The sequence below is a fragment of the Nycticebus coucang genome, chromosome 18 (assembly GCF_027406575.1).
Source record: "Nycticebus coucang isolate mNycCou1 chromosome 18, mNycCou1.pri, whole genome shotgun sequence".
Lineage (NCBI taxonomy): Eukaryota > Metazoa > Chordata > Mammalia > Primates > Lorisidae > Nycticebus > Nycticebus coucang.
This window is the reverse complement of record NC_069797.1, coordinates 14,083,196-14,155,284: the sequence shown is the minus strand read 5'-3', so window position 1 is coordinate 14,155,284 and position 72,089 is coordinate 14,083,196. Positions and strand designations below refer to the sequence as shown.

Below are 72,089 nucleotides of genomic sequence, written 5' to 3'. Positions count from 1 at the left end.
TTTTCAGTTTAATGAAGTCCCATTTGTTTAATTTTGTTGTTGTTGCAATTGCCATGGCAGTCTTCTTCTTGAAGTCTTTTCCCAGGCCAATATCTGGAACCTCAAATTTTAAAGCCTTTATAACTCTGAGATTGAGCCCAACTTCAGCTCTAAGGTGGACCCTAGTTGGATTCATATAACTCCTTCATCCGATTTCCTGGACACTGTCTTTGGTTCAGGGATGGACCTTCTTTTTCAGGCCAAGGAGCTGGGTGGAGACATTTACTATAGGAGCTTCTGGGAAAGCCATTTCTCTGTTTTCCAAAGGAGCAGCAATTTGCCGCTCTCCCCAAGAGAGGGGAGCCGGCTTTGGGGGAGATGTGGCTAAAGCAGAGAGGAGAGAGAAAGAAATAGAAACTAGAATCTGGGTGGCATCACTGAACTGCCCAATTTTCTATACCTCTTAATTTTTTTGTTATGAAGTTGAACCATAAGAAATTGCCAATATCTGACCATTAATGATCACCAAAAGCAATCTGAAACTCTGCATGCTCTCTGGCAAAGCTTCCTTAGTGGGACCATTTGTCTGACATCTATTCTAATTATAACACCCACTCTCAGCTGAAGCCCAGACACTGAGAGGGAAACATTGATACTCATGCACAAATGCAGTGTAGGAAGCTGGGGCACATTGGAGGATTGTCAAATTTAGAATCTGCTCTGATTTCTTTGGTTGTGAAGGGAGCTTGGAGCCAAAGGCTTTCTGTATTTTGGCTTCTGTTTCACACTAACCAAAGCATCTCTTCAGCAGAGAGGGAAACTTCCTTCGAATCCCACAAGGCATTTTGGACACTGAGCAGGCTCACAAATCCACCTAACAAGCTAAGTGTGAATGAACCCAGAGACACAGATCTTATGCTTTTCTTAAGATAAACAAGCACAAACAATTAGAGGAGGAAGTTCTCATAGACAAACCACGGTTTGATTTTAGTGGATCTCCAAACTGGTTGAAGACTTCTTGCTGATCCCAAGATACCTGCAAAACTGTTCAATATTTTTATGGCTTCCTGACTCTCTGAAACCCCCAAGTATGCACCTGTGTGCCCACAGACAAATCCCCAGCCCACTCCAACATGGCAGCACAGATAGGTGTATGACTCTGGATATTCTTAGGGCATCAGGCGATATTCCCAGCCCATATCATTTAAGTCTTCTTATTTATTTCCATTTCCATCATCAGAAATGCTGCTGGACAGATCCTTTCCCATCTTAGAATTCTCTGAAGGAAGAATGCCAGTGCCCCCTTTGGTGCCCTTTTTTATTATTCCATTAACCTTGCACTGTCAGGAGGTTTTCTTCTACCTTGAAATCTCTTAAAATCCCATTTGCTCTAATTCTTCACCTTAATCATTGACTATTTGAACACTGAATTTTAAGCCAATCTCCTCTTTGGAGGATTAAGTAATCATAACAGCTTTCCCCAGCGCTGATTCTCTACCACCCCACTATTTTTCCTGGTGTCTACAGGGCAGACGGTGAGTTCGGCTGCAAGACACTGATACCTATTTCCCTCTGAGTTTCAGCTTTTCGGAGATTTCTGGATAATCCCAAGGCAGCTTCTTGAGCCCACTCTTCCCCTGAAGTTAGGGGGAAATCCTAAAATAATTTAGTTTTAATTGTTTAACTCAGTTAAAACAATCTTTTTTTTTTTTTTATTGTTGGGGATTCATTGAGGGTACAAGAAACCAGGTTACACTGATTGCATTTGTTAGGTAAAGTTCCTCTCCCAAAAGTGTATATCTTATTCATTAAAATATATGATAGTAGGTTGGGTTTGGGTTTCACAGAAAACTACATACAGTCCAGGAAAATAAGACAACTGAAATGCTTGCATTTTATCTGGCATTTTTTTTTGCGGGGTGCATACAACTTCCAGATCTTGTAAAAAAGAGGGTTGAGGTAGCAAGATGAAGAAATAAAGTCTTAAGTTAGATGAAAACTGATGGTGCCTGTGGTCTCACTCTTGGCAGAGAACTCCTTACCTACCACTAACCCCCATGAAGAGAAAAGAAAATTCCCTTTACTCTTTTGTACAGAATATAACACTGGAAAACTCTTAATTTTAGGTGCTGAAAATCAGCTGTTTCCTGTAATACACACCATATACTTTTTCCAAAGAATAACAACTGTTATTATTTCAATTACAAAAGTAGCACATGTCCATTGTGGGGAAATTTTTGGGAAAAAAAACAATAAACAAAAAGGAAAACATTAAAACTTTTCCATAATATTACTGCATAGAGATTTACAAGTAATAGTTTTGTGACTGTCTACTACTTTCTTTTTATTACTATTCTCTCTCTTTTATGGTTTCTCCTTTTTTCTTTCTTTCAAAAACTAAAAATTGAAATCATGCTGGATGATTGTAATTTACTTTTTCATGACAAGGATTGTTCTTAGAAAGAATAATGTTCGATGGCTGACTTACAAAGTTACATCAAATACCTATAAGATTTCAATTTGTGCCACCATAAGCAATGCTTTTATAAACAAACATCCTTAGTTTTACAACTGTATGCCCAGCAAAGTCTTTCCTATTTCTGTGTATTTCAGTGTATTTCTAGAATAAAAATTACTGGGTCAAGGAGATTCAAGACCGCATTAATTTTGGATATAAATCACCACCCATTTTGCGTACTCACCAGCAAGGTATCAAGATTTCTTCACACAAATTCTGAGTATTTTATTTTAATTTTAAATTCTGAATATTTTAATTAAAATTCTAATTGATGAATAAAATCAATAACTCACTGGTTTTCTGATTATTACTGAGCTTGAATATTTTAATATAAAATATTGCCATTTGTAGTCATTTTCTTTGTCTATTTATCAAGAATGAGATATTCTTTTAATATTAATTTGTTACTTTTAAATTTAATTTTTTAAACATTAAGTATAGTACTTCTATTTTTTCTCTCGTATGTAGAAAATAATACTCATTTTAATTGTTGATTTACTTTATTTTTGTGTAACATTATTAAACTGTAGATTATACTATGAATTGAACTACAACACTATTAACTATTTGTATGTTTTCTTGGTCTGACCTTTGGAGAAGGTTTTGACAGTATTTTCTATTTATTCTTCAGCTTTTTTACTTGGTTAATGAACTTGATTACATTTTGTTGTTATAGAAAACCATTCCTTTTATTCAAACCTTGAAATAATCAGCGTCGAGTTTTGATAACTGTTTTGTAGGATATTTCCAATCTCCTTCATGTTTGTGGTATACTTCTTAATTCAAATTGTGAAATTTATTTCCTTGGTTGGCTGAGAGTTTGTCCATTTTTTAGTCTCCTTAAGGAATCTTTTGGATTTTTAAATATTATTTTTCTTGTTCTTACTCATTTATTATTTAATGTTTATTGCTTTCTTCCTGCTCCTTCTCTTGAGTTGTTTTGTTCTCTCAAATCCATTTTAGTGTCAGACGTTGAAGGCTCCTGGCCCTGCACACCTTTCAGGACCCCTGCCCACTGCCGGGCCCTTCCTCTCATCCTGAGCTCACGCCTGCTTTTCTTTCCAGTCTTTTCTTAAAAAGTCACCTTTGCAGTGTGGGCTTCTCAGCTAGTTTATCTAAAACATCAACACATCTCTCTCCTTCCCCTGACTTTTTCCTCTATCTCCTTGCCTTCATTGCTTTTGCTGGCACTTAATTGCTATGCTCTAAATTTTACATATTTTTCTTCTTTATCTTCTGTGCCTTCCACCAGAGAGAGGTCCATGGGATCAGAGATTTTAATTTCTCTTGTTCTTCAGCTTCTAGAAAATTCCCTGCCTCATATTAGGTGCTCAATAAAAAATTTTTCACCAAGTGAATGAATGAATGAAATAGCTCAGTACACTGCAAAGCAAGAATCTTTGAGTAGGACACCCCAAAGAGCCAGCCCCATTTATGAGAATCTCTCATTTTATCTACATTTTACCTATCCCACGATATACTTTCCAGTTCGTTAGGAGAAAGCACAGAGCAGAGAAGGGTGGAGGTCAGGGTGACTCTGTAGCAATTTTTTTCAGCCTCCGCAGGTGGGGTTACAGTAATAGGGCCTCTCTCCAGCCACTCCTACTCTGTGGGGCCCCATTGTGCATGGTAGGCAAGTGGGGCAAAACCATAATCCCTCCTTCTGACAACACTTATAGAATCTTTATTAAGACCTTCATGGCGTGTTGGAACTTCCAGCCAGACACTTTATTCTTCTATCCAATTATGGAAGTCTCCTGAGGCTGCTATAATGAAGTACCCCAAACTGGGTGGCTTAGAACAACAGAATTGATTCTCTCGTAGTTCTAGAGACCAGAAGTCCTAAATCAGGGAGTTAGTCTCTGAGACTCCGAGTAGAATCCTGCTTTGCCTCGGTCTAGCTTTTCGTGATGGCTGTCACCCTTTGTGTCGCTGGGCTGTATCACTCCAGTCTCTGCCTCCTGTCATCACATGCCTGTCCCTCGCTGTGTCTAAGCCTCGTCTATGAAGGACACCAGTCATATGGGAATAAAAGCCCTAGTGCAGTGTGACCTCTTCACTTAAATCATTATGTCTGCAATGACCCTGTTCTCAAACAAGATCACATTCAGAGGTACTGGGGTAAGGATTTCAACATATCTTTTTGGAGGACACGATTCAACCCATAACATTCCATAAGTTGAAAGGCAGTATGAAGAATAACCTTAAATCAGAAAGGAATTAGAACTCCACTTATTTCTATAAGATGCCCCAAAAGTCGTCCCTAAAATCACCATATGTAGGGAAAATGGAAAATTGTAGCTAAATGTATATTCATTTACATAACATGCATTAGTGAATTTTTCAAAATATTTTCAAAATATTCTCTACATGTTGGTCACCCCTTGTAAAATTCTGTAATGCATATTTTATAAATAATGGTACATTTAGCTACCATTTCCCATTTTTTCCTATATATGATCACTGTAGGGGCAGCCTTTGGGATACCATGTACTATCCATTTCTTGGTGCAAAGAAGTCTTCAACTCTCTGTACAGGGTTAAAGCAAAATTTAAGAAAAGAAAGAAAATGGCATTGCGGAAGGTAAAAGGATTTTTTATATTTATACAGTAGCTTTTGACCCTAGCGTGTTTTCAGAGTAGTCTTATAAATTTTGTTTGTATACGTCTGTGTTTGTGTATAAGACAAGACAGAAAATAGCTTAAAATGCTTATCTAGGGAGGAGGAGAAAAAGAAATCTTTTAAACTCGTTTCCAGCAACGGATTTACCAGGATTTTTAGATTATTAAGGTGGTTTACATAATCTAAGAGACAACATGTTCTTAATTAGAAGCTGATTGAAGAGTAAGATACCGAAATTTGAGGTGAAGATAAAATATAAAACATTTCGCAGAATACAAATGTCTACATAAAATAGCTAAGAAAATGCCATGAAGGCTGTGTTGAACAGTTTGATGAGAATATTTCAGATTGTATATGAAACCAGCACATTGTACTCCTTGATTGCACTAATGTACACAGCACAATTTAACAATAATTAAAAAAAATTAAAAAAATAAAGTAAAAAATATATATGTATATGTAAAATATTTCATGGTGAAAGAGAGGAACATAGTAGATTGCATTATGGTCCAAGTTCTTTACCACTCCATCTATCTTCAGCTTTGCCCTGTGACTTTGCAGCTGCCCTGACATTTGACTGTGTGACTTGATTTAGCCAAAAGAGCCATAAGCTCTGGTGTGCCAGTTCTGAGTCTATGCAACAGAAGACCTTGCATATTTTTCCTTCAGTTTTTTTTTTTTTGATCGTTTGTTTCTGATATTGGCATGAGGTAGCTATGCCCAGGCTTGCCCACTGGTCAAAGGAGGAGGTTGAGAGGTACATGGAACGGTGTTGAAACTAAAACCTTCCCAATTTAGTAGATCTTACCAACCCACATATCTCTGAGAATAAGTTATGGTTGTTTCAGGTCACTGAGTTTGGGGGAGTTTGTTACACAGCAATATTTTGGTCACCATTAACTGACACAAGGGAAGTGACCCCGGGGGTAAGGAGAAAGGAATGCAGTTAAGTGTGGGTTTACTTATGGCTGCTATTCTTAGGTGATCTTCTGTGGTATTATTACTTCATGTACCTCTTAACTTTCTTCATCATCTCACTTTTAAAAATCCAAATTCCCCCAAGAATTTGCTGGAAGTGCAAACTCTCAGGTGCCTTCTCAGGTTGATGGAATCAGACACCTGCCGTGGGATGTCTAGTGTTTTAAGTTGCCTGACAGGTCATTCTAACACCCACAAAGTATGAGACTGAGTGGTCTCTACATTACAGAATCATCTCACAGGCACTGAAGATGCCTGTGAAACACCCAGTTCTACATCTCCTTCGTCACTGGTCTGGGGTGAGGCCCAGGCATCCTGTGCTTCCAGACCTCCCTGGGTGATTCTAACATGCAGTTGAAGTTGAAAATCCCTGATCTAGAGAGACTTCATCTAGAAAATAATTTGCTTCAATGCAACACTGAGTATGGGAACACCTTAGTAATAATAAAAAAATTGACCAGACTATTGAGGCAAACCAAGTCATCATTAAAATTTGTTCACCCAATCCAACTCTTTTATCTTTGCTCTTATCCATCAACACCTTGTTCATGCCTTAAACATAACAGAGTTGTCTTACCACATTCTGTTCCAGTGGTCTGAAATAATTTCCTCCAGTCATTTACCTGGTCAACTCTTACTTATCCTTCAAAACACCTGTAAAGGGGCGGCACCTGTAGCTCAAAGGAGTAGGGCTCTGACCCCATATGCTGGAGGGTGGCAGGTTCAAAGCCAGCCCTGGCCAAAAACTGCAGGAAAAAAAAAACCTGTAATACAGGAGGCCAATGCCTGGTAGGTTTGCACTAGATGCGTTCAGACCAAAGAACTGCAGAACCAAGGGTGGGTGAGCAGGCAACGGAAGTCCATACAAGTCCCAGATACTTCCCTTTCCAAGAGGAACAGTAGTGGTAGAATGCCCAAGGGTAGACATACAGCAGTCATACAGTAGTCATATATATATGACATCATCCCACACCGTTATGGCTGCAGTCATGGCGGAACTGCGAGTGAGGAAGCCCAAGGATCTATCTTGCCCCACAGCACTTGTCTTCCCCTCTCAGGCTGAGTTATCACTGCCTCCTTTGTTCTAACGAAGTCTCACCTCTGTCAGCACTCTCATGACACATAATGGCAATGGCTTCTTACATACACATCTCCTTTGTTAGATCACAAGCACTTTTGACATCAGGGCTCATATAATATTCATTTCTTTATCTCCAGAAGGACACACAGAGGGAGCTCCATGAGTGTATACTGAATGAAGTGAATTAATCTTAGGGCTTCTCTTTGTGGACCACTTCTTCAATAATTCTGGATTTTTTTTTCTAGGAGTTCTTTTTTTTATTTATTTTTTATTTATTTTTTATTTTTTATTGTTGGGGATTCATTGAGGGTACAATAAGCCAGGTTACACTGATTGCAATTGTTAGGTAAAGTCCCTCTTGCAATTCTGGATTTTTTATTGTCAATTCTTTGTCTTCATATACCACATATACCAAACATATACCGTTAAATGTAGACCCTCTTCAACATTCTCTTCTCAGCATTCCCCTCATCCTCACTATATTTTTTCCCTGAGTGATTCTAGCACTTCACACCACTCTTGTGTGGATTAGGTCATAAATCCACACTTCATGACCTAACCTTTCCCTTGAGCTTCAGAACTATCTTCCTTCCTTCCTTCCTTTCCTTCCCTCTTTCCCTCCTTCCCTTCCTTTTTTTTTTTTTTTTGTTTGACAGAATCTTGCAGTGATGTCATCATAACTCACTGCAACTTCACACTCCAGTTCTCCTGCCTCAGCCTCCTGGGTAGCTGGAACACAGGTGTCTGCCATCACATCCAACTAATCAGGCTGGTGTCAGACTCGTGGCCTCAGGTGATCTTCCAGCCTCAACCACCAAGTGCTAGGATTACAGGCATGAGCCCCCAAGTCCAGCCCCCAAAACTGTATTTCTAATTGCTTGCTATACTCAGTAAATGGTTTGCTGAGACCCTAAAACCAACACATACAGAAGGAAACCTTCACCTTCTCTGAAGCCATAGCTCTTCATCCCAGACACTGGGGCGCCGGCACCCCTGCTTTCGTCGACCTTCTTGGGGTCTACGCCGACGTGCTATTTCATTTGTTGCTTTCCCCACCCCCTCCGTTTTTTTCTGCTTTGTTGAAGCTGGTCCACCTTCACTCACCCTTGTACTAGATCTCCCTTGATTCCTGTTTCTTATCTTTCCATGTCACCTTCACATCACCAGAATTATTTTCTCAAAATCAAAATCTGATAAAACAATAGTCTTGTTCAAAACCTCCCGAGCCTGTACTGGGGGTCTCCTCCTCTGGTGCTGGGATGTTTGCCATAAGTCTGGAAAATGGACCGACACTCGGTCTGGGCCAGGTCCACTTGCTTTGTTCCACGGCCGCCCTTTGGGGTTGCCAGTTTCGTCATGCTCCCGGGGCCTGGGCAGCAGGTGCCAGGGCACAGCCAGCAACACTTAAGGTCAACTTCCTGACCTCGCGATTATTATGGAAGCTCATTAAGGGCAAAGCTTTTGCTTAGCTACACTTTTCAGCTACGCTTGGTAGCAACTGGACAACAGGAGCCGCTGAGGAAATCCTTCCGAAGTCCCTTGCTCAGCTAAAGCAGCGGAGCACAGCTGGGCAGCTCTCCCGGGCTGCTGAGCCTCGGCGGGGTTTGTTGCAGAGGCGCCCCCCGCAGAACTGACCGATGCATTTTGCATCAGGGGCTGCTGCTCACCCCGAGAAAGGTGGAATTGGAGGCTCACATGGCTGTGTGGAGCCAGAGGGTTTCCCAGAGCGATGCAGCAGTGCCAAGTTCTACTTACTAGATGGCGGGGCGTCCCCTCCGGCGGGAACCGGCTCTGCACGCCGGAGACTCCGAGCTGTGCGCTCTCAATGTTTCGGTTCAGCGCAGCATCCGATTACCCACGCGGACCAGGCTCTGCTTGGCTCCCTCCTCACTCTTTATTGCTCATGACTTTCATATGTTTTGGGTCTGTGTTTTCAAGTTCCTCCACCCCTAGTTTCTGCTCAGCAGAACTATAAAAATGGAGATCCTTTCATCTCTTGGCCAGCAGCAATCCTCCCTGCTCCCTTGATCATTTGGCTAACTCATCTCTGAACTCGGTCCAAACTGTCTGTCTGCTCGGGATTTCTTGTCTCCCCAACCGAGATCAGACTCCCAGGTGCGGCGAATGATCAGTGCAGAGGAAGGAGCTGTGTGCACTGTGATTAGCACTGTAATGACAGTGAAGCCCACACTCCGCAGAAGCCCACGCTGACTGTGCCCCTGGGCTGTAGCAAACACGGAGACCAGGCTGTGCAGCCCCGAGCTGTTCTAAGTTCCTTCACTGTAACATTTATGCACATTTCCCCATTAACACGGTAATACCTGCTTTTTGAGAGACATTTGAAAATTTCAGGAAAACATAAATACATTGTATGTTAATCAGCCACAATTCAGCCTGGCAGAGACACCCACTGCTCTGTTTCTATGTGGGTGTTACGTTTAGACACGCTTGATAGCCACACTTGCAGACTCACATACGCCAATGTGGTGTGGCTGGGCGTCGTACCGGATGTTTAACTGTGCGTCCTCCTTTCCCCCTAAATAGGATTTCACAAAGAATTTTTTGACATCTTTATTCTCTCCAGTGTATTTTAAATGGTTATATAAAAATATACATGGAGTGATGTGTTTGGCCATTTCTTTACCAAATAGGGTCCGTTCCTAAGCTGTGTCATTATGGATTACTATGCGGGTGGGTCTGTGACGGAGAAAGTGAAAGTGACCTGCAGAAATCGCCTGCCACCCGGAAAGGAGCTGATGGCCAGCTCAGTGGCCCCATACCCAGTTCTCACCTGGATGAGGGCGTGGGTAAGCACTGAGCCAGACAGATGGGGAAGGGGAACGGCTCTTGAAGTGACTGGAGAAATCTAGTGTATCTGGATCTTTATCCCCTCACCACATAAACAGAGAAGACCTGGAGAAGGGGCTGAGGGAAGAGACACAGAAGAGTTAACAGTATTTTCACAGCTCTGGGGGGGCACCATGTAAGGAATCACCCACATCTCAACACCTGAGTGGGAGATATGATCCAGCAGAGGCAGCCCACCCCGCTCTCTGAGAGAAGAGCTGGCATGGGGAGAAAATCGCCTTTATGGGCACAAAATCCTTTGGAGGGAAAGAACATAGCAGGCCAGAACTCCGCCAGTGTAAAAAGTCAACTCCTTCTGTTCTCCTTTCCTTTCTTTTTGTGGATGGATTAGAAAGATCCAATCCTTCCTGAGGGGTTGGAATGAGGATTAAATGCAAAAGGACTTGAGGTAGCTTCCTGGGAAAGATGAAAGTGTTCAAAAATGGATTTTTGGTGATGATGTAGCTCTCAGTAAAGTAACAAAAACTTGCTGGATTGGACACTGGAAATGGGTGAATATTATGATGTGTAAAATATATTCTCAACGAAGCCATTCAAAAATAGAATTAAAAACATGTAGCTAAAAAAGAAAGGTTTACTGTGAAACTAAGAACATAGATATTTTTGGAGAGCCTTGGACAGATACAGATCTGGAGAACAGGAAAGACTTGTGAAAGCAAGATGGTGGGGCTCACAGTAGATGTGGGCCCATGTGGGTGGCCCTACCCAGCCAACTGAATATAGCTGCAATTGCTCTGAGGCAAACTGTCAGCCTAGCTCTGTGTTTCATGGAAAATGGCTTGTAATTTTTGAAATTTGTTTAGGAGCCATTTTATCTTTAGGTACAAAAAAACAAGCGTCTGGAATGAGGATAGGCTTTGACTTTTGCTGGCTGCATGATTTTGGGTGAATCATTTCACCTCCTTGGGACTTGGAAGTCATGTGCAAGAATGGGAGACACCGACTGGCTCTTGAAGGCCTGTTTAGTTTTAACATTCCTCTAATTCCATGATTCATGCTTTGTAAATGGTTCTAAACAAATTTTATAGGCAATTTTCTAGTCTGACTTTTGCCCGAGGACAGGTGTAGGTCATATTTTACTGATGGAAATCCTAACTAATTCATAGGTATGTTGTGAGAGTAAATGAAAAAATAAACCTGAAATAATAGCACCAAAAACCCTGGGAATATAAAATATCAGTACAGGGCATTTTCCCAACATCCTTTCAAGTCAACCTTCAATTCTCTTTCAAAAACATGCCTCCTAATCTTGGAGAAATGGTTAGCATTTGCTGGATTTGATTGGGCTGAGTTTTGCTAATCTGCTGATTTAACCTGATCTTTAAGACAAAAATTCTGTCCAAATACAGAAACATTCATAATATTCTCAATGCAAAACAGGAGAAAACAGCAAGAACAACAGATTGAGGGATCTTAATTGAGTACCTAAAAAATGCAAAGAATCCTAGACAGCAAATGGGTGGTAGAGGCAAGTACTCTTGCAATGCCCAGGTTTTCCTTTTCCATGAACCTGGCTATCTCTAGAGAATAGAGCCCAGACTTCACATATGCCATTCTTCACAGATTCCTTCTCAGTGAACGTGGCGGGCTAAGCATGTCAATCTTGGAGTAACAGGTGGTTCACATTGGCAGTGCAGCTGACCCAACCTCTGCGAAAATGTCAGGGGAGCACTGGTGACCTTGAATAGAGGTTGTGCCTGGGTTCAAAATGAGATGCAATGGGGCATTCATCAGAGCTGTGTAGATATATGTAAATATATTAGATATTAATGCTACTCTGAAATGTCAGATTGGCCATCAAACATATGTATGCTCTTATCATGTGGCCAGGTGCCAAACTGGCACTTTGTGGTGTGGGCTGTATTGCCTGGACAGAGCCTAGGAACTCTTTTTTCTTTCTTTTTCTATTCTTTCTTCTTCTTCTTTTTTTTTTTAACTTGTTGAGTGCTAGAGTGCTGGCTTGTATTTGAACAATAAAGCTCAACATCTTGCTGTAACAGCCTTTCTGGCTGCTTTCCCATAGCCCTTCCTTCCTGTGGCTTAACAGCCCTGAGAACACATGTGAAGGCCAAAGCTCAGAGTACAGAACTTTAGGACAGGTGAGTCCAAAAGGTGAAAATGAAACAAGTACATCCTCTCTCCCCACTTCCCTCCCACTTTTCCCTATAAATCTGAATGGAGATATTTTCCAGATTGTAAAAAATTACATACCAAAGTTAGCTGCTCTGACAACACTGGTTAATTCCGCTACTCCTTCCTTCATTCACACACTGCTAGCTACTCATTCATTCACCCATTCATTCATTTTCTCCCCTATTTTATGCTATTCCATTTTATATGCACTTGTTGACGACCTTTCCCAGGTCTAGAGCTCTATTTGGTTATGAGGATATAGAGATGAGTAAGACATGGTCTCTTCTTCTGAGATGCTCACTAAAGGGAGCCAGAAATAATAAAAACCCTTAATTGCAACCTAGAGGGATAAGAGATGTCACTGAGACTTGTAATGACGACAAGCATGGGGAAATTAATCCCACTTAGAGAACACCAAAGTTGTCAAAATCAGGCAAAAAAATTAATTTTTTTGGCCATCAAATGAAGCGATTATTTTGGTATGGTTTATGCATACAGCTTATCTTTCTTGTGAATAAAAGCATTCAACTTTAGAAGGAAAATGCACTTCTGAAGAGTTATAATCACACACATTACCAGCCACTGTTAACCTGAATGGCCATTTCATGCAGGCCGCATCTGGTCAGGCCCTAACAGGGCTGGATGAGCCTACATGCTGACATCTGGACATTGTTTATTCACTTCCAAGGCTACAGTCACAGATATGTTGGGGAACTGGACTCCATGGTACTGGTCAATGATCCAGGGCCCTCTGTGCACCCAGTGAAGTGTTGAAAACCTATAAATTTAGTCTAGAGTAAAAAAGCTTTGAAGATATAACCATTCTAAGATAGGGAGATATTGTGTAACCTTGTAACCTGTGAGGGGGAATCTGTTTAACATACACTATAATGAGCAATTACATTGCTGATGTTTACTTTTACTGTAAGAACACAAGTAACAAAGAGAATCAGCAAGGCAGAACAGCTCTTTGAGGAAACATCCTCACTGTTCTCTGGAGTTGCTGGCTTTTCTGTAAATAAAAGTGAAATTTTTGATCTCTCATTCATTCTCCATTGATTGGCTTGGGCGGCAGATGGACAGATTCTTTGGTCCGGCAACACACACACACACACACACACACACACACACACACACACACACACACACACACACACACACACACACACACACACAGAGTTTATTAAGGGAATTGATTGTCCAGGGTCTCTCTCCAGGTGTCCTTTCTCTCTTACTTGAAGTTCAGAAGTTTGCCCAGAAGATTTGGTCACCTGGTATAGAAGGCTGAGGCCAACAGACTCACGTGCATGCAGCGTCTGTGTTCTTTTTTTTTTTTTGGCCGGGGCTGGGTTTGAACCCGCCACCTCCGGCATATGGGACCGGCGCCCTACCCCTTGAGCCACAGGCACCGCCCAATTTTTTTTTTTTTTTTTGCAGTTTTTGGCCGGGGCTGGGTATGAACCTGCCACCTCCAGCTTATGGGGCTGGCGCCCTACTCCTTTGAGCCACAGGTGCCGCCTTAAGAGACATTGAGGTTTCCTTTCACACTCAGCCTGGCTTGCCACCCTGAAGGCAAAGATCACACAGCACTGATGGAAAATAAAACATCCAGGTTGTATTTCTTTCTGACTTTCCTGCTTGTCGATCATTTAGAAGAAATTGTCCTAAAAGCTCAGTAAAAAGATGATCTTTTCTTCAAGAGACCATTAGCATTCTCCTTAGCAAATAACAAGGGGTTCATTTCATGGTTCAATTCCATTTATTATTTGAGTACCTGGCATATGCTAGCACTGTGCTACACCCTCAGACACTAAAGACCACATCCTAGGCAGCGTGGAAAAAGGGATGATTCTCTTCATGCTTCCATCTCTTCCATTCCTTTTACTCCTCCCTCTTTTCTTACTCACATCACTCTCCTCAGCACTCTGCATACCGCCCACCACGCACTTCTTCATTGATTGAGTCTCTCTCTGCTCTAATTGAATCCATTACTAATGGCTCTGCCTTCAGTGGGTTCCCTGCAGGGCTTCTAAAGAATGTGGGCACTTAGGTTTCTCTGAAAGCAGCTTAGGAGACTGAAACCAGGAACCCAACTGGGTCGCTACATCCTGTCCTAAGAATTCACAAAATATTTATACACTCATGTACCATATATTGACATTTTAGCCAATGGTGGTCCCAGAAGGTTATAATGGAGCTGAAAATTTTAGATTGCCTAGTGATGTCATAGCACAATGCATTCCTCACGCAGCTGTGGTGATTCTGGTATAAACAAGCCTACCGTACTGCTAGCCATACAAACGTCTATCACCTGCAGTTACATACAGTGTTTAATACTTGATTGCAATAATAAACAAGTGTGTTAGTGGTTACTGTACTTTTTTTATTGTTTGGGATTCATTGAGGGTACAAATAATTAGGTTATACTGATTGCATTTGTTAGGTAAAGTCCCTCTTTTAATTATGTCCTGCCCCCAACAGGTGTGCCATACCCTGTGACCCCCATCCCCCTCTCTCCTCATCTCTCCCAGCTCCCTCATTTCCCTACCCCCCTTCATGTATTAGATCATCGACTGCCTTCATATTAGTATGGAGTACACTGGATTCTTGCTTCTCCATTCTTGTGATGCTTTACTTAGAAGAATGTGTTCCAACTCAATCCAGGTTAATACAAAAGATGTAAAGTCTCCATCTTTTTAAATGGCTGAACAGTATTCCATGGTCTACTATACTATAATTTTATTGTTATTTCACTATGTTCTTTCTACTTATTAAAAAAATTAACAGTAAAACAGCCTCTGGTTGTTCCTTCAGGAGATGTTCCAGAAGAAGGCATTCTTATTATAGGAGATGACGGGTCCATGAGTGTTTTTTCCCCTGAGGAGCTTCCCATGGGACAAGATGCAGAGGTGGAAGACAGTTATGCTGATGATCCTGACCCTGCATAGGCCTAGGCTAGTGTGTGTGTTTGTCTTAGTTTTTAACAAAAAAGTTTAAAAAGTAAAAAGAAAAAGTTTGAATAGAAAAATCACATACAGTAAGAATATAAAGACAATATCTTTGCCTATCTATACATTGTGTTTGTGTTTTCAACTGAGTGTTACTAGAAAAGAGTGACAAAGTTAAAAGGTTAGGGGGCAAAAATGTTACAGTAAGCCAGGGTTAATTTATTATCTAAGAAATGAAAAATATTTTATGAAGCTGGTGTAGCCTAAGTGCCCAGTGTTTATGTAATGCCCCAGGTCTTCACATGCACACTCCACACATGCACTGACTCACCCAGAGCAACTTCCAGTCTTCCTGGTGCCCTACACAGGTGTGCCATTTTTGTCTATTACACTGTACCTCTACTGTCTCATGCTGTACAGGTGTGCAGCCGCAGTGTAAGAGCAGCAAGCCCTGCCATACAGCCCAGGTGTGCAGTAACCTAGGCTCGCACCCAGATTTGTGTGAGTGCAAACCAAAATGTTGGCATAATCACATTATCTCCTAACACCACATTTCTCTGAACAATCCCTGTCCTTGGGTGATGAATGACTGTATTTGCAGCCCTGGTTTTTCCTGTCCCCAAGTGATGTTAAGATTGTAGTCTAGGACTAGAGAGGTACAGAAGGAAGTTGGAATATTTCAGTATGAGCTTCGATTTATTCATATAAGCTTTTCCTGAATCACTATATGTGTGAACTGGCTGCCACCTTAGGGATTTTAGGGCCCTGTTGACAGACGGTCAGAAAGGAGAAGATGAGAAAGGTCCTGGGAGGACACTGTCAGTGGGGCCTGAGGGATGCTGTACTTGCCTCTGTAGGTTCCTTGTCCCACCTCAGAGTGAGGACAGGTCACTCCGAGTCACTGTCAATTTTTGTACAATGGGTCAGAAAGGCTGCTGAGCTCACTGAAATATATTTGGGACCACATGCAAATATTTTCCTGGGGCGGGTGGATTTTTGTGGAGCTAAGCGCTACAGGCATGATGGAGCTGCTTCTACTCTACTCTTCACGATTCTGCCCATTCCAAATGTAAACTATTTAAACTATAAAACTATTACAAGAAATTCCAAAGATGCTACAATGTTTTTCATATTTTGAAGTATTAAATTATGTTATTTTTTTCTATTTTGTGTTCCTTCTCTTTGCTGATGTCCTAGGCTACACGAGGACTGAGTTGCTGCCGTCCTTGTCCCAGAGAGGCCAGGCCACCACCAGACTGAGAGAGCAGGACCTGGATCCCCTTCTCCAAGCCAAGGGCCAGAGGCAGCTCCTGCCAAGGAGGCGAAGGTATTATAGCCTTCCTCATCCATCTGTAGATGGGTTAACAGGGGAAAAGCATAGCAAATACATTTAATCAAAATTTTACAAGTCATAGCAGTCTTCAGGAGGGAAGACCCCAAAACTCAGAGAAAACTGCCTATTTCCATGCGTACGTCTGTTAGAGAGCAGGCAGCCATGGAGAAAAGACTAGACAAAGGAGCTACTCCAGTCATGGTGACAGGCCACGGGGAGCTCAGCAAGGCCCCTTCACTCAGACTCTACTTGCCCTCTCTGAACATTGTTCCTTTTTCCTGGGTATGGGGCAGGATCCCTCTGGAAGGCGGGTCTTCCAGGGAGAAAGAAGCGGGTGACCTTTCTAGGTTTTGTGGCTGGCTTTCAGGGAGAGTGGTCCTGGTTTCTATGACCTGGCTTGGGGAAGAGGAATCCTGAATTGTACTGTGACTTGCTTCGAGGAGAAGGAAGGGCAGGAGAAAGGCAGGCAGAGATGGTGAGGTTGCTTCTGAAGCCTTGCAATCACCCTGAGTTCCAAGTCCTTAGCTGCCAAGGTGCCATACTTTGGGGTGTTGTATTCTGAGTCCCAACATTCCTCTGAGTGATTGGAGGTAATAGGGCTGTGAGGGACTGACTTGTTGGAACCAAAAAGCACATGGAACGAAGAAAAATGCCAGAATGCAAATCTAGTAATTTACAATGACAGGCCATTGTCACAACTACTAGAAAACAAGGAGTCTGTGTGATCAGCACATTCTCTTCCCAAAGGCAAAACCAAACACAATCAGATCAAGTTATAATCAGAGGCTGCTTGCCCATAGTAGAGCCAAAGTGGGGAAGTCAATGAATCAGCTCATTTAAAGGTGTCTATTTGATTTCTGTGTGCCAGTACAGGAAAGGCCAGTGTGTGTCTCTAACTCTCTTCTTTTGCTATGTTTTTAAGACTGATCAACTCTAACTGCTGATTGGAAGTTGTTTAGGTATGTAAATATATTCAAACAAATTATGAATAGCTGGAGGCTACTTTTTCTGCCCCAGTTGATTTTATGTCTGTGACTCAATTCATCATGTGTTGTTCTTAAAACCTTATTCTGTCAACCAACTTCTTTCTCTCATTTCCTGATTAACTTTTTTGTAGGAATATGAGAGAGGGGCAGGTTCATGAAGAAGAAGGAATAATTTAGTGTAGTTTCCAAAGAAGGTGATATTTCTTCTCGCTGCCAGATAAGACAACTGACATGATTACGGTCATATAGTTTGTGACAAAGCTGGGAATAGAATCAAAAGATCGTTTTATCCATTCAGTCAACACATTGACTGAGCATTTGTTAGGTATTGTTCGAGGCTGAGGGAACAGGACAGCAAGCTTTCTACTTTCAAGGAGCTTCTAGTATAGTTAGGAGAGAAGATAATATAGAAAAGAAAATAAATAAATTCCAACATCAGACAGAGATGGAATGAAATTAACCGAATGTTAAGGTGCACTACTTCAAGGACTTTTTCTCTTTGAGAAGGTGACAAGTGAGTTGACACTTGAGTGATGAGAAGGAACTAGAAGCTTAAATAGCCCAGGGAAGAATAGTCCCATGAAAGTGGAACCACCTGGTACAAAGCCTTTGCATGTTCAAATAACAGGAAAAACTACAGAAGATGAGTTAGGTTTTTAGAGCAATGAGGAATCCCTTGAGGGTGCTAAGCAGATGGGCATGTGATTCTCTGACTTCTGAAGCAAAACACCGTTCTCATGGCTGTGTTCATGGTGTTGAGCAGATGGGTACCACCTTCTGACTTGTGATGTAAAAACATCATTCTCATGATTATGTGGAGTACAGCTTGTAAGGAATTAAAAGTGGAAGTTGGTCCCAATCTTCATTTCTTCATAATATTCAATAGATCAATTCAATTAAAAATAAAAACAGAGTGTCAAGTAGTCATCTGCTGGTATGAAAGTATCTCAACTTCTTGTTGATTGACTAAATGCATTCTTTTTTGATGGGCTAATGTAATACCACATCAATATAGCATTAGTCTATCTAGCGTGTATTAGATAGAAATTGCTCTGAATTACTGATATTTATTGCGAAAAGTAGACTGAGTTAAGATGTCTTGGATAATCCTTCTTGAGACTAAAGGCCACTGAACAATTCTGTGTAGTTTATATATGATATAGGTTTGGAGAGAAAGGGGAAAAAGGAAGGAAGGCCCTTTTTCCTATTTCTAGTTGATTTTCTTTAAAATATTATGACGAGTAACATCTTTCTCCTATACTCACCTTAGAAGTCTAAGAATTCTGGGCTAGAAGATTTTGGAACAAGTGGGAGGCAGATTTAGTGCCCTGGTAAGCCACCAACCAAGAGATTTCTGTCTATTTTAGGAAGCATCAGAATAAGAAATCAAAGCTCACACTTGATTGTCCAGGTGGGTTTCCACCAGAGTCCACAGACATCATGCAGATTGTGACTATTCATTGAAATCAATTACTCCTGTTTCCTCACATCCTCTACTATCACCTTAAGCCTGTATGTAGAAGGCTCATAATTTATTCCTCGTTTTGAAATATCAAAGACTCTGAATTATTTTTATTAATACAGCTTTATTTCCAATAATTTTGGTATTCTATTTCCAGTCCAGAAGAGCCAAGATTGATAAAGATGTTTCCTTGAGTTCAGACATTGAAGTTGGTTCACTGTGATGCTCTGCTTCACCCAGGATTGTGCCACCACTTTTCCTACATAGGCCTCTGAAAGATCAATTTCTTGTACTAAGTAAAAACAGGTCCTGGCTTGTGGCAACATCCTTGAACATACATCTTTGAGGGTTTTCAGGAAGACCAAGGGAACAAGAGCTACAAAAATCTAATCTGGCCAGTGGGGAAAAAATAAATTACTACTCTCTGTAGTGTACATGACCTTCACCCTGGTTATATTTTTGAAATAATTACATGAGAGTCTATCAATAGTGTCTATGAGAATTTACAGTTGAGTGGTCTGTTTTCCCTTGGATGTAGTTCAATGTCTTGAGATAAATTTGCAGTTGCAATGGTTAAGAATCTGAAATTCCTTCAAAGCACGAATTTCATTCAGAAAAGTGGTCAAATGATGTCTAAAACTGGATAGAACAACCATCTAGCTGGCCTGCTAATGATTTTTATCCAATGGATCTAGCCTGAATTGAACATCTGTTCAATTTCATTGATACATCATTTCTGTCAAACAATTAGCTCATGTCAATTCATGCTGGACATAAATGAATATAATTGACTATTGTTTCTGTCAAATGTGGACCTACTCTTAAGTATATGTGCATATTACCTCATTGTGTTAAAGAAGTTTGTTGGCAGCTCTTGACTGAGAGGTACTAATGTAGGAAAAGAATGCCAATATTCTTTGTTGGTTTTTAAAATTGAAATTTATCTTTGTCAATGTTCTTAGGGATTGTGAGATAAAATTTTCTCCAAAAGTATGTAACTTACATATCCAATTATATACTACTTACAAGAGACACACCTTAAATATAACCCATTAATTATAAGAAAGCATGAGTGACTAATTAATATCAAAAAATAAACCTTAAAATAAGAAGTATCATCAGAAAGAATTTTAAAAAGATAAAAACAAAATATGATGGAATTAAAAGAGCAATAGACATATGCACACTTATCCTTGGCAATTTAACAATTGCCTTTAAATATTTGGTAGAACAAGCAGATGATACAGAATACAAAAGAATCTGGAATACATGAACAATAACTATAATTCAATTTAATTGGCATTTATAGAAATATGCTCAATGATACTGTGATGTTCATTACTTTCTAGTGGATATAGAACATTCACCAAGATATGCAAAAATATGGTCTATTGCATGCCATAAAGCAAATCTTAGTAAATATAAAAGTATTGAATCATACAGAGCATATTTTTTGACTGGAATGGAATTGAATTAGAAATCAAAGACAAAAAAATAGCTGAAAAAATCCTCAAATTTAGCAAAAAAAAAAAAAAAAAATCGTATACTCCCAACTAACCCTTATAAGAAATTATAAGAGAAATAATTCAAATTGAATGATAAAGAAAAAGACAACATAATAAACATAAGGAAATATACATTTTAGGGAAACTTATAACTCTAAATGTTTATGTTAGAAAGGAAGAATGGTTTCAAATCAATCACTCTAAGCTCCCATCTGAAGGCATGAAAAAAAAGAGTGAGTGAAACCCCAAATAAGTGGAATAAAGGAAATAATAAAGATCAGAAACCAGTGAAATACCGAATAGACAAATACTAAGGAAAACCAGTGACATCAAAGATCATTTTCTTTGAAATATCAATAAAATGGAAAAACTTCTACTTAAATAAATTGATACTCCTCTAGTTAGATTAATAAAAATAATGACAGAAAACACAAATTACCAATATCAGCAGTGAGGAGGGATAATACTATAAACTGTAAAGATACTAAGATAATAAGGGAATATTATGAGAAAATTTGTGTTATTAAATTTAACACTTAAATTATGCAGAAAAATTCTTTGAAAGACAAATATTGCCAAAACTGACACAAGAAGAAACAGAAAATGTGAATAGTCTAATATACGTGAAACTAATCTTCACTGATAATCAAAATCTTCTCTCAAAGACAAATTCATGCAATATGTCCACTAGTAAATTGTATCAAACAGATAAGGAAGAAATAAAAGTAAATTTATGCAAATTCTGCCTGAAAATGTGAAGCCACTATAACCCTGATACCAAAACCAAACAAGGACATTACAAAAACAAAGACAACAACAAAACAAAGCACAGGCCAACATCCCTCATGAACACAGACTCTAAAATCCATGTTAAAATGATTAAATTCAGCTAATATATACTTAAGAATGCTAATACAGGCTCAGCACCCGTAGCTCAGTGGGTAGGACACCAGCCACATAACCGGAGATGGTTGGTTCAAACCCAGTTTGGGATTGCCAAACAACAGTGACAACTAAAACAAAAAAAAAAAAAAAAAAATAGCCGGGTGTTGTGGTGGATGCCTGTAGTATAAGCTACTTGGGAGGCAGGGGCAACAGAATCACTTAAGCCCAGGAGTTTGAGGTTGCTGTGAGCTGTGATGCTACAGCACTCTAACCAGGGTGACATATTGAGACTCTGTCTCAAAAAACAGAAGAATGCTAATACATCATGAGAATGTGATTTTTTTTTTTTTCCTTTAACAATGCATGACTTGGCTGGGCATAGTGGCTCATGCCTATCATCCTAACGCTGTGGGAAGCCAAAGCAGGTGGATTGCCTGAGCTCAGGAGTTCCAGACAAGCCTGAGCAAGAGCATCTTTAAAAATAGCTGGGTATTGTGACAGGTGCCTATAGTCCCAGCTACTTGAGAGGTTGAGGCAAGAGGATCACTTAAGCCCAGGAGTTTGAGGGTGCTGTGAGTTGTGCCTCCATGGCACTCTATCTAGGGCTTCAAAGTGAGACTCTATCTCAAAAATAAATAAATTAATTAATTAATTAAATTAAAATAATTAAATAAAAGAATGCATGGCTTATTTTTACATTAAAAATAAAGCAGCATATTTTACTACAGAATAGAGGGAAAGATTTCATAATCAATTCAATATATGCATGTCAGGTTTCAAGGCAGCTGCCTAGATCTTTGGTTCTTGGAACTCTCTTGGTTGAAAAATGACCAGACACACAAAATAAGCCAAGTGTGAAACAAAGTTATTGAGAAAGACAGATTTATAGAGTAAGAATAAGATATAGTCTTAGAGAACAAGATATGTTTGCCATAGAAAGCAAGCAGGCCTCATTGTCAGGACAAAGAAAAGGCATGGGTCACAGCTGCCAAGTCCCTTTCATACTGCCTGGATCAAGCCCACCTCACGGTTCAGAGGTCAGCTTGGAACCTGAGTCTTACTGAGCGTATGGACCTCTTGTGAGCCTCTCTGAGAACCCATGGGGGGATGTGTGTGTGGACTGCAATGTAGATTTAAGCTAATGACATAATAGTGTCTCAAGGCTGTTCTAGATCACCTTTAAAACTGTTGGACCTATTGTTAGGTTAGAGTCTTCTACCTCCTTTTGCAGTTGGCATGCTAAGTTCTGATTGGGAGATTGGCGGGACATCCCTCTTCCCCAGGTGGGACAAAATTAAGGTTGAGGCACCAAAGGGTGGTATGGGGACCCTGCCTTTGTCCTTCTTCTGCAGGAGAGACAGGATTTCTAGCTGTCTACCTAACAATGAAGAAAGAGCATTTGATAAAATTTAAAACTCATTTGTGATCAAAATCTTAGCAACCTGATGATTAAAGATGATGAGTATTTTTTCATATGTCTGAAGGCCACACGCCTGTCTTCTTCAGAGAAGTTTCTCTTCAAATCCTTTGCCCAGCCTGCGACGGGATCCCTTGTTCTTTTCTTGGTAATGCGTTTGAGTTCTCTGTGGATTCTGGTTATTAAACCTTTGTCGGAGACATAACCTGCAAATATCTTCTCCCATTCTGAGGGCTGTTTACTTGCTTTACTTACTGTGTTCTTGGCTGTGCAGAAGCTTTTTACTTTGATCAAGTCCCAGTAGTGTATTTTTGAAGCTGCTTCAATTGCCCGGGGGGTCCTCCTCATAAAATAGTTGCACAGGCCGATTTCTTCAAGGGTTTTCCCTGCACTCTCCTCTAGTATTTTTATAGTTTCATGACTTAAGTTTAAATCTTTTATCCAGTAAGAGTCTATCTTAGTTAATGGTAAAAGGTGTGGGTCCATTTTCAGTCTTCTGCAGGTTGCCAGCCAGTTCACCCAGCACCATTTGTTAAATAGGGAAATGTTTCCCCACTGAATGTTTTTAATTGGCTTGTCAAAGATTAAATAACGGTAAGTAGCTGGATTCATCTTTTGGTTCTCTATTCTGTTCCAGACATCTACTTCTCTGTTTTTGTGCCAATACCATGCTGTTTTGATCACTATCGATTTGTAGTATAGTCTGAAGTCTGGTAGCGTGATTCCTCCTGCTTTGTTTTTATTTCTGAGTAATGTCTTGGCTATTCTAGGTTTTTTCTGATTCCGTATAAAATGAAGTACTGTTTTTTCAAGATCTTTAAAGTATGACAGTGGAGCTTTTATAGGGATTGCACTGAAATTATATATTGCTTTCGGTAGTATGGACATTTTAACAATGTTGATTCTTCCCAGCCATGAGCATGGTGTGTTTTTCCATTTGTTAACATTTTCCTTCTGACCTCAGGGGTCATATAACCCAAATGAGTATGTTTTTTTTTTTTTTTTTGTAGAGACAGGGTCTCACTGTACCACCCTCGGGCAGAGTGCCGTGGCGTCACACGGCTCATAGCAACCTCCAACTCCTGGGCTCATGCAATTCTCTTGCCTCAGCCTCCCGAGCCCAAATGAGTATGTTTTATTCTCAAACTTCTTATCCATCTGGATGGCTTCTGCTAATAATTGGTATGTCAGGTTTAAACTCTGTGTCATCAGTCTTTACACTTTGAGGCCTTAATGTGGCTGCATAGGTTACTGAGGGTGGACAAAAGCATGTCCATAACACCTCCAGTACCTTATAGGAAGACAGCACCAGAAATGGCCTGTTCTACTCATCCTAGAGAACACAGTGATCCAGTTTTAGATGTGAATTGAATCTTAGGCACAAAGTAGTTTTCTAATAATTGAAGAAATTGAGTCCTAGAGAGAGAAAATAATGAAGTCATGAAGGTTATTAGAGGCATAGCAAAGACCCCAGGGTCTTTGGGGTGAGTGATTGTCTCTAAATAACCAATTAGCATGCAAATAAGTTACATTATAGAGAAAATGCATCAACCTGCCAGGATCATTAATGTATTAACAGAATTACCTTTATTATATTGGCTCACTGTTACCTAGTAGACAGCAGGCCCCAGGGAAGAGTCCCTTGGTAGGGGCAGTTTTACTATTCCTTTTGTATATTCTATTGTTTGAGAATGGCAGGTCCACAGGAGAGGTCCAGGAGAGTGCCTTAAGGCTGGGTCCCAAAAGCAAATAAAAGCACTGGCTCCTTTAGAAGATGGGGTCACAGGGCAGGGATCAATACCCAAAGAAGAGAGATGAGGACATTTAAAGGTATGGTAAATGTGTGCACATGCTTGTTTTTGCAATTGGACAATTTTCTTACCCAGCCTACTTGTCTCGTTCTGCCACTTATCCATAGAACCTGCCCATGGCAGCCAATTCATCATTCCACCTGCTATTCAAAAATCCTACAATCTCTCCTTGTTAGTGCAGAAAAAATCCAAATGCATCTGCTTCTCAGGCAAAATATATACCAAAATGTTATTAATAACAGCAGACATTTCACCTAATTGTAGCTTTATTGCTTTTGCAGTAAGTGCCCATGAAATGCCCTCTAACCTATGAACCCTTTTCTCCCAATCAACTGAAAACCCTTGCTGTGGCCAGCTGGTCTCCTGGTCATTTCATACCATAACCCAGCCCCGCCTGACCACCAGGGGCTGGCCCAGCTCAAGCCATTTTGTCAGCTGGCTCTCTGTTGACCTTTCCAATATACTTTTACCAATAAATAACAAACTAAACGATTATAACTGCTAGTTCTTGAGTGCTCTGGATAGCAGGCACTCTTCTAAATGCTCTCCACACCTTCTGTCATTAAGGCCCTGAAGAAACTGCTGACTGAGGTCCCCTCATTCTTCCCATTTTACAGAAGGAAACTGTACATGGCAGAGGTAGCGTTTGAGCCAATGTCTAACTCCAAGCTCCTCCAGCCAGTAAGATGTGCCGCTTCCCTTTTCATGACCTGCATGAATGACATCCCACAGGGAGCAACTTGGCATAGCTGCTTCAGTGTGATCTAAGAGCTCCCTGTGGCAGCGACATTCATCCTTGTAAACCAGAAAGTGTGCGGCCAGCCCAATGAGTGCCGTTTCTCTGTTTGTCCTGTGGTTTTCTTTAATTCAAGAGTGTTTATCAGAGATGCTGTTCCAATTCTTTCTAGAAATGAGATGGAGTGCTAATAAATAGATACAATGAATTCATGCTAAGGAATTAATACTTTATCCTGTGAGTTATGGAAGATTTTAATGGGAGATAACAAAGTCCAATTTATTTTTCTTTGCCTGTTTGTTAGAAATTCCTCCCTTTTAGTGCTGTGGAGGGTAGACTGAGGTAGGAAACAATTATGACTAGTAAACAATTATTGCAAATCTGGCATCTCTTAACAAATGAATGAACTATATGTATGTATGTATACACAAATGTGTATATAGGTGGTGTTTGTGTGTATTTTTAGACTATAAATATTATTTTGCGTAAATTTTTTCCCACAAAGTAATATTTATTTACTACTCATTTTTCATTGCTTTATGGTTCCCAGCAAAATTGGCACTTTTATTAGTAAGGGTGAGTGCAAATAGTGCTTCAGTAACAAATAAACCCTGAACTCTTGAGCGATTAATGGACAATGGTTTGTTTCTGATCCCTACAAAGTCCAGCAGGGTCTAGAAGCTCTCAAGAATCCCAGCTTCTTTCAGCTCCAGACTCTGCCCTCATACCATACGGTCTCCATGCCACCACCAAAAAGAGTGTTTGGAGGAAGCCCACTGACATTTTAATGCTTCAGCTTAGGAGTGAAATAGGTTACTTCTGCTCACACTTCATTTTATGAAATGGGACCCCACCCACCTGGAGAGGGCTGGGAAGCACGCCTGGTTAGGAAAGAGAGGTTGACATGACCGAGAGCACTCAGCCTCTCCTTCAGTGCACCATAAACATCTGCTGAACCCATGACATTTGCCAACAGGAAGAGTAGGAAACATAGATATTCAAAAACAATAGAATCTGAAATTTTTATATTCATGAATATCACCAAGGAGTATACTTTCCCTAGTGAAGTTTTCCTAAAGCTTATGGCCTTTTTCTTCTCATTTCCTCTGTGTTAATCACCAGCAGTACGAATTGCATATGAATTTCTTGAGATTCAAGTTGCCTTCTTTGGTTCAAGAAGAGATGAGACTCAAACAAACAAACAAAAAATTCTCAATAGTTATTAAGTACTTTTCAACCAGCAGAACTCAGCAATGACCTGGCCGGGCTGCCACTAGGATCATTCCTCTTGCTCATCCATCTTTTCACTTGGCTCAGAGAGATTACAAATTTGCTGCACAACATGACTCTACAAGGTTATTCTCAAATAATCAAACCATATATATGTGATCTCTGAACACTGCACTGTGCAGCTATAATCCGGGGAAAAGTCCTCTTTCAGTTATGCATCCTTCTTGATCAAGTTCAATATAGCAAATATGGCTTTTGGCCCTTTACAAATTATATCAAAGCAAGGAGACAAGGAAAAATGGAGAACTAACTTGGTACTTCAGTGGTTTATGTGATCCCTTATTACCCCTGAAATAACCAAAGAATTAATCAACTAAAGATGTTTTACAAGGGCCAGAGGGGCCGCAGCAGTCTCCTCCTTCACATTTAATGAAGATTTCCAGGGCTCCATTTGTAGTGGAAAACTTGGTTAGTAGAGGGAGTGGGCAGGTCAATAGCCATATAACAAACCAATTTTTATTACTCACGCCTTACAACCTGGGTCAGTGAGGGGATAAGATACATTTGCCTGTGCCCAGGGTCTAAGTGTAGGGCTGTATTCCTAAGTGAGGAGCTTGAAAGACTTGGAAAATACAGCACATCAAAGTAATAGTGTCTAATTCATGGTATCTTCATTTTATTCCCAATATTCCTTCCAAAAGCCATTAAAGGTAACATTTCAAACTTAATTGGCTTTAAAAACACAAAACAAAGCCACAGTATGTGTGTGTGTGTTTTCTGCTGTGTTCAGAGTGGCACTTTATTTGCATCAGAAACTGCCTTCACCTAAAACAACAGCAGAAGGCTTAGAAGCCGATGATGATACTCCATGGAAAACATTCAAAGTGAGTCTCTTTAGGGCAATTTAGGAATGGAGAAAGGCATGAGATAAACAGAAATATTTTTTTCCTATTGCAGAGTTCATTTGCATGGAAACTGCCTTACTAATTGGTTTAACTTGGCACCTCTAATAGGCACATTATGGCTCGTCTTCATCTTCAAAGTATTCAGTGAACAATAGGATCTATTCTTCCCCTCAGTTCCCTCTAACTTTCTCAGGCTATAAGCATCAAAGTCCAGAAGCTGTGTTCCCCCTGTGTGGGGTGCAGTGTGCAGCATGGGGTGGGTGCTGTGCTGACAGCCCAGACCCCTGATCTTAGCCATCACCCAGGGGGAGTGCTGGGTTCTGGAAAAGTTATGCCCCTTCCTTAGGGAGCAAAGTCATCCAAGGAGGTACAGTCCTCTCAGAACAACAAAGAAATAGGAAGAATATAGAACTTGGAAAATTTGAACATGAAATTTGCCAGATGGGAAGATGGTGGCAGCCATAAAAGTTGAGATTGGGAGAGTATTTCAGGGTGAATTTAAAGCAAAGGCGATGAGCTCCTAGTAGATGCCAAAGATCAGACCTCTGCATACTTCTCTGATAGGACTTTGGAAAATGTACCTGCTCCTGGCTTCTCTTCCATGGTGCCTGGCATTCTGCTGAGTGCAGTGAGGCAGGGTCTTCTTTTAAAATTCAAATAAAAGAGAGTTTTAAATGTACAGAGGGTGCAAAACAATATATACACTTTTTAAGAAAAGAAAAAAAAACTGTATTAAAATTGTAGAAGTTGAAACACATTCTACTTAGTAAAGTATCACAAGAATGGAAAAGCAAGTATTCCATGTACTCAATCCTAACATGAAGCCAAAAGATGGATTAATACACACTCACACAAGAGAAAAATTCAATTCAACTCAAGGCGGGGGAGGGGGAAGGGGGAGGAGGGAAAGGGACTGGTGTGCTCCTACCTAATGGGCACAATGTAAGGTCACATGGCACACCACCCAAGTAAGGGACACAACTACAATGGGACCCTACCAACAAATGCAAACAAGGTAACCTCATCATATGTACCTTCATATTCATTGGAAATTAAAAAGTAACGAATGAATGAATAAATAAATAAATGTGGCAAATGACTTTAAATAATTGTAGCGTTTAATATATACTGATAATGTTTTTTGTTGTCTATATTATACCTTGTATCTCTCATAATTGCAGAGATCAAATGTGATTTGAGCATTGCCATTTTAATAGTTTTTTCCTTTCTTAAAATGTGTACACATTTTTTTGCACCCTGTCTACGTATACAACAAAATATTATTATTCAACCTTAACAAATCACCTCTGTATGTTTTCTATAATCCTGTCTCATACTTCAGATTCTCAGGCTAGTAAGGTATAATGATGAGAACCCCAAAACTTTTTTCTTTTTTTGAGACAAAGTCTCACGCTGTCACCCTGGGTAGAGTGCCACAATGTCATAACCCATAGCAACCTCAAACTCTTAGGCTCAAGCAATCCTCTTGCCTTGGGCTCTCAAGTAGCTGGAATTACATGTGCCCACAACAGCGCCCTGATAAATTTTCTATTTTTAGTAGAGACTGAGTGTCTCTCTTGTTCAGGCTGTTCTCCAATTTCTGAGCTCAAGCAATCCACCCACCTCGGCCTCCTAGAGTGCTAGGATTAAAGGCATGAGCCACCGCCCCCAGCCCAGAGACCTGAAACCTGTAACAATTACTTGGCTTTTCTGAGTTGCTTCCCAGGGATGTCGAGATTTCTTCAAGAAGCTGTAGTTCTGTAGGCCCCTGGACAGACTTCCTTATGCTATGTTGGCCACCCCCATAACCTGCCCTGATGTGCATAGACCTGCTATAAAAAGTCCATAATCTCCGTGAGTCAGGGAGACAGATTCGAGGCTCTCGTTCTCAAATTCTAATTCCTCGTTCTCCCAGAAGATGCTTTTCATATTTAACATGTCCTTCTTCTTAGCAATCGTCCTTGTCTCCACAACTGGCTCTTGGTGCCGTGAGTTAACTGAATCTAGGATGAAACCTGTTTGCAGTTTCAATAATGATTCCAGTTATATGAGGGACAAATTCATAGACACAGCGAGTAGACTGGTGGTTGCCAAGGGCTGGGGCGATGAAGGAATGGGGAGTTTAATGGGTACATAGTGTCAATTTTGCACTATGAAAAGAGTCTTAGAGATGGGTGGTGGTGATGATTGCACAACATAAATAAACTTAACATCACTAAACTGCATGCTTAAAAATGGTCAAAATGATACATTTTCTGTCATGTATATTTTACTACAATTAAAAAAAAAAAAACCCATGTCTTAGTACCTAGCTAAGGTTGACCACTCTAGGGTATCAAAGGCATGTTCAAAAAGAAGTGGAGCAGGAAGAGCTTGCAGAGAGAGAGAGAGGAGCAGGGAAGCAGAGGCCCCACCAGGCATCAGAGGGCAGTCTGAGGTCACTGCGCAGGTTCTCACCTTGAGAAAAAGTTGGAGAGACAGGGACCTGCCTTGACATTTTACTTAGTGACTGTTCTGCTCCTCTCTTCATAACTGGGTTCTGACTTTTCTTTTGAGAAAAGAAAGACTTCTTTTTTATTTTCACATACACATGTGTTCATTAGGCTTCCACGTTTTGCCTTCACAAAATTAAAAAGGCTTAAACTTTAACAACAATAACAATGTTTAAGATAGGGACCAGAAACAAAAACCTCCCAAAGAACAAATGAAGACAAATACATTCAGAAAAGAAATCAGATGATTGCTGCAACAAAGGATTAAGCGATAATAATAATAATAATGCAAAGAAAGTAACATTCACGTTGTCAAATAAGAGTATGTCTATTATAGAATAATTTGACTCTGAGGTTCAGTATGGAGTCATCAATTATCTACTGCTCATTATTTTTTCCCAATGTATCAAAGAATAGACAACTAATATTTATAAATAAAATAAAAGATAATTTCAAATAGATCATGCCAAATCTTATAGACAATAGAAAAAGAAGAAATACTTCAAAATCATTCTACTTAATCTGGATACACCTGATGTTAAAATTAGAAAAAATATGTTGTTATAAAGGGGAAATTACAAACATAATTCACTTATAAATGAGGATGCAGTATCCTGTATCCTAAACAACATATTAATAAGTTGAAGTAAAAATTAATGTTTAAGTAATGTACTTTAGTCAACATTGAATCCAATTTATGTGAGAATTAGTCACTATTTTCTTTCTTCTTCTTCTTTTTTTCTTTTCCTTACCCTCATCCCCTCCCTCTTTCTCTGTCTGCTAGCCCCTTCCCCCATGCCCCACCATGACATTGATTATCATTAATTGTCCTCATATCAAAGTTGAATACATAGAATGCATTACTTCTTCATTCCTGTGATGCTTCACTAAGGATAATGTGTTCCACCTCCATCCAGGTTTAGTACAAATGCTGCAAAATCTCCATTGTTTTTAATAGCTGAATAATATTCCATAGTATACATATACCACAGCTTGCCAATCCATTCCTGGGTTGGTGGGCATTTAGGCTGTTTCCACATTTTAGCAATTGTAAATTGGGCTGCAATCAACAGCCTAGTACAAGTGTCTTTGTAATAAAAGGATTTTTTTCCGTTCCTTTTCCAGTTCCTGGAAATGAAACCAGCAACTTACAGCCACCCAATCTTCGATAAACCTAACAAGAACGTGCACTGGGGGAAAGACTCCCTATTCAATAAATGGTGCTGGGAGAATTGGATATCCACATGTAAAAGACTGAAACTGAACCCACACCTTTCTCTACTCACAAAAATTGATTAAAGGTGGATAAAGGACTTAAATTTAAGGCATGAAACAATAAATATCCTCAAAGAAAGACTAGGAAAAACACTGGAAGATATCGGCCTGGGGAAAGACTTTATGAAGAAGACTGCCATGGCAATTGCAACAACAAGAAAAATAAACAAATGGGACTTAATGAAACTGAAAAGCTTCTGTACAGCTAAGGAGACAACAACCAAAGCAAATAGACAATGGAAAAGGATATTAGCATATTTTGAATCAGACAAAAGCTTAGTAACTAGCATCCATACAGAACTTCAATTAATCCACAAGAAAAAAAACCAACGTTTCATGAGATGAAAAAAACCTTCTCTAAAGAAGACAGACCAATGGCCAGCAAACACATGAAAAATTGCTCATCATCCCTAATTATTAGAGAAATACAGATTAAAACCACCCTGAGATATCATCTAACCCCAGCAAGAATGGCCCACATCACAAAATTTCAAAACTGCAGATGCTGGCGCAGATGTGGAGAGAAAGGAACACTTTTACATTGCTGGTGGGACTGCAAACTAATATAACCTTTTTGGAAGGAGGTATGGAGAAACCTCAAAGAACTCAACCTAGATGTCCAGTTTGATCCTGCAATCCCATTACTGGGCATCTATCAAGAAAGATTTCTTTATATTCTGTGTTTTGTGTTTTCTTAATAAGTGCATTTAGGTATAAGTATTTCTCTACAATCTCAGGCACACCTGGGTTTTGACCTGGAGGGTTCCCAGTGTTGCTATTTTCAAGTAGCTTGTTGGGCGGTGCCTGTGGCTCAACACAGTAGGGCACAGGCCCCATATGCTGGAGGTGATGGGTTCAAACCCAGTCCTGGCCAAAAAAAAAAAAAAAAAATTAAATCAAGTAGCTTGTAAATTCAAATTTGTTGTTTAAATCCCCCATCAAATAGTCTGTAAAGGCACGTGGATGACCTTGCATAGCACCAGTGGCTCCAGGGACTGTGGGGAAGATGCAGCCAGAATGGAGACAGAAGACCCCATTCTTGGCAAAGGAAAACACCCCCAGAAAAAGGAAAAAACAGAGAAATAAGCTAAGCAAGGCAGAATAAAAAAGTTTAGCTAGTTTACTTTTAAACCAGCAGTTAAATTACTTATCTGAGCAGTTCCTGCTTTTGCTAGAAGCCTGGCCTGTAAGGGATACAGCTTGCAAACCCCCCTGCTGGGTTGTACACACTTTGAAAAAGAAAATGGCTACAGAAGGAAGCTGTGTGCAAGGCCTGGGGGACGGTGCAGGAGGTGTGGTGGGGGGAGGCAAGCTGGCTGGTGCTATAGTTCCAAAGCAGCCAGTCTCAACTGCCCAGGGGGCTGACTGTGGCTGACTCCCTCATGTGGAGGGAAGGTGCCAACCAGCTGAGGATGTCTCCCTTCCTATGGGTTGTGACAAGTCCTCCTAGGCAGGCCACAGCTCATGCCCCTTTTGTTTTCTCCTTTATTCACATCTTATCCATCTTCCTTGTCAGTGGCATCACATTTTCATACTGTCACAATCCTCCACTCTGTAATTTCTAGGAACTTGGGGTGGCTTTAATTCTCTCAGCTGGCCATGCTCATGCAGACCCACTTCCATCATCCTGTAGACCTCAAGCTTGCTGCCATCTGAGTTCAGAATGTATTAAACTGTTTGATTTTTGTTGCAAGGGTAAAAGTAGCTATAGAGTGATTATTCAGGAGTCTGGGCAGTTTCTCCTGGGGAAGGTCCTGGGTCTCTCCTCTAGGGGAGGTGGCAACTGGCCACACAGGTGGGTCCCCTGCCCATCTCTTACTTGGGGTTTGCCAAGACTTGGCACAAAATCCTCTTCTCTTCTTACTCCAGATCCCCTGCCTTGGTGAGATGCAGTGACGAATGTCTTCCAAATTTATATAATAGTTCTGAGCTCCTGATCCACAACACACCATGTCCCATTAAACGTGCTAACTCTTCTCCACACGATTGTGTCTCTTTCTGTGAGAAAGCAGATTCCTGAACATTCTACCTATCACTTGTAGGCTGTAAAGTGATGTTTCTCCCTGGCCCTACCTGTGTCCTTTTCCAGGTACCCACCCCCCCCACCGGGGCCACCCCCATCCCCTATGGCCTTGGTCACTGCATCAGCCCCTTACTCATTTATTTATTCCCACATGGTAGAAAGAGTTGTGCTTTAACAATGATTCCTTTATAATACTGGAAATAATTACATAAGGAATACAATGCTTTGAACAATAAGAAAGTACATGAAGATAAAAAATAATCAGCTTCTCCCTCTTTTTTTTTCACACATCTGTGGTCACTAATATTATCAGTTCTTTGTCTATCTTTCCCACACCTTTTTTATACACCTATTTAAATATTTTCACAAATTCATATACCTATATGTACACAATTTTTCCTAGCTTTTACAAAAATGAGATCCTGGCTTTGTGTTGGTAGCTCACCGGTTAGAACGCTAGCCACATGCACCGGGCCTGGTGGGTTTGAACTTGTCAGGGCCTGATTAACACTAATGATGACAACAGCAGCAGCAGCAACAACAACAAAATAGCCGGGCGTTGTGGCGGGTGCCTATAGTCCCAGCTACTTGGGAGGCTGAGGCAAGAGAATCGCTTAAGCCCAAGAGTTTGAAGTTTCCGTGAGTTGTGACGCCAAGGCCTCTAGTAAGGGCTATTTAGTAAGATGCTGTTTCAAAAAACAAAACAAAACAAAAACAAAAACCCCCAAATGAGATCCTGCTATAGACAATACTCTGTGGCTTGACCTCTTTAGATCTAACATGTGATTCTAAAAATACACATCACATCCTGGCTACAACCATACATTGCTTCCCTTCACCTTTGAAAGGCCAGACTCCTTTGTGGCTCTGGCTTCATGCCTGTTTCTTCAACTTAATGTCAGTCTCTCTCGGACACTCACTATGGCAATGCTGACCGATGTCCCGCCTCTTGCAGCCCCCCCCACCCCCCCGCCCCAGTCCTGCTTCTCCTCAGGTGCTTTCCCAGGAACACAGTGATGGTTTGTCTGGCTCCTTCCCACATACCTGTGGGGACTCAACAGAGATGCCACTTCCTCCTGCCCCAAAGCCAGTTTGGTCACCCTTCCTACTCCCAAGACACTTGCCACATTGCAGGGCCCAAAGCAGTGGCAACAGTTCAGTTGTCTGTTTCCCATGTAGTCTGTGAACTCTGAGAGGAGCAGATCATGTCTGCCTATGGGGATGAGTGCTGCTCAGTGCTCAGCAGAGGTGTGCAGTGAACACTCGATGCATACTTGAATAGATGGATTAATGAATAATAAACCAAACTCCCAGGAGTTAGCCCTCAATTTCCCTCAGTCAGTAATTTGAGTCAGCTTGCTTTCAAAATACAGCTGTAGCCCATATTGACTCACTTCCTCCTTTCTTTGAATGCCCCCACATCCCTTCCTCAGATCCCTGAGGAGGTGCTCTCTTAACTGGTCTCTATCTTTTTTAATTAATTAATTAATTTTTTTATTTATCTGAGACAGAGTCTCACTTTGTCACCCTGAGTAGAGTGCAGTGGCCCTCTACAGCAACCTCAAGCTCTTGGGCTGAAGTGATTCTCTTGCCTCAGCCTCCCAAGTATCTGGGACTATAGGTGCCCACCACAACATTCGGCTGTTGTTAGAGACAAGGTCTTTCTCTGGCTCAGGCTGCTCTCGAACCTGTGAGCTCAGGCAATCCACTCACCTCCACCTCCCACAGTGCTAGGATTACAGGCATGAACCACTGAGCCTGGCCTATCTATCTTTCCACTCTTGTTTGAAGAGAATACATTCAATTCTTCACACAGTGGCTAGAGGGATCTTTAAAACTTGTTAATTGGATCATAGTTTCAGCCTCAGATCCTTCAGTGGTATCCCACTGCACTTGGAATTAAGCCCTAACCCCTGTCCCACATTCCCTCCTTCCAACTTCCTTTAAAGTTAATCAGCATTCCCTAATTTTTAAAATATCAGGTGCACTAGTCATTTTCCTGTCCTGGGAGCATGCTGTGCTTGGTCCTGGCCTGGAAGCTTTTTATCTGCTGTTTCCCTAGACCATCTTGTGACTGGCTGCTTCTTGTCACTTGCAGGTAAGCTCAATGTCACTCCTTGAAGAATTCTGAATTGCTGACAATGTTCACTAAAGTGGTCTTATTTCCCCAGCTGTGCTCTATCCTACATAGCAGTCTCTATAATTTTATTTATTTATTTTTAATTTAATTTTTTTGTTAAATCATAACTGTGTACATTGATGCATTTATGGGGGTTCAGTGTACTGATTTGACATACAATGTGAAATGCTTACATTGAACTAAGTAACACATCCATCAATATTATGCTCTTTTCTTTTTTTTTTTTTTTTGTAGAGACAGAGTCTCACTGTACCGCCCTCGGGTAGAGTGCCGTGGCGTCACACGGCTCACAGCAACCTCTAACTCTTGGGCTTACGCGATTCTCTTGCCTCAGCCTCCCGAGCAGCTGGGACTACAGGCGCCCGCCACAACGCCCGGCTATTTTTTTGTTGCAGTTTGGCCGGGGCTGGGTTTGAACCCGCCACCCTCGGCATATGGGGCCGGCGCCCTACTCACTGAGCCACAGGCGCCGCCCTATGCTCTTTTCTTAATAGTTTTTTTTTTTATTAAATCATAGCTGTGTACATTAGTATGATCATGGGGCACCATACACTTGGTTCATAGACCGTTTGACACATTTTCGTTTGACACATTTTCATCACACTAGTTAACATAGCCTTCCTGGCATTTTCGGATGTGGAGAAAAGGGAACACTTTTGCACTGCTGGTGGAATTGCAAATTTTATTAATAGTTTTGAAATGTACCATTGCATCATGCACATAAGGTGAGGTCCCCCCAAATGCCCTCCCTCCTCATCCATCCCTCCCCTAGCTCTCCTCTTCCCTTCCACTCTCTGGACTATAGTTATGTTTTACCATTTATATGAATGTGTAGGTGATTATATATTGATTTCGTAGTAGTATTGAGTACATTGGATACTTTTTTCCTATTCATGAGATACTTTACTAAGAAGAATATGTTCCAGCTCCATCCAGGTGAACATAAAAGATGTGAAGTCTCTATCTTTTTATGGCTGCATAGTATTCCATGGTAATTGTGATTTGTTAATCCATTCATGGGTCAGTGGGCACTTGGGCTGTTCCATGTCTTGGGTATTATGAATTGGGCTGCAATAAACATTCTGGTGCAAATGTCTTGGTTGTAAAATAATTTTTGTTCATCTGGGTATATACCTAGTAGAGGAATTGCAGGATCAAACAGCAGGTCTACTTTTAGTTCCTTGAGTATTCTCCAAACATCTTTCCAAAAAGGTTGTATTAGCTTGCATTCCCACCAGCAGTGTAGAAGTGTTGCCTTCTTTTTTTTTTTTTTACAGGGGAAAGCGCGAACGCAGTCCCCCACTACCACAAATTATGCAGTCGAGTTTCCCACATTTGGGGAAATCGCAGGGGTCAGCACATCCGGAGTGCAATGGATAAGCCTCGCCCTGGGAAAACCACCTTCGTGATCATGGTATCTCCCCTGCCAGGTAAGTATAGAAGTGTTGCCTTCTTTTTGCATGCCCGCCAACATCACTATGCTCAGATCTCTCAAGAAAAGACCAAACATTCTGTGCTTTGCAGGGGGTAGAACTTCAGACCGCCATGCAAGGGGGAAGTGTGGACTGGGAGTTTGGACTTGGGGGGGGGAATATCTGTTCAATTTTATGCCTGGCAGAGTGGTGTCTAGCTTCATAAGTGGGACCTCCCTGGGGAAAGAGACCTGGTGTTTAGTGGCTCTCTCCAGCAAGGTAAAATGAGAAGTATTTTGTTCCCTGCTCCCTTGCAGAGAGCCCACAGTGGGCCTCCCTCTTGGGGGAGGGGGTCTCCCATCCTCTAGTCAATACACTTTATATCTGGAATTTGTTTTCTTGAATGTTCTTCCTTGGACTTATACCTTGCCAAACTTCTTTCTTGGCTCAGCTCCCCACCTCTGGCTTCATAGAGTCTGATTCTGTCTAGTTTTTCTCCCTGTGGTCAGGAGCCTCTGCCGAGGGTTGCTACCAGTGGACCATCTTCCCAGAATTTATTTATTTATTTTTTTTTTGCTTGTCTGTTTTCTAGCCCTCCATACTGGAACTTGAGCTCTCCTAGGGCAAGAAGTTTGTCTGTTTGTGTCATTCATTGTTGGGTCCCGTTGCCTGGAGGAGACCTGACTCATGGTAAGTGCTCGGTGAAAGGTTGTCTGGCAGAGGGATGGAACTAATTTCGACAGCATAAAACAGTGGAAAAACCACCCAATTTAAAGAGAGACATTCTGAATTATATTACTGTCTCTGGCATTTACTGAGCCTTTCTTAAATTATTAACTCTTATGCAAAACAGCAGTAAAAGTATGACTTGCCCTTTTGCCTTACCATGTGCCTAGGAGGTTTAGATTGCCTGATGAATATGAAAAGCCCTACTAAGTGAGGTATCAAGGTACATCCTGTATCAGCCCTAGGAGTAAGAGAATAACTTATTTATTTTTTTGCGGTTTTTGGCCAGGGCTGAGTTTGAACCCACCACCTCCAGCATATGGGGCCGGCGCTGTCCTCCTTTGAGCCACAGGTGCCACCCGTGAATAACTTTTAATGACCTGAACCACAATCTCTTTGATATTCACCCACAGTCCCCCCAACCAAAAATCCCCAGAAGCAGCAGCTCTTCATTTAAGAGAGAAATTAAGAGAGGAGTGGATAGGGTCTCCCAGGGAGAGCAAGAGAGGATAGAATTTAAAGGCAGTGCTAATCTCTCAATGTTAAGTACACTAGAGCAATTTCCATGGAGGAGGAATAACATCTTTTGGGAATTCCTCTGCATAAAGCACCATTTTGAAACACTGAATTTCCCCAGATCCTGGATGTCTTGCCTCTGACGGTGGGTGAACACGCCCATGATGGAGGCAGAACTGTGTGAGTGCCACCAATCGAGGGCTCTGGATCTGAACTAATGAAAGATGCAAGACACCCTCATTATTTATTCATCAGTTTTTTTTTCAGTGGCGTCAGACTGGCTGAAACTGGTTATAGTTTCTTCTATTTATACTTTGCAAACCACCAGCCAGTAAGCCCAGCAAACATTTGTGGCTGTTTGGGTCTTGGGTTCCTTCTTGAAAATAAGTACATTGAGATATTGAAGAAAATGGAAAAAAGGAAGATAAAAACCCAACTCCGTTGGATGGAACAGACTATTCATACAAAATAATAAACAGATGCCTGACTTCATCCTAATCCTCAAGGAACTCTTTCAAATCCTTAGAAACTCTTGAACGGACATTGATTTTTACTTCCCTGTGTTCTCAACAGCATCTTAAACATGTTAGGTGTTTAATAGTTTTTTAATAAGTGAGTGGAAATACATAGCTCATTGGATGTAGGTAAAGACAGTCTTTTCCTGGGTATAGATTCCCAAGTATCCAATTGTTTTCTATTCCACTTATATTTCTTTTACCATAAAATTTTCAATGAGAATAACTATATTATCTTATATTTAAAAAATTTTTTATATCTTAAACAAAGATGGTTTTTATGTGCATTTGAAAATATGCAAAAAGAAGCTTCAGGTCTTAGTTTTATGGTTATTAAACCATAAATCTGCTATCTCTGTACCCAGCTATTTATATTTTTAAAAAGTATGTTTACTGTTTTCTGATTATAAAACTAATGCATGTTCAATGAATATAGTTTGGAAAATATTTTAGCATACTTCCCTAAAGTTTTATATATTTTTAATTTAAAAATGGAATTATGCTTTATTTTTTGTTTAGAATACTTTTGCTATTTTTAATACTTACTGCCTTAGGCTCAGCACCCATAGCATAGTGGTTACGGTGCCAGCCACATACACCAAGGCTGGTGGGTTCAAACCCAGCTAGGCCAGCTAAACAACAATGACAACTGTAACAAAAAAATATCCAGGCATTGTAGCAGTCACCTGTAGTTCCAGCTACTTGGGATGCTGAGGCAGGAGACACAAGCCCAAGAGTTGTAGGTTGCTGTGAGCTATGACACCATAGCACTCTACCAAGGGTGACATAGTGATACTCTGGCTCAAAAAAATAAAAATAAAAAATTATTTCCTTCCCTGTGAACATTTCTTTTTCTTTTTTTTTTTTATTTTCAAGATTCAACCTAGAAGGTCTATGTAGTGCTTTATTTGTTTATCTGTTCATATCATATTTTTTAACTGCTTTATCTGTTTATATCATATTTTTAACCACGTTTCAAATTTTCTACATTTACATCACTTCTAATTCCTTGCTGTTATTAAATATTGCCCTAAATATCTTCATATGTACATTTGAGTCCCAATTTCTCATAATTTACTTAGGATAAATCTCTAGAATAGAAGATAATGGGATAAGAGTATAAAAAATTATAAAGGATTCTCTATATATTTCCATGTTTTTCTTTGTGGAAAATAATTCCTTTGGAATTATGCTTAGAAATGCCTGTTATAATGAATAATTATAAAACATTCATCCATGTTTTGTTCTAGTTATTTTATGATGTACTTAAACACTTACCTTTTTATGGTATGGGATGATATAGAGATTGATTTTTCACCCAAACACTCAGCTTTTTCTGGAGAGGATTATTGAATAATTTGGTCATCACAAATTATTTTTATATGCTGTCTTTTTCTAATAGTAGTTTTAAGCAGGTGGATCTATTTCTTGGCTCTATGGTCTGTTGTAAGCATAGTCTGTGATTGCCCCAGCACCACACTGTTGTATTAAGCTGGTGTTCGTTCTTCAGTGAACAAAGCTGTTTACTGAGCAGCTGCCCAATGTCCTGCATTGATCTAAAGATTGGTACATAGAATAAACCAGAAGTAGTCACAGTCCCTGAACTCACAGATCTTATAGCTGAGTAGGGGAGACAGATTTTAACCAAGGAAACAGAGCAATAACTATGTCATTGCGAATACTGACAGCCATAACAAACTCAAAGCATAGGATTCTATGGTTAAGAATACCATTGAAGAGCTTTAATTAATTAGGAGATCTGTGTTATATCTATTTTTCTCCTTTTCATTTCATTTTGTTTTGTTTCCCTTCTCTTTCCTTTCTTCTTTTTTCCTTCCTTTCCTTTTTTTAATTGTTTCTTTTGGTTTGTTTGTCTTAAGCAGTGGTTCTGAACCTTCCTAATGCCTCCTAATGCCACCCTTTAATACAGTTCCTCATGGCTTGGCACCTGTGGCTCAAGCAGCTAAGGCACCAGCCACATACACCTGAGCTGGCAGGTTCGAATCCAGCCCAGGCCCACCAAACAACAATGATGGCTGCAACCAAAAAATAGCCAGACATTGTGGCAGGTGCCTGTTGTCCCAGCTACTTGGGAGGCAGAGGCAGGAGAATGGCTTGAGCCCAGGAGCTTGAGGTTGCTGTGAGCTGTGGTGCCACAGCACTCTACCCAAGGTGACAGCTTGAGACTCTGTCTCAAAAAAAACAAAAATTACAGTTCCTCATGTTGTGGTGACCCCCAACCATAAAATTATTTTCTTTGCTATAACAACAAAAATAATTTCATGGTTGGGGGTTACCACAACATAAGGAACTGTATTAAAGGGGCACAGCATTAGGAAGGTTCAGAACCACTGCTCTAAAGCAACATAGCTACTGAGTGAAGACAAGCTTTGAGGTAACCAAGAGTAAAAGGTGAAAGACCAATCCACAGAGAAAAGATTATAATATGATATAAGGTGGTTTGTAATGGAAAATAAAATAAATTGATAAATTCATAAACTCATGAGAGGGCACAACCAGCAAGACTGGGACTGATTACATGCAGAGATGAAGAGAAGAGAGGTGGAAGAGTGACTTGACATTTTTTAGTCTGAGATAAGGACACTGCGGTGACGTGGCAAATAAAATATGGAATCAGATTGGAGGTGGGGTGGAAACAGGAGTGCTGTGAAACATGGTGAGCTATTGGAGTTGATGCTGTCAGTCCAGTTTAGAAGAGAACTACAGTAGCCGGGCGTTGTGGCGGGCGCCTATAGTCCCAGCTACTCGGGAGGCTGAGGCAAGAGAATCGCCTAAGCCCAGGAGTTGGAGGTTGCTGTGAGCTGTGTGAGGCCACGGCACTCTACCAAGGGCCATAAAGTGAGACTCTGTCTCTACCAAAAAAAAAAAAAAAAAAAAAAAGAAGAGAACTACAGGCTGGGAGACACTGATGTATGATAACGCTGAGTGCAACACAATGATGGGATCTCACAGAACGTCTAGTGAAAGAAGCCAACACGGAACCCAATCCTGAATAAATAACTCCAACTTTTAGATATTAGAACCCCAGAGTAGAATGGAAAATGGGGACAAAGAATAGGAAGAAATTAGCAGAGCATGGAATCCCCAGGAATTTCATAGTGAATGGAGGTGGGCGTTGAGTAGAATGCTGCTTAGACCTTTGGTAAGAGGGAAATGAAAAATAATCCATTGGCATAAATATGTCCTGGTAGTATAAGCAATAGCAATTGTAGGGGCATGTTGGAGATAGAAATCAAGGAGAATTGATGGGAGCAACAAGGTAATATTTAACAATAGTATTAAGCAGGTTTTATTTGAGGGAGAATTTTGGCCATAGGAAAACGAAATAAGATGGAATGTCAGGGCATCCGAGGAGGTTAGATACAATAAAGAATGTTCTAAACTGATGGTAATAACCCTGGACAGAGAAAGTGAGAGAAAGAGGGGGAGAAAAATCTTTGGGAAACAAAGTACACATGGGATCCAGATCGACTTCACCTGCAGTAACAGAGAAAAGGAAACGTAACAGAAGATGTGGTGGCTTCCTCCTTTTCTTTTTCCCAAAAGTACACAGAAGTCTGGGAAGGGGTTGGGAGAGGGAGGAGGTTGACAAGTGGAGCATGGTAGGAAACAGTAGTGAGACAACAGAGCAGGAGTGGGTCGTGCCACTCCTGTGGGAATTATGTGGCTGCATAAAACCCTCTTGATACTTCTGTTAAATCTTACCTTGTTGATCTCATCCATTTTGTTCTTTTATAGGAACTTTAGAATAATTTGGTGAAGTTTCGGAAATAATTTTTTTGGAGATGGAATTTTCATTAAATTAATGAATTGGAAGATTTGATGTCTCTACAATATTGATCCCTCCACACCGGGAATACACCTTATAAATATTTATTCAAGTTTTTTTCTGTTATGCTTCAGAAGAATTTTATACAGAACTTGTTTTCATAGAGTTCTGCACCTTTCTGAATAAAGATTCATGACTTCTATATCTTCCTTATGAGCAAATTGCTCAATTTAATGCCTTTTATTTTTAGTTTTGCTTTAGTTTTGGGTCATCTTCAGTTTTGGTCATCTGCTTTCTTTCAGTTTGCATTTGGCTGATGTATCTACACTCATTCTTGGTCTTTTGCCATTTCTGTGTTGCTTTGTTAAGTTTTGACATTTCTTTTTTTTTATTTATTAAATCATAGCTGTGTACATTGATAGGATCATGGGGCATCATTCACTAGCTTCACAGACCGTTTACCAAGTTTCACATATACCCTTGTAAGATGCACCGCTGGTGTAATCCCACCAATCCCCTTCCCTCTACCCACCTCTCCCCTCCCTCCCCTCCCTTTCCCCCTTCCCCCTATTCTTAGGTTGTAACTGGGTTATAGCCCTACTATGAAACTAATTTGTTAAGTTTTGAATCCTGCACTCAGTACACAGTTGGATTATGTGTATATATGTGTACACATATACTTTTAAATTGTTTTTAAACTTATATTTCTTTACTGATCTGCATCACAAATGATAGTGATGATTCTGATACTGATGATAGTGATAGTCATGTTTGTTGCCTTGCCCTGTGAAAAATAGACTTTTTGAACGTTTTCACTTTATCTTATCTTGCCTCAAAATCTTCTCTGATTTTTGTAGTTATATTCTGTGATTTTAACACAGATAATTATTAATTTATCATTGTGTATTCTTTTGTAAGTCTTATGGTTTTATTTGTAAAATTGTTTCCTATTTGTAGTCTACTTTTAATTTAATATTTTATTGATTTCAATGTTCTCCCCAAATTATTATAATACTACAATGTTTCCATTCTTGAATTCTATAATTACATACTTTGATATATTATTTGATTACTGATTTATGTCTTGGTGCTGTTTAAAAGCAATGGCACATAGTTGGTATTTTTCTGTATTCTATAATATCTTACATAATTTTCTAATTAGTTGCTTTTGTAAATAATTAATTAAGTATTCTTTTTTTGTGTGTGTGTGGTTTTTGGCCAGGGTTGGGTTTGAACCCACCACCTCTAGCATATGGGACTGACGCTCTACCCCTTTGAGCCACAGGTGCCACCCTAATTAAATATTCTTGAGTCACAGGCTTTTCACCTTGTGAATCTGAGGTTACTTTCACTTTCTTCTAATGTTTAATGTTATAGAGAACAAATCTTAGATCACATATTTAAAATTATTTTATAAATAATCTCTTGATTTTGTTCAAGAAGATTTAAAGCTTTTTATCTTTGAAATACAATAATTTCATAATAATTTTTTTTAATTAATTTTGTCTGGAGACAAAACTTTGGACTTTGAAGACTTTGATTTTTTCCCTTGGTTTTGAAAAGTTGCCTTCCATTACATTTGTTCCAGTATCTTGTTTGAAATATAAATTATTCTATAAAATGGATATCCATTCTGTTTTTTTTCACTATGTGAAGACTGTTTTACTTATCTGTGGTGGTAGATATGAAAATTATGCACAGATCTCTTTTTTATGCTTTTGTTTGTGTTTGTGTATGTAGCATGTTGGCCCAAGACAACTTGCCTTCTTTCAATACGATGCAGAGAAGCAAAAAGTTTGGACAACCTTGCAACCAATGTTCAGAATAGTTTTTCCCATGTATTCTTTTATAATTTCTATGATTTCAGGTCTTATACTTAAGATTTTGATCCATCTTGAGTTAATTTTTGTGTGTGGTAAGAGACAGGGATCCAATTTTATTCTGCATGTGGCTATCCAATTTTCCAACAAACATTTATTGAATTTGGTGTCTTTTCCACAGTGTATGTTTTGTCTGGTTTGTCGAAAATCAGTTAATTGTCATATGGCTTTATTTCTAGATTCTCTATTTAGTCTATTTGTCTACCTTTATAGAAATACCACACTGTTTTGGTTGCTATAGCATTATAATATAATTTGAAGCCAGGCAATGTGATGCCTCTAAATTTATTCTTTTTGCTTAGATTTGTTTTGACTATTGGGAGTCTTTATTGGGTCCCTGTGAAGTTCAGGATTGTTTTTTCTAGATCTTTGAAACTGGTCACTGGTATTTGAGGGGAATTACCTTGAATCTGTAAATCACTTTGACATTTTAATGATGTTGATTTTTCCAATCCATGAGCACGGAATGTTTTTTCATTTGTTTGTGTCATCTATGAGTTCTTTCATAAGTGTTTTTCAGTTCTCTTTGTAGAAATATTTCACTTCCTTGGTTACATGTATTCCTAGGTGTTTTATTTTCTTTTTCTTTCTTTTTTTTTATTGTTGGAGATTCATTGAGGATACAATGAATCAGGTTACACTGATTGCATTTGTTAGGTAAAGTTCCTCTTGCAATCGTGTCTTGCCCCCAAAAGTTGTGGCACACACCAAGGTCCCACCCCCTCCCCCGTTCCCTTTCCTTGCTCTTTCTTTCTCCACCCCTCCCTCCTTTCTCTCTCTGCTCTCCCCTTGCGCCACCCCCACCATGACCTTAATTGTCATTAATTGTCCTTATATCAAAACTGAGTACATAGGATTCAAGCTTCTCCATTCTTGTGATGCTTTACTAAGAATAATGTCTTCCACTTCCATCCAGGTTAATACGAAGGATGTAAAGTCTCCATTTTTTTTAATGGCTGAATAGTATTCCATGGTGTACATATACCACAGCTTGTTAATCCATTCCTGGGTTGGTGGGCGTTTAGGCTGTTCCCACATTTTGGCATTGTAAATTGAGCTGCAATAAACAGTCTAGTGAAAGTGTCCTTATGATAAAGGATTTTTTTTCCTTCTGGGTAGATGCCCAGGGATTGCAGGATCAAATGGGAGGTCTAGCTTGAGTCCTTTGTGGTTTCTCCATACTTCCTTCCAGAAAGGTTGTACTAGTTTGCAGTCCCACCAGCAGTGTAAAAGTGTTCCCTTCTCTCCACATCCACGCCAGCATCTGCAGTTTTGAGATTTTGTGATGTGGGCCAATCTTGCTGGAGTTAGATGATATCTCAGGGTGGTTTTGATTTGCATTTCTTTAATAAATAGGGATGATGAACATTTTTTCATATGTTTGTTAGCTATTCGTCTGTCTTCTTTAGAGAAGGTTCTATTCATGTCTCTTGCCCATTGATATATGGGATTGTTGGCTTTTTTTCATGTGGATTAATTTGAGTTCTCTATAGATCCTAGTTATCAAGCTTTTGTCTGATTCAAAATATGCAAATGTACTTTTCCATTGTGTAGGTTGTCTATTTGCTTTGGTTGTTGTCTCCTTAGCTGTACAGACGCTTTCCAGTTTCATTAACTCCCATTTGTTTATTTTTGTCATTGTTGCAATTGCCATGGCAGTCTTTTTCATGAAATCTTTCCCCAGGCCAATGTCTTCCAGCGTCTTCCTATGCTTTCTTTGAGGATTTTTGTTGTTTCATGCCTCAAATTTGAGACCTTTATCCATCTTGAATAAATTTTTTGTGAATGGAGAAAGGTGTGGGTCCAGTTCCAGTCTTTTGGATGTGGATATCCAGTTCTCCCAACACCATTTATTGAATAGGGAGTCTTTCCCCCAAGGTATGTTCTTGTGTGGTTTATCGAAGATTAGGTGGTTGTAAGATGTTAGGTTTGTATCCTGGTTTTCTATTCAACTCCAAATAGTTATATCTCTATTTTTGTGCCAGTACCATGCTGTCTTCATCACTATGGCTTTGTAATACAACCTAAAACCTGGTATGGTGATGCCCCCAGCTTTATTTTTATTACTAAGAACTGCCTTAGCTATGCAGAGTTTTTTCTGGTTCCATACAAAACGCAGAATCCTTTTTTCCAAATCTTGAAAGTACGATATTGGTATTTTATTTATTTATATTTATTTTTTATTTTTTTATGTCACATTTTATTTATTTATTTATTTTTTATTAAATCATAGCTGTGTACATTGATAAGATCATGGGGCATCATTCACAAGCTTCACGGACTGTTTACCAAGTTTCACATATACCCTTGTAAGATGCACTGCTGGTGTAATCCCACCAATCCCCTTCCCTCTACTCACCTCCCCCCTCCCTCCCCGCCCTTTCCCCCTTCCCCCTATACTTAGGTTGTAACTGGGTTATAGCTTTCATGTGAAAACCCAAAATTAGTTTCATAGTAGGTCTGAGTACATTGGGTACATTTTCTTCCATTCTTGAGATACTTTACTAAGAAGAATATGTTCCAGCTCCATCCATGTAAACATGAAAGAGGTAAAGACTCCATCTTTCTTTAAGGATGCATAGTATTCCATGGTGTACATATACCACAATTTATTAATCCATTCGTGGATCGATGGGCACTTGGGCATCTTCCATGACTTAACAATTATGAATTGGGCTGCAATAAACATTCTGGTACAAATATCTTTGTTATGATGTGATTTTTGGTCTTATGGGTATATGCCCAGTAGAGGGATTACAAGATTGAATGGCAGATCTATTTTAAGATTTCTAAGTGTTCTCCATATCTCTTTCCAAAAGGAATGTATTAATTTGCATTCCCACCAGCCGTGCAAAAGTGTTCCCTTTTCTCCACATCCGTGCCAACATCTCTAATGTCTTGGCTATTCGAGGTTTTTTTCTGATTCCACATAAAACGAAGTATTGTTTTTTCAAGATCTTAAAGTATGACAGTGGAACTTTAATAGGGATTGCTTTGAAATTATATATTGCTTTGGGTAGTATAGACATTTTAACAATGTTGATTCTTCCCAGCCATAAGCCTGGTATGTTTTTCCATTTGTTAATATTTTCAGCTATTTCTTTTCTTAGAGTTTCATAGTTCTCTTTATAGAGATCTTTCATGTCCTTTGTTAGATAAATTCCCAAATATTTCATCTTCTTTGGCACTACTGTGAATGGGATAGAGTCTTTAACTGTTTTTTCAACTTGACTATTGTTGGTATATATAAAGACTACTGATTTATGAATGTTGATTTTGTAACCTGAGATGCTGCTGTATTCCTTGATCACTTCTAAGAGTTTTGTAGTAGAGTCCCCAGTGTTTTCCAGATATATTATCATATCATCTGTGAAGAGCAAAAGTTTAACCTCTTCTGACCCTATCTGGATACCCTTGATCGCCTTTTCTTCCCTAATTGCAGTGGCTAAAACTTCCATTACAATGTTAAAGATCAGTGGAGACAATGGGCATCCTTGTCTGGTTGCTGATCTGAGTGGAAATGATTTCAGTTTAACTCCATTCAATATGATATTGGCTGTGGGTTTGCTGTAAATGGTCTCTATCAGTTTAAGAAATGTCCCTTCTATACCGATTTTCTTAAGTGTTCTGATCATGAAGGGATGCTGGACATTATCAAAAGCTTTTTCTGCATCAATTGAGAGAATCATATGGTTTAATTTGTTTATGTGCTGGATTACATTTATAGTTTACGTATATTGAACCAGCCTTGAGACCCTGGGATAAAACCGACTTGGTCATGATGTATAATTTGTTCGATGTGTTGCTGGCTTCTGTTTTTTAGGATCTTGTTGAATATTTTTGCATCTATGTTCATTAATGATATTGGTCTATAATTTTCTTTTCTTGTTGGGTCTTTTCCTGGTTTGGGGATCAGGGTGATATTTGCTTTATAGAATGTGTTTGGTAGTCTTCCTTCTTTTTGTACCTTTTGGAACAGGTTGAGTAATATAGGTACTAATTCCTCTTTAAAGGTTTGGTAGAATTCTGACGTGAAACCTTCTGGTCCTGGGCTTTTCTTTTTAGGGAGGTTTTGTATGGTTGATACTATTTCTGAACTTGATATGGGCCTGTTCAACATTTCCACTTGATTCTGGCTAAGTCTTGAAAGGTGACATGCTTCCAAGTATTGGTCAATTTCCTTCAGGTTTTCATATTTCTGAGAATAAAGTTTCTTGTAATATTCATTAAGGATTTTTTGGATTTCTGAGGAGTCTGTTGTTATTTCATCTTTGTTGTCTGATTGTTGAGATTAGAGATTTTACTCTTTTTTTCCTGATTAGGTTGGCCAAAGGTTTATCTATTTTATTGACCTTTTAAAAAAAAAACAGCTTTTTATGTATTGATCTGTTGTATTATTCTTTTGTTTTCAATTTCATTTAATTCTGCTCTAAATTTGGTTATTTCTTTTCTTCTACTGGGTTTGGGGTTGGAATGTTCTTCCTTTTCCAGTTGCTTGATATGTCCCATTAAGTTGTTAACTTTCTCTCTTTCCGTTCTCTTGAGGAAGTCTTGCAGTGCTATAAATTTCCCTCTTAGTACTGCCTTTGCGGTGTCCCAGATGTTCTGATAGTTCGTGTCTTCATTGTTGTTTTGTTCCAAAAAATTGGCGGTTCTTTCTTAATCTCATCTCTGACCCAACTATCATTCAGCATAAGGTTATTTAATGTCCATGTTTTTGTATGAGCATGCAGATTCCTGTTGTTACTCAGCAAGTTTTATTCCACAGTCGTCCGAGAAGACACATGGAATAATTTCTATTCCTTTAAATTTATTGAGGTTAGACTTGTGACCTAAGATGTGATCAATTTTGGAGTAAGTTCCATGGGCTGATCAGAAGAATGTGTATTCAGTTTTGTTGGGATGAAATGTTCTATAGATGTCTGCTAAATCCAAATGTTGGATGGTTAGGTTTAAATCTAAGATTTCTTTGCTCAGCTTCTTGTTGGAGGATCGATCCAACACTGCCAAGGAGTGTTGAAATCTCTGATTATTATGGAGCTGGAGGAAATCAAGTTGCTCATGTCTTGTTAGAGTTTCTCTTATAAATTGAGGTGCATTTTGGTTGGGTGCATAGATAGTAATAATTGAGGTCTCATCATATTGAGTATTACCCTTAACAAATATGAAGTGACCATTCTTGTCCTTCCTTACTTTTGTTGGTTTAAAGCCTATTGTATCTGCAAATAAAATTACAACACCTGCTTTTTTCTGATTACCATTTGCCTGAAATATGGATGACTATCCTTTCATCCTGAGTCTGTATTTGTCTTTTAAGTTAAGATGTGACTCTTGTATGCAACAAATATCTGGCCTGAGTTTTTGTATCCAGTCAGCCTCTTTAGAGGACAGTTTAAGCCATTCACGTTAATGGAGCATATTGATAAGTCTGGTGAAGTTTTGGGTATCAAGGTTTTCAAAAGTCCAGTGGGCATTTTTAATCCTTTCACCAGTGTGGAAATTGGACTTGGATCCAAAGTTTCTGATTGAGTGTACTTTTGTGGTATAGGATTGGGTTGGTCATTATGGAGGATAGGTCTGAGGATAACTTTGGTTATGGCAAATTTCTTCAACATATGAATGTCATTAAAGTATTTAATTTCTCCATCATAAATGAAACTCAGTTTAGCTGGATACAAGATCCGGGGTTGACAGTTATTTTCCTTTAGGAGAGTAAAAGTCGGTGACCACCCTCTTCTGGCTTGAAAAGTTTCAGCAGAGAGATGTGCAGTCATTCTAATATTCTTCCCTTTGAAGGTAATGGTTTTCTTTCTCCTGGCAGCTTTGAGGATTTTATCCTTCATATTAACTTTAGTGAAGTTAATTATGATATGCCTGGGGGATGTCTTATTGGGGTTTAGTCATGCTGGGGTCCTGAAGGTGTCCACTATCTGAATTTCAGAATCTCTAGACATGTCTGGAAAATTCTCTTTCATAATTTCATGCAGAAGGACCTCTGTGCCCAGTGAGGCCACTTCATCTGTTTCTGGTACTCCAATGATTCAGATATTGACTTTCTTCAAATTATCCCAGAGCTCTTGGAGAGAATGGTCCATTTTTGCTCTCCATTTCTCTCCCTCTTTGAGAGTTTGGGAGCCTTCAAAGGCTTTATCTTCGATGTCAGAAATCCTTTCTTCTGCTTGCTCCATTCTGTTGCTGGGGGATTCTACTGTATTTTTCATATCTTTGAGGGCTGCAAATTCTTGCTTCAGTGTGTCTAAGTCTTTGGTGGTTTTGTCTTTAAATTCGTTAAATTCTTGAGACAACTTTTGAATTTCTCCTCGAATTCCTAATTACTAATTAGGAATTAGTAATCTAATTAACAAAGATTACTTTGTTAATCTTGCCTGCAATCAAAATTGTGAATTCGATTTCTGACATGTCAGCCAGTTGTTTATGAATGGGATCTTCAATTACATCTGCCATATTGTTCCTTGGGGGGGTTGATCTATTCTGGTTATTCATGTTACCAGAGTTTTTCTGCTGATTCCACCCCATGGTTGTTTTACTCCCTTTGATTTTTTCCCCGGGGCTTTGTTGAGGGCCTGTATGGTGTTGTGGCCTGAGAAACTGGGGCCCTGTCTGGTGTGGTGGGGCTAAGTGGTTCTGTCTTGTTTTTAGCTGGTTTCTGTTCCACCCTAGTGAAACAGATACTCTGTATTGAAATCTCAGCTGTGGAGAAATATCAGAAATTAAGTCACCCCACCCCCCACTGGCAAACAATTGGAAAAGCAAAATCAAACCTTTCTACCACCGTGCACCCAGGGCACCACCTGATTTGTCCTCAGGTGATTGGTTCAGTTCAAAAGGTCCAAATCAATTGTCTCAGTCTGCACCTGTCTCGGGTGAGACAGTTTAAGAGGTCTCTGGGAACTGGATCAAAGGCGTCTGGTGACCACTCTGGTGTGGCTTGCTCCAGTGCTGCGTGGAGTCAGGAGGAGCCACCCAGCCAATAGATCAGTCTTGGAAGGTTGCTGCCTCGTTCCCCACTTTGCACCACTGTCACCCCCAGTCACTGATAGCCCTGCAGTTGGCTGACCCAGTTGCCTGTAGTGAATCGGTACCCCAAGAGTTTGCACCTGCCTGAATCATAAGGATGTCTGCCAGGCTGCTGTGCTCTGCCTCTCTTTAGCAGGTGGAGGTGAGGCCTGACAACCTCGGGCGCTTGATGAAAGTTGGGGTGTTTTCACTCAGGTCCAGTCTCACCCCCTGATTAATGTTACTGACAGAACAGAAGAGAACAACTTTGCAGTTCCCCTGCAGAAGCGAAGCTGAATTGAGTTCCAAATCAGCTTGTCTTTGCTCTTGTATTGTCTATAGGCTGACAATCCCCTTAGGGCCAGGTGCATCTTAGGTTCAGTAAAGCGGACCTCTGTGTCAGCTCCGCCCTGGGATTTTCCCCAGTTTGCAAGTTGGAGTTGCCTCAGGCAAATCCTATACTCAGAGTCTCTAGTTGCCTGGGGAGACAGGGAGTGTGGCTTCAGAATATTCGGTAGTGAGCTGTATTGCTAGCAAAAGAGGGCTGCTGTTTTATGCCTCAGGCAACTGCTGCTCCAGTGCAGCTCCCTTCCGGCAAACCGTCCTCTCTCTGCTCCCATACCCCAGAGTCTGCACCGACCGGCTGCAGACTGGCACTTTCTACACCCGTTGAGCAATCACCCAAGAGTCTGGACTCCTGGGGGACAGGCCTCCAGACCTTGGTGCGAGAGCAGAGGGGAGTGTGGGGAGCACTGGGAGCCTGGGGTTGCAGGCAGAGACACACACAATTTTACACAGTTTTATGCCTGGCTGTATTGTCACCAAAATATGGCTGTCACAGTGTGCCTCAGGGAACTGCCACTCCAGTGCGATCCCCTCTCCGCCGACCATCCTCTCGTCACTCCCGTGCCCTGGAGCCGGTACCAATCTGCTGCTGTCGAGGCCCCATCCACACCCCTCGAGAAATCACCCAAGACTCTGAACTCCTGGGGGACTGGCCTCTAGACCTCAGTGTAAGTGAAGGGGAGCGCTGGGAGCTCAGAATTTCAGGTAGAGATTATATACAGTTTATACAGTTTTATGCCTGGCAGGAGGATGCCGTGGCACCCTAGTAGGGGAGGTAGGTCCAGTTTTTAGAGGCTCTCTCCCATGGAGTGTAGTGGGAGGACCTTTGAACTCTGCCCGATTGTTTGTGGGGCACTCTGAGCCATTCTCATGGGGGAGGGGACTCCTGTCCACTTGGTGATGGATTTTGTACCTTTTGTTTGTATCCTTGTGGTTGCACCTCGCCTCAGTGGGGTTGAAGTGCGTTCTTCAACCTTCTCTCTTAGTGCAGCTCAAATCCACCAGGTTACTTGCTGAATTTTTGTCTTTTAACTCTCTTTCTGGATGGGAGGCTCTGCGGAAAGCTGGCTTCAGTCAGCCATCTTGTCTCCTCCCCAATGTTGGTATTTTAATAGGAATGGCATTCAATAGGTAGATTGCTTTGGGAAGCATAGACATTTTAACAATGTTGATTCTTCCCAGCCATGAGCATGGTATGTTCTTCCATTTGTTAATATCCTCTACTACTTCCTTTCTGAGGGTTTCATAATTTTCTTTATAGAGGTCCTTCACCTCCTTTGTTAATTATATTACTAGGTATTTCATTTTCTTTGAAGGTATGGTGAAAAAAATTGTGTCCTTAATTAGCCTCTCATCTTGACTGTCTTTGGCGTATACAAAATCGATTTGTGGACATCGATTTTATAGTCTGATACATTACTGTATTTTTTGATGACTTCTAGGAGTCTTGTGGTTGAGTCTTTGGGATTCTCATAGTATAAGATCATGTTGTTAGCAAAGAGAGAGAATTTGACCTCCTCTGTTCCCATTTGGATTCCCTTTATTTCCTTGTCTTGCCTAATTGTATTGGCTAGAACTTCCAGCACTATGTTGAATAGTAAAGGTGACAGAGGACCACCTTGTCTGGGTCCAGTTCTAAGAGTAAAAGCTTTCAGTTTTGCTCCATTCAGTAAAATGTTAGCTGTGGTTTTTTCATAGATAGCTTCAATCAGCTTCAGAAATGTGCCACCTCTGCCTATACTCTTCAGTGTTCTAATTATAAAAGGATGCTGGATTTTATCAAATGCTTTTTCTGCATCTATTGAGAATCATATGGTGATTCTTCTTGCTTCTGTTAATATGGTGGATAACGTTTATGGACTTGCATATGTTAAACCAGCCTTGCATCCCTGAGATGAAACCTACTTGATCATGATGTATGACTCTTTTTTTTTTTTTATGATAAGCTGTACTCTATTGGCTAGGACTTTATTGAGAATTTTTGCATCTATATTCATGAGTGAAATTGGTCTGAAATTCTCCTTTTCAGTTGGGTCTTTTCCTGGTTTTGGTATCAGGGCGTTGTTTGCTTTGTAGAACATGTTGAGGAAAATTCCTTTCTTCTCAATTTTTTGGAATAATTTCTGCAGTACAGGAATAAGCTCTTCCTTGAAGGTTTGATAGAATTCTGGTGTGAAGTCATCTGGACCAGGCCATTTTTTGGTTGGAAGCTTTTTTATTGTTTCTTTAATCTCAGTGCTTGAAATTGGTCTGTTCAGGAGCTCTATTTCTTTCTGACTAAGTCTAGGGAGAGGGTATGATTCCAAGTATTGATCCATTTCCTTCACATTTTCAAATTTCTGGGCATAGAGTTTCTGGTAGTATTCAGAGATGATCTCTTGTATCTCTGTGGGATCAATTGTTATTTCCCCCTTATCATTTCTGATTGAAATTGCTAGAGATTTAACTTTTCTATTTCTAGTCTGTCCAAAGGTTCATCTATTTTATTTATTCTTTCAAAAAACCAACTCCTTGTTTCATTAATTTTCTGAATGATTCTTTTGTTTTCAATTTCTTTGATCTCTGATTTAATTTTGGCTGTTTCTTTTCTTCTACTGGATTTAGGCTTAGATTGTTCTTCTTTTTTCAATTCCATAAGATGGCTGTGAGTTTGTTGATGTGCTCTCTTTCTGTTTTTCGAATGTAGGCCTCTAAAGTGATAAATTTTCCTCTCAAAACTGTTTTTGCATTATCCCACAGATTTTGATAGCTTGTGTCTTCATTGTTGTTATGCTCAAGAAAGTTAATGATTTGTTGTTTTATTTCTTCCTGCACACAACTGTCATTCAACAGAAGGTTATTTAATTTCCATGCCTTTGTGTGGGGTTGAACGTTTTTGCTAGAGTTGAGTTCCACATTTAGTGCCTTATGGTCTGAGAAGATACAAGGTAAAATTCCTATTCTTTTGATTCTGTTGAGGTATTTTGTTTTGTAGCCTAGGATATGATCAATTTTGGAGAATGTTCCATGAGGTGATGAGAAGAATGTATATTCTTTATCTTTGGGATGGAGTGTCCTATATGAGTCTATCAAGCACAGTTCTTCTAAGGTCTCATTTAAATCTCTTATATCGTTGTTTAATTTCTGTTTAGAGGATCTGTCCAGCTCTGTAAGAGGAGTGTTAAAGTCCCCTGTTATTATGGTATTATCGGATATCATATTGCTCAGACTGAGTAAGGTCTGTTTCAAGAATCTGGGAGCATTTAAATTGGGTGCATACATATGTAGAATTGAAACATCTTCTTGTTGTATTTTTCCTTTGACCAATATAAAGTGACCATCTTTGTCTTTTTTGACTTTAGTTGCTTTAAATCCACATGAATCTGAAAATAAGATTGCAACTCCTCTTTTCTTCTGAATTCCATTTGCTTGAACAATTGTCTTCCAACCCTTAACTCAGAGTTTTAATTTGTGTTTTGAAGCCAAGTGTGTTTCCTGCAGACATGAAATGGATGGCTTGTGTTTTTTAATCCAGTCAGCCAATCTATGTCTCTTCAGTGGGGAGTTCAATCCATTAACATTTATTGAGATAATTGATAAGTGTGGTAGTATTCTATTCATCTTATTTTGTGAGCGTTCATTGCTTAGTTTTATCATTTGCATCAGTGTGGAGGTTAGTTGTGTCCTTTAATTGCTGAGTTCTTACTTTGTTGCTGATCCATTGTGTTGTTCAGTGTGTAGAATAGGTTGAAGTATTTCCTATAGAGCTGGTCTTGTTGTGGTGAATTTCCTCAATGTTTGTATATCAGTAAATGATATGATTTCTCCATCAATTTTGAAGCTTAGCTTAGCAGGATATAGAATTCTGGGCTGGAAATTGTTCTGTTTAAGTAGATTGAAGGTAGATGACCATTGTCTTCTTGCTTGGAAAGTTTCATTAGAGAAGTCTGCAGTCACCCTGATGGATTAGCTCCTGTAGGTCAACTGGCTTTATTCCTGACACCTTGAAGAATCTTTTCTTTTGTCTTGACTTTGGATAGGTTCTTCACAACATGTTTTGGAGAAGCTAGGTTAGAGTTGAGGCAACCTGGAGTCCGATATCCCTCTGAAATGAGTGTGTCAGAATCTTTGGTGATATTTGGGAAATATTCTCTAGTATGGCTTCCATTCCCCTGGGGTATTCTAATCCTCCTTCTGGGATTCCTATAACTCGTATGTTTGAACGCTTCATAAAGTCCCATAATTCTGTCAGTGAACATTCTGCTTTCTCTCTCTTCTTTTCTGCCTCTTTAACTATCTGAGTTATCTCAAGAACTTTGTCCTCTACCTCAGAAATTCTTTCTTCTGCATGGTCTAATCTGTTGCTGATACTTTCTATTGCATCTTTTAGTTCCCTAATTGAATGCTTCAGTTTCTTCAGCTCTGCTATATCCTTTCTATAGTCTTCATGGTTCATCTCTTATTTGATTCTGTTTTTGAATTTCCTATTGGTTATTTCCCACTTTATCAGTGTTTTTTTTTCATTGTTTCCATCATTTCCTTCATTGTTTTCATCATGTGTATTCTAAATTCCCTTCCTGTCATTTCTAACATTTCTTTATAGGTGGAATCCTCTGCAGTAGCTACCTCATGGTCCCCTGGAGGGGTTACTATGGACTGGTTCTTTATGTTGCCAGGAGTTTTCTGCTGATTCTTCCTCATGAGTGATTTCTTTTATCTGTTTCCTTGCCCTAATTTTCCTTTCACTTTCTCTTGCTCTTTAAGTTGCCGCACCTGTGGAGTAGGGTTTTGATGAGTCCTGTTGGTATAGCACCAGAAGAATGAGAAGGTTGAAGAGCAAGAAGGGATAAAAGAAAAAAAAGGGAGAAGGAAGAAAAAAATGAAAAAACAGAAAGGAGAGGGGGTGGGTAAAGGGGTATACTTACAAAAAGAAGAGAGGCACAGAAAGAGGGAGACAGAACAATATATGTGTGCAGTAGGGCACTTTGACCCAATCTTAAAAAAACCCCAACCTCTGGGGGTGTCGTGTTCCGTGGTTCCCTTGAGGTCAGCAGCTCTGTGCTAGCCTGTTCAGACACAGTACCCCACCTCCACCAAGTAGAGAGGAAAGACAAAAATACTATATGTCAAACCAAAACAAGAAAATAGAAAACTTTATGGGATAAAATTGGGTGAAAAACCAAATAATAGGTGTAGAAACACTAGCAAAAATGAAGTTCTAATTATTGAAAAAGGCAACAATAGGAAATTGTATTTAAAGTAGAAAAATGGAGAAAGAAAAGAAAGAAAAAAAAGAAAAATCTATAGGGAAAAGGTTGAATTTAAAAAACAAAAGAAAACAACAACAATAAAAAAACCCCAAATAAAGCAGTATATATATATTAAAACAAAACAAATCAAAAGAAAAAATAAAGCAGCATAGGGGCGGTGTCTGTGGCTCAGTGAGTAGGGCGCTGGCCCTATATGCCGAGGGTGGTGGGTTCGGACCCAGCCCCGGCCAAACTGCAACAGAAAAATAGCCGGGCATTGTGGCGCGCGCCTGTAGTCCCAGCTGCTCGGGAGGCTGAGGCAAGAGAATCGCGTAAGCCCAAGAGTTAGAGGTTGCTGTGAGCCATGTGATGCTACGGCACTCTACCTGAGGGCAGTACAGTGAGACTCTGTCTCTACAAAAACAAACAAACAAACAAACAAAAAACAAAACAAAGCAGTATATATATCTTGCTGAATATTGTCTGGGCAACAGGTGATCTTCTGGGGTAAGAGATGTTAATCACAATGCTGATATGACTGGAGGCCTCTGCTGATTTCTCAAGCCCCACAGGGTGGAGAGCCTAAATCTCTCCTCAGCCCTCTTAAAAGGCACTTGAAACTTCTTAACTTGGCTAAGCAGAATCCAGCTAGCTCCCACCCAATCCTTGTTCTGCCACCCTGAGGGTGGAGCTTGCTTGGGCAGTTCTCTCACAATGGCTCTGCGTGGCCCACAGCCAGGCACTATTAGCTCTGTCTGGCTCAGCCGCTCAGTCTGGGGCCCTAGACAACGTCCAAAGTTCTCCGCACTCCTGCCCAAGCTCTCCCAAGGCAGTTCAACTGAGTACCAAGTCCAAAAACACCAAAACAGCTCACTGGAAAGGCCTTTCCAGTTTGCAGTCTCACTGCTGCTGTACTTACAGCTGCTGGCGGGATTAGACCCAATGAACACACACAACCACTTGCCAGTTTTCCACTGCTTTTGTCCTCCTCTTGGGGTCCAGAAGTCTCTCACTGATTCCCTGTGTCCTCAAAGGGATGATTATAGGCAGATCCCACCAGCCAGAGATGCCTGGAGTCTTGTCTCCTCAGACTCACTGTGCCCTGTTGCAAGGAAGCTGTTACTCATCTGCCATCTTCCTCCAACCAGGTTATTTATTTTTTTTACACCTATTTTAAATAATGTTGAGTTCTTGATTTCACTTTTTCTTGATTAATGTCTAAAAATGCTATTGATTTATATACATTGATTATGTAACTTGAGACTTTACTGAATTTATTTAACAATTCTAGAAAATTTTTGGAGGAGTTTTTAGAATTTTCTAGATTCAAAATCATATCACGAGCAAATAGGTATAGTTTGACCTCCTCTTTCTTCTTTTGGATGCCCTTTATTTTTTCTCTTGCCTGATTGCTTTGGCCAAGACTTCTAAAACTACATTGACTCGAAGTGGTGAATGTGGGCATCCTTGCCTTGCACAATATCTTAGGGGTGATGCTTTCAACTTTTCCTCACTCAGGATGATTTTAGACGTAGCTTGGTCATATATGGATTTTATAATTTTGAGGTATGTTATTTCTATGCCTAGTGTGCTGAGGGGTTAACATAAAATGGTGCTAGATTTCATTGAATGATTTTTCTGCATCTATTGAGATGATCATGTTTCCATTTTAAATTTTGCTTGTGTGGTGAATCACATCTATTGATTTATGTAACACTGAATCACCCTTGCATTCCTGGGGTGAAGCCTACATGATCACAATGGATTATCTTTTTGCTGTACTATTGGATTTGATTTGGTAGTACCTTGTTGAGGATTTTTGCATTCATGTTCATAAGGGATATTTATCTGTTATTTTATTCTTTTGTTCTTTTTGTGTCCTTTCTTGGCTTTGGCATCAGAGTATTATTGGATTCATAGAATGAGTTAGAGAGGATTTCTTCTTTGGAAACACTTATGGTAGAGTTTCAGTAGGATAGCTGCAAGCTATTCTTTGTAGGTCAGATAGAATTCAGCTGTGAATCTATCTGGTCCTTAGTTTTTTTTGTTGGGGCAATTTTTCTTACTGTTTCAGTCTCACTACCCATTACTGGTCTATTTAGGGTTTTTATTTATTCTTGATTCAAGATTGGTAGTTTGTGTGACTTTAAAAGTTTACCCATTTCTTTTAGTTTGTGTGCATAAAGTTTTTCATAATATGGATGATATTTTATATTCCTGTGATATCAGCTGTAATGCCTCCTTTTTTATTTTTGATTGAGCTTATTTGAGTTCGTTTTCTTCTATTTCTGGTTAGCTTGGCCAGTGGTTTATCAATTATGCTTACTTTTTCAAATAGCCAACTTTTTGTTTCATTGATCCTTTGCTTTTTAGTTTCAGTTTCAGTTAGTTCTGTTCTGACCTTTGTTATTTCTTCTCTTTTGCTGGGTTTGGGTTTGGCTTGTTTTTCTTTTTCTAGTTGCTAGAAATCCGATTCTTGGTTGTTAATTTTCTATCTTTCCGTTTTTTTTATGTCATAATTTAGTGTTACAAATGCCCCTCTTACTACTGCTTTTTCAGTATTCCAGAGATTTTGGTAACATGTGTCACTTTTGCCATTCAATTCAAAAGATATTTTGATTTTCATCTTGATTTTATTATTGTCTCAAGGATCATTAAGCAGCAGGTGGTTTAATTTCAACGTATTTGTGTAGGTTTGGTAGTTTCTCTTGACACTTATTTCTAGTTTATTCTACCGGGGTTTGTGAATATATATGATATGATTTTGATTTTTATGAATTTTCTGAGACTTTTTGTGGTCTAAAATGATCTATCTTGTAAAATGTCACAGGTGCTGATTAGAAGAATGTATATTTTGAAGTTTTCAGGTAAAATATTCTGTGAAGGATAGGAGCTTCTGTGTTCATTGCATATATATTCAGAATTATTATATCTTCTTGCTTAGTCATTCCCTTTATCATTATACAATGACCATCTTTGCCTTTTTGTACCATCATTGTCTTCAAGTCTATTTTATATAAGAATAGCTACTCCTGCTTGGTTTTGGTTTTGGTTTTCATGCGATATTTTTCTCCATTCCTTTACCTTGAGTCTGTAAGAGTCTTTATGAGTTAAATAGGTTTCTCAGAGACAGGATATAGTTGGGTTCTGATTTCTTTATTCTATTCCACCAACCTATGTGTTTTAACTGGGGATTTTAGACAGTTGTATTAAAATGTTAATATTGTTATGTGAGATACTTTACTAGTCATTATGTTGATTACTATCTACTTTATTTTTTTTATTTTTTTTGAGACAGAGTCTCACTAGGCTGCCCTCAGTAGAGTTCTGTGGCATCACAGCTCACAGAAACCTCAAACTCTTGGGCTTAAGCGATTCTCTTGCCTCAGCCTCTCAAGTAGCTGGGACTATAGGCGCCTGCCACAGCGCCCAGCTGTTTTTTTGTTGCAGTTGCTATTTTTGTTTAGCTAGCCAGGGCTGGGTTCAAACCCGCCAGCCTTGTTGTATGTGGCCAACGCCATAACCACTGTGCTAAAGGTGTCAAGTCTAGTTGCTTTATGTTTTCTGTTTTATTATTTTTTTTATAAGAGCTGAGCTTTTATTTTCATTATTTACATTTATGGATACTGACTATTCTGTTCACAGTACATTTCTTTTTTTTTTTTCTTTTTTGCAGTTTTTGGCCAGGGCCGGGTTTGAACCAGCCACCTCCAGTATATGGGGCCGGTGCCCTACTCCTTTGAGCCACAGATGCCGCCCACAGTATATTTCATTTTTAAGGATTTCTTTCCTTCTCTTTTCTTTTTTTTTGAGACAGAGCCTCAAGCTCTCACCCTGGGTACAGTGCGGTGGCATCACAGCTCACAACAACCTCCAACTCCTGAGCTCAAGTGATTTTCTTGCCTCAGCCTCCCAAGTAGCTGGGATGACAGGCGTCTGCCACAAAGCCTGGCCATTTTTTGGTTGTAGTTGTCATTGTTTGGCAGGCGGCCCAGGCTGGATACTAATCCACCAGCTCTGGTGTATGTGGCTGGCACCTTAGTTGCTTGAGCTACAGGTGCTGAGCCAAGGATTTCTTGTAAGGTAGGTTTAGTGGTGACAATTCTCTTTGTCTTTTGTTGTCTGGGAAAGATGTTATTTTTCTTTCATTTATGAATTTTAGTTTTTCAGAAAAAATTCTTGTCTTATGGTTATTTTGCTTAAGAAGGCTAAATATAATACCCCATTCCCTGTTAGTTTGTAAGATTTCCTCTGTGAAGTCTGCTGTTAGTGTAATCAGTTTTCTTTTGTAAGTTGATGCCTATACTATTTCTCCTTCACTTTGACTTGGTCAGTCTGATGACTATTTGTCTTGGGGATGTCCCATTTGGAATGAATCTTTCAGGATTTTGATACCTTTTTTTATCTGCATGTCTAGATCTCTACCAAGACCAGCAAAGTTTTTCTCCATTATCCCACCAAGTGGGTTTTCCATACATCTTGCTTTTTCTTATTCTCTTTCAGGGAAAACTATAATTATTATGGCAACCTTTTTTTTTTTTTTTTTGCAGTTTTGGCTGGGGTTGGGTTTGAACCCAACATATGGGTTCAACCTCCGGCATATGGGGCTGGCACCTTACTCCTTTGAGCCACAGGGCAATCTTACATAGTCCCGTAATTCTCCAAAGATTTTGTTCATTCTTCTTTTTTCCTCATTTTTAAATAACCAGTTAGCATATTTTAATTTATATACCACATTTTCATTTATCTTTTAAGGTAGAAAGAAGACTTTAATTTTTTGTATTTTTTAAGTAAAACATTTTCTGATGTTTCTATTTAACATGAGTCATGTGCAATGAATATTAAATTGCAATGACTAATACAAGAAATTCCCATTGCAACACTCATATTAATTCTCAAGAATCTTGGTGTTTAATGGGGCTGGATGCCCTTGCCTTTTCTTCTTGTTAAACTCAATCTCTTTATCCTACGCTTCTTAAAAGGAGCATGATTATTTCTGTCATCTTCACAAGTTAGAGTCTTCCAAGCAGCCAGTGAGTCTCCTTGAAAATATTGAGACACACTAAATTCACTAAAAGTACCCATCCAGAAGGCTAAAGAAGAGAACCCTCACTGTTTAAGAAAGATAATCAGACACATGACTGCAGTCTGATTAGCAATTTGATCTTAAAAGCATCAATCTTTTAAAAAACCTTTATCTCAACACTAATCTGCTCTCTGAACAGACTAAGTCTATTAAGACCTTGGCTCTATTAGTCCTTTTTTTTCTGCCTCCAGGCCACATCCATTTCTCAGAGCTGAAGCAGCTACTTTGCCCCAATATAGACTCAGCCAAATCTCCCCATAAATGGTCACCTTCTGGATCCTCACACACAAAGCCATTTTCTCTTCAGCTTTTCAGGCTTTCAAATACTCAAAGATCTTTGCATTCTCCAACTCTACTTCTTACGGTCAAATGTCCTTGTTCCTATAATTGTTTTTCATAAGCTATTGTTATAGACCTTTTACTTTCTCTGTCTCCACATGAGATGAAATCTCTCTTATTAATATCCTTCATTTATGTAGTACCTGCAACTCCACATGGTAGTGTCCTAGACTGGACTCTCCCAGAAGCAGACCTTTGGATGAGGATTGAAATGGAAGTGTACATTTGGAATGTGATCCCAGCTACCACAAGTAGGGAATGTAGAGTGAGGCAGGGAAGGGAAAGAAGCTAAATACAAACTGCGTTAATGAGCATGTTATAGCCTTGGGCAAGTGGCGTTGGGCTTATTCATCTCTACTGTGTATAACTTACTCTCAGATGTTAAACTCGTAGTTAAGAAGATAGGATATTCCGGCTCAGTGCCTGTGGCTCAGCAGCTAGGGCACCAGCCATACACCAGAGCTGGCAGGTTCGAATCCAGCCAAGACCTGCCAAACAACGACAACCTTAACAAAAAAAATAGCCAGGTGTTGTGGCGAGCACCTCTAGTCCCACCTACTTGGGAGGCTCAGGCAATAGAATCACTTAAGCAAGAGTTTGAGGTTGTTGTGAGCTGTGATGCCACAGCACTCTACCCAGGGTGACAAAGTCAGATGCTGTTTCAAAAAAAAAAAAAAAGAAGATAGGATATTCATTATTAATATTCTGTATCATCAAATCATAAACATTCACTACTTTTGTTAATTGTAATTTTAAATGGCACATGAACTTTATGGCCACCCTCTGTAGTCTAGGATTCTTTGATTTTTTTTTTTTAAGCAGCTGAATCATATTCTTGAATCCTCTCATATGCATTATCAATCAAAACCCTTGGATTTACTCGCTGATAGCCAAATCTCTGTCAATTTATTTGTGAGCAATTTTTAAATGTATCATTTGATGTGTTTGGGTTATCTAAATGCATTACATTTTGTGTGTTCCTGATCTCTCTTATTCAGTTGGTTTGAATGCAGGACTCTAACTTGTTAAGCTCAGCCTTCTGCCTGCAATTTTCCAGCTTCTAGAGTTTCCATTTCTTCATTTTTCTTTGGCATGAGGCAGGTATTCCCTGTTTTAAGACTTTTTGTTGTTGTTGTTTTTGAGATAGAGTCTCACTATGTCACCCTCGGTAGAGTCCCATGGCATCACAACTCATAGCAAACTCAAACTCTTGGGCTTAAGCCATTCTCTTGCCTCACCCTCCCAAGTAGCTGGGACTACAGGCACCTACACATTACTGGCTATTTTTTTTTTGCAGTTGTCGTTGTTTAGCTCGCCCAGGCCAGGTTTGAACCTTCCAGCCTGGGTGTATATGGCTAACACCACAAGCACTGTGCTATGGGCACTAGCCTTAACACCTTTTTCTAACTAGTGACCTCCTGGGCAGCTCTCAGGTCTCAGCTCTGCCATGGATGAGAAAGTTAAGAGTGCATATTATTCCCTGATGAAGTTCTGCATATTAAAAAATGAAGTGCCACAGCTATCACCTATAAAACCCAGGAAAACCATTCAGCTATTTTGCCTTCTAAAAAACTCAGGGAAACTAGATTTTCTCTATGAATGCTCATGACTAAATCTAGATTTTCCATGCCAAATAATTAAATTAGTATGTGTTGCAAGGTCACAAATTTACTTACAATGTATTTAGATGTGCACAGAAATTCTAACTTCTTTATTTCCTGTGATGTATCTGATTTTTCTCAGAGTCTTTTCACCATGTGAGAAAGAAGAGGAAAAAATAATTTTAAATTTGCCAGTGTTTGGTATCATAGTTTTTTCTAATGTAATTACGTTTTCCAATGACTCGGTCTCTTCTGAGAAAATGCTTGGTCTTTCAGATGTTTTTCTCTTTCTTCTTGCTTCTCTTTGCCCTGATTGCTCCCTCTGAATGTGGACAGGGCTGTGCAAAGCTGGGGACCAGGGATGGGGGCACTTCAGTGCTCTCTTGGGTCTGGAGACCAGAGGTTATGTCTGCTATTCCCTCTAATATCTATGCCAGTGTTTTTCAACCTTTTCTTAATCTAATGGCTCACCTATAGTTAAACTTCCACATCACACTCAAATTATGTTCTCTAAAAAAAAAAAAAAATAATAATAAAGGCTTAGAGCCCATAGCTCGGTGGTTAGGGTGCCAGCCACATATTCCGGGCCTGGCGGGTTTGAACCAGGCCCAGGCCTGCCAAACAACAATGACAACTACAGCCAAAAAATAGCCAGGCATTGTGGCAGGTACCTGTAGTCCCAGCTACTTGGGAGGCTGAGGCTAGAGAATCGCTTAAGTTCAAGAGTTTGAGGTTGCTATGAGCTGTGATGCCACAGCACTCTACCAAGGGTGACATAGTAAGACTCTGTCTCAATAAATAAATAAATAAATGAATGAATAAAAAAATTCCCTGTGGATAGTGTGTATATGGGTGGTGTGTATGTGGTGTCACTTTTTCTGGTGTGTTTTCCTATCTGTCTGGAATACAACCAAAGCCCACAATGACTGGGCTATACATTGCTAGGCTCTGGTTTCCCACCCTGAGAGCAGGCTCTGCCTGGCTGCTTCCTTCACTTTGCAGCCCATGACCCTGACTTTTACACATTTGAATTTTCTGGGGTCCTCCACCTATAGCATTATCCATAATTTCAAATTCATAATATTCACCGCCATTCATCATTTAACATTTAAAAAAATGTGATTACACTTTTTGACAGAAGCAGCCATAGGAGCAGCTTATGAGGCTCCATGGGAGAATTGTAGCCTGAAGAAAGGGCATGGAGGGGTGGCAGAGAGGGTGGGAGGCTCTCCCTGAGGCCTAGAAGCTTACTGGAGCTTTTCAAGAGTGCCGGATGCTGCCCTTGCGTGACCTGAAGGACAGGCTGTATTCCCAGGCTTGCTGAGTGGTGGGACGTGCAGGGCCAGTGCCCAGCCATAGCATCACTTTTATCTCAGAACCAGAATTGTGTAAGAACCTGACATTTTTATAAAATGGCTCTGGCACAGTAAAAATTGTGCTTGATGATCTTTGGAAGTTTGTTTTTCATTTTAAGAACTCACAATGACCCTGATAAGTATATGCTTTCTAAAGGCTTTGACCTTAAGGAAGAAACCTCTTTGGGCTTTAGTTTTTCCATCTGTATACTGGGTATAACAGTAGGGTGACTCTTTAGGGTTCCTGAGCTAATTATGTATATATGATGCAGTGCAGAGCTATTAAGAATTTGTAGTCATTCTAGATTTCAGAAGCGTTTTGCCACTTTAAAAGCACTTTCTCCTTTTCTATTAACTTGAATTGCAACAGCCTTATGTTATATATGGGAACCACCTTCTTTTTCTTTTTAAAAAGAGGAAATGAAGCTCAGCAGACTTACATAGCTTACTTCTGGTCATACTGACAGCAAGTCGAAGAGCCAGGTCTGAATCGTCGGTGACTATCACAGCCTGATACCAATTCATATCCCACTGGACATGAATTAAAATATATATATTTTATATTTTTTCATTTTTTCAATATATTTTATATATTTTCCATGACCTTGTATTACAATTTCAGAGGTAACTTACTGATGATTTTGGAGATGCCTTCCATTACAATTCATTTGTGATTGGCTCCCTATTACAGCGTATTCCAAAACATGATATGAAATACCTGACCCTCCCACGCTTCTGATGAGTGGTTAATATCCTATCAAAACATACAGGCAATAGGAAACCTACTCCATCTCCTTCACAGTGCACTGCCAGGTAACCATCCCAGAGGGAATCTGTGCCCTCTGTTGTCTGTGCCCTGGGTTCTGTCTCAGCAATGCCTTTGCCTCTGAGCCTTCCAGAGCAGCTGGCGGGCAGAATCCTTGCTTTGCTTCCCTCACTTTGACAAAGTCCTGGTGATAATGTCAACCCTTTCCTCCTAGTGAGGGGATTCTGGCCTGCCTTGGCAAGAGTCGTGAGCTCTGACTACCATGAGACCAACTTTCACAGAACTCGACAGTCTTCACAAATGTCAGATAAAAAAGAAAAAAAAATCCTACTTCAACAGGCACAAAACAGAGGCAAAGCTGCTGCAGCTATTTGCATCTCACACCTGATAATTTCAGATTCCCTCTCTGAAACCTCTGTCTTAAATTATTAAATGTGATTGTTCAGCATAGCCTTTTCCTCATCATCCCGGGTATGAACAGTGATATAAAAAAATTACAGATCACCAATCGTCCAGCCATTTCTGTGTCTTGGCTTTCCTCTTCTCATCAGCTAAACTGCCCAAGGCCTCCGCACGCCTCACTCTCTTCTGTGCACACTGGGGCTGGGCCGTCCGCTGGGGGTGGGCGATTGTGCTTTCCAACCTCAATGTCAGATGTTGCATTTTCAGAACATAACCCGAAGTTTCCCAAAGGAATGTAGTTCAGGGTGCCCTTTGGTTCAAGGCGTGAGTTCACTGTTTTTCAAGAGCAGTAAATTATTTTGTGCTGCAAGGAATTGTACGAGTTTTGAATGGTAGGCTCGTAAAGTCATGATTTATAATTAAATTAGACCTCAGGAAAATGTCCCAAGTTATATTTATTTGGCTTTCTCTGACTTTTTTTTTTTGAAGGTCTCACAAACAGACTGAATGGAAATTTCACTTAAGAAATTGTTGTCATAAAATTTTATGGGACTATCTCAGTGGTTAGGGGACTGTTAAACATTCCTGCAGGGGGAAAAACAAACACAATTAGACACAGACTAGCTACTCTGTTTGGAGGGTGAAAACCAAAGTCACAGTGGAAATGCTACATCCACAGAAGCACAGTATTTATTTTCTGATGTAAGATTATCATTAAAAATCTGTTAGGTTCTAGCTTTCTAGTTTTTTCTTCTCTTTTCTTTATTTCTTCCTTTTTATTAAAAAAAATGGTTTTGCTTTTTTATCCCCTCTAATAATTGTGATAACATATTCACAAAATGTACTAGCACAAACATTTCTAAGTGTACACAGTTCAGTAGCATTAAGCACCTTCACATTCTCATGCAACTGTCACCACCATCCATCTCCAGAACTCTTTTCATCTTGTAAACAGAAACTCTGACCCATTAAATGCTAACTCCCCATTCCCATTCACTTTCTGTCTCTGTGAACGTGAGCACTATCTAGATACTTATAGAAGTGGAAGTTTATTGTTATTATTATTTTTTGAGACAGAGTCTTACTCTGTCATCCCAGCTAGAGTGCAGTGGGATTATCATAGCTCACAGCAATCTCCAACTCCTGGACACAAACAATTCTCCTGCCTCAGCCTCCTAAGAAGCTGGGACTACAGGTATTCAGCACTATGCTTGCTAATTTCATCATTATTAATTATTATTATTATTTTTGGTGACAGGTCTGGCTATGTTGCCCAGGCTAGTCTCAAACTGCTGGCAATCCTCCTGCTTTTGCCTCCCAGAGTGGTGGGATTATAGGTGTGAGCCATCACACTCAGCCCAGTTTGGGTCTTTTTAGGACTGGCTTATTTAATGTCTTTAAGTTTTATCCATGTTGTAGCATGTGTCTGAATTTCCTCCCTTTTAAGGCAGAATAATATTCCATTGTATGAACATATCATATTTTTCTACACATTATTCGTTGGACACTTGGGTTCCTTCTCTTTCTATTAATTAGTGGTGCCTTAAGTGTTGGGAGGTTTTAGGAAGGGCTGCAACTTACAGTTTTGTTGGTATCTGGTGTATGAGTTTGTTGCCATTTTCAGGGATCCTAGGTTTGAGTGAACTGAAAAAGCTCAATTTCCTTTGCTCTTCATGGCCCTGTCTTTTGAATTTCTTATAGCCCAACATTCTAGGAGTTAGGAATGCCCATGGAGCATATGGGATAAGGAACTCATAAAACAGCGGTTCTCAACCTGTGGGTCGGGACACACAGGAACTATATTAAAGGGCCACGGCATTAGGAAGGTTGAGAACCACTGTCATAGAACAAAGCCACAAGTTCTGGGTACCTTTAATTTTCAGACTAAGAACTTTTATTATGTATCCAATATTCCCAATTGCAACTTCTACTAGGGAAGTACAAAGACAAACCATACACTCCTCCATTTGAGTGCTTTCTCTGCCTTGTAGGTGAGACGCATGCCCTGGCTTTCTCTTTGTCTTACGTGAGCCCCCTTTAGCTTGGTCTCCAGCTGTAGCTAACATGGCTATCTTTCTCCTACAGCTGATGTTGGTGCAATCTTACTTTTTCCCTTTTTATTTCTTTAATATCTTTAATAGCTAAAACACTTATTCTCTTTATTGAGCCAACTTAGGTCAATTTAGGTGACGAATTCTCACTTCTCACCAACTGTCTTCAACATACTAATAACAATGACTGATGTATATATAGTGTCACAAACTGTTAGGTGGTTTGCATACGTTATGTAATTTAATCATAACAATGCCTCACTCTGACTGTTGTTATTACTCATGTCATGTTCTGTGACTTGTCCAAGGTCACCACAGAGCCAGGCAGGGCTGGAGCTGGGATCCCATTCCTGGCAATACATTTTGATTTGAGCCACTTAGAACACTGTCTTATCATAAAGGGAGTTCAGCTCAAAAACTCTTTTGTGACTTTAGCAAGAATGAAATGAATGTAGAACTTAATATAGTTATATTTGAACTAGTATTTGGCATACGTGGCTTTATTTTTTTACTTTTATATTTTATTTAACTTTTTATTCTTATGACATATATTTCACCGTCTTCATATTTTTCCCATAGTAATCAAGAAAAAATATGGAAGCTAAGTATATACTGGGAGACTTTTTTGCTGTAAACAACAGAAATCTTGATTCAAACTGTTGAAGAAATACAGATACTTAGTTTCTCAAATATCAGTAAGTCCAGAGGGCAAATGGTTGCTGGGGTTGACTGATGTTGGGATTGGCTGATACTAGATTTTACACTATCCTGACAAGTCATCTTTGGTGATGGATTCCTTTTCTGGCTGGGAGCAAGAGGACTAAGAACGTTCCTAGGCATTGTACTCAGACATGCAATGCCCACAGAGCATGGAGCTTATCTTCTCATCTCTCCTTGGGACTGGAAAAGCATTGTCCAGGCACATCCCAGCAAACTTTCATCTTTTATCATAAACCAGAGTTGACCCAAGTATCTTTTCTGAACCTACTGCTGAAAAAGAGGAATGGAATGGCCTTTTGTAGGGTTAGTCAGTCCTTTGGGGTTAATTGGTCATTTGGGGGTAAAAACTGATGTTTGGGAGTCCAGTTCAGTGATGACAATATGGATATATAGTGTGTATATTAGGACGTATATTGGAGGATATAGGTATTACAACTGCTGCTTCTCTTATAATTAAAACAAATCCTTTTACTGGAGCTGAGGTAGTTTATAGTGCTGGCCAGGAGAGGGGAGCCCCATAAGTGGAGCATGTAGGCTATGGTGGGATTAGGATGAGGGGGTGACAATAGAGTGAGGAGAAGCATGTCATTTCAGAGAGAGGGACCAGCCCAGCAAGGGTGGAGAGTTGAGAGGGGATAGGATGAGCTACTTGGAGGGGACCAGGTTGTGACAGGGTGAAGACCTGGCAGGGAGAATTGGCAGCACAAATGTGGATGGACTAGAGGAGGCCTTGAGAGGCAGGTGCAAACAATTGGCCTTTCCAGTGAGTTTATTTAATGAAGATGTGTACAATGATGAAAGAGAAATCTAAGTTCCACTCCCTTTCTAACCTGGCTACAAAGTTAAATTCTTCCACCATAAAAGTTTCCTGGTTAGAGGGTGGTGACTCATACCTGTCACTCCAGCACTTTGTGAGGGCAAGGAAGGAGGATCACTTGAGCCTAGAAATGTAAGGCTAGCCCATCTCTACAAAAAAAAAAAAAAAAAAAAAAAGAAAGAAAGAAAAAAATTAGCTGGGCCTGGTGGGTATATCTGTAGTACCAGCTACTTGAGTAGCTGATGTGGGAGGGTCACTTGGGACCAGGAGTTCAAGGATGCAGTGAAATGGGATTGCACAACTGAACTGGACTGGGTGACATAGCAAGACTCTCTTTCTTATAGGAGTTTTTTAATTTGTCTTATTTATTTACTTTTGTTTTTTCCATATTTGCCTTTGGGATCTTAGTCATAAATTATTTGCCTAGGCTGATTTCTACAAAAGTTTTTCTAAATTTTCTTCTAGAATTTTTATGGTTTCATGACTTACATAAAGTCATTTTCTATCTGGAGTTAATCTTTGCAAATGATAACAGATAGGGCTCCTGCTTCTTTCTTCTGCATGTTGCCATCCAGCTTTCCCAGCACTAAGTTATTGAACAGGCATCATTTCTCCAGTGCATGTTGTTGTTTTTTTCTGCACAACAAAAGAAAAAATCAACAGAGTAAATAGCCTACAGAATGGGAGAAAATATTTTCAAATGTACATCTGATAAAGGGCTAATATGCAGAAATCTACAACAATCTCAAACAAATAAGCAAGAAAACAAAACAAAAGGCTCCATTAAAAAGTAAACAAAAGCTATAAACAGTTTTTTTTTAAATGAAGATAGACAAACAGCCAAGAAACATATGAAAAAAACTAGGAAATGCAAATTAAAACTACAATGAGATACCACCTTACCCCTGTTAGAATGGCCATTATTAAAAAGTCAAGTAATAGACACTGGTGTGGATTCAGAGAAACAGGAATGTTTATACACTGTTGGAGGAGTGGAAAATTGGTACAACTTCTCTGGAATATAGTATGGAGAGTCCTCATGGAAATAAATGTAGACCTACCATTCTATCCAGCAATCACACTATGGATATCTAACCAAGGAAACGAAATATTTTACAAAAAGGACACCTACAGTGGAATGTTTATTTCAACACAATTCACAACTGCAAAAATGTAGTATCAACCTATGTGCTCATCAATTTAAAAGTGGATAAAAAATGTGGTATATATAATATATGCTCTAGAGTACTGCTCAGCCATAAAAAGAAATGAAATAATATCATTTGCAGCAATTTGGATGGAACTGGAGATTGTTATCCTAAGCAAAGTAAATAAGGAATGGAAATACAAACACCATGTGTGCTGTCTAATAATTGGGACCTAAATCACAGACATACATTGGCACAAAGAGATGTAAGGGACATTGGAAACCAAAAAAGGGGGGGTGAAAGGAGGTCTAGGAACCTACCCATCAATAACACTGAACTCCATGTTAATAATAGGCACACAAAAAGCCATGACTTAAGCACTACATAAGGCATCCTAGTAAGAAAAACTTTTGCATCCACTTAATATTTTGAAATAATAACTCAAGAAAGGGAAGGTGGAGCAAGAAGGCAAACCAGAAAGATCATTCAACTGAGCTCTCCTAGTACTACTGGTGAAAAAGAGACAACCCAGCCATGTCTGGCATGGGGACCTCACTCAGAGTCATAGCTCAGAGAGCACAGCAAGGAGGTAGTGAGCTGGATAGAGCATGTGATCCGGAGCAGTGGAAATCTGAAGCATTGGCTCTAAGGCAAGGTAATTTGAAGCAAAAGAGGAAGCAAGAAGGAAAAAGGAGGACAAGGAGGTGAACAAGTAGAAAGAACACATGAGGAGGGACCAACAGAAAAATTTGGGCAACATGAAAAATCAAAACAGAGTAACTCTCCCAAAGAATGATGAGGCAGCTACTGCAGAAGACTCCACCTATAAAGAATTAATGGATTTGACAAAAAGAGAATTTAAAATATGGATGATAAAAATAATGAAAGGAATGGATGAGAAAATGGAAAGACAGAACCAGAATTCAGATGAGAGATACGTAGAATATAGAAAGGATATGATATGATGAAGCTTAAGGAAATGAAGGACACAATTGGGGAATGTAAAGATGCAGTAGAAAGTATCAAAAATAGATTAGACCATGAAGAA

General features: G+C 39.8%; 1 non-coding gene across 1 annotated transcript; it reads right to left on the bottom strand.

Moving 5' to 3' along the window:
- Positions 1-36,601: 36,601 nt before the first annotated feature.
- LOC128571369 (U1 spliceosomal RNA) lies at positions 36,602-36,765 on the bottom strand. Its single transcript, XR_008375797.1, has one exon. It is a non-coding gene; the product is annotated as a U1 spliceosomal RNA (small nuclear RNA).
- Positions 36,766-72,089: the final 35,324 nt, after the last annotated feature.